Source organism: Anser anser (assembly GCF_964211835.1).
Source record: "Anser anser genome assembly, chromosome: 5".
Taxonomy (NCBI): Eukaryota; Metazoa; Chordata; class Aves; order Anseriformes; family Anatidae; genus Anser; species Anser anser.
In genome coordinates this window covers 62561465-62632126 of record NC_139725.1, presented here as the reverse complement: position 1 = coordinate 62632126, position 70662 = coordinate 62561465, and the positions used below count along the sequence as shown (strand labels likewise).

Sequence of the window (70662 nt, the reverse complement as noted above, 5' to 3'; positions counted from 1 at the left end):
GGTCGCAGAAGGAGAGTGACACGGTGGGGACACTTCTGAAGGACCACAAGGCAAGGCTGAACCAGCCTTGGCCTTGTCAGCACGTTCTTGTGGAGGGCGTTCAGCTATCAGCCACGGTTTCCAGCAGGCTACTCCGACTAATGCTTTAGCCAGCTCTGTACAGGATTATACACATTCATCGATGTCACAGCCAGGAAGCCAAACCAAACCATGAGGAAGGCTAAACACAAGGTTGGTAAATGAGGAACTCAAGAGCTGGTTGTTATTGCCTGCCTAAGGATGGGACATTGCACTGAGACGGAGAAGTCCCACCATGCCATCGCTTCATGCCTCCGCTGTGAGGCTCTCGATGAAATAATAATGAGACATACAGCTGTTGTCTTCCCTTATCTAGCTCTTCTATAAGAAATCTTCACTTGATTTGGGCTGTGTGGGAATGGGGGAGAGATCGTAGAAGGAAGGGGGACGTGGAGACTGTGACGTTGTCTCTGTTGGGTGCTGGGAATCCCAGAAAAAAGGCAAGTTAAAAATCAAACCCACAGTTGTTTGCCACACAGGTGATGCTGCTTAAGAGACACTTGAATGTAAAGAAGGAACTTTCCAGAAGACGATGCAAACATGGGTCTAAAGCAATACATTTTGACCTATGTCATGGAGGAGAAAAGAGTGGGGGAAAAGTCCCTGGTATGATACCAAACGCCAGGGCCGGCTTAAAGGTGCTTTTAGATAACAAAATGTATACCTGCCAGGTCCACACAAGCACATAACAGAGAGCCACATTCTTCCCTAACAGCATGACGAGGCACTAATTTATTCTGCGGAGAAGCTGGTGGAGGTGTGACCCCGAGCCGAGGCTGCCATCTGCGAGTTCGTTCCCATCTGATGGCTACTGATCGACCACGCAGAGGGTAACGGCCCCAGCAGGAATGCCGTGCCTTAAGTCACACGAAAATTCAAGAGGGTTTCAAGTACATAATCGGAAGTGGTGCTCATGAAGCCCCTGAATTTAGTTTTGGCCAAACATGGCATCATTTCAAATATGGGAAAAGAACACAGCAGAGTCAGGTCAAGCAGCTTGTCCTGATCGATATCAAGGACTTGTCACTGCTGAAAGACTTGGGAATGCATTGGCAAAAGCACCCAACAGCCTCCACGTAGCTTATCTGTTATTATTGTTTGTTATTGTTATTGTTATAATTATTATCCCAACTGTGTTGTGCCCAGCTGGCCATGTCAGACAAGGCACTGTCCCTCCATGAGCTCCGGCTCATGTTTTCTCTCACTTGGTGAGACCAATGAAGTCGTGAAGTCACGGACTTGCTGACCATTTGGTTGCAAGGCCAGGTTTGTCACCTTCAACAAACTGTCCCCCTCATCCTCATCGGCTGGGCAGAGCCGTGCTCCCCACCAGGAGGCTTCGCTCCTGTCTGCTGCCTGCAGGGTCTCTGCCGAAGCCGATTTTGCTCCTGCTCAGATATTTCCCATCTCGTTCGGACCTTGGTTGCATTCCCCACCCTTCCACCTCCCCGCTCAGCAGCATGCCTTGGAGATGGGCACAGCTACAAGAGCTAATTCCTTGCTGAGTGATGCCTCCCCTGATTTGAGTTGCCATCAGCTCGTGGCAGGACATGGCCTCTTGGAAACAAACGAAAGAACCTGCCGCATTAGATGTATTTCTCCCTCCATTTGTAAGATTTCATGGAGTTAATTCAAATTCATGGCTCCTGTGGCTGCCGTGACAAAATCATAGCCTTATAGATGGCCAGCGAATTCCCATTTGTAGGGATTTTGGGTCCCCTGAGGCACGATCAGCTTCTGCTAAGGACAGAAGCCACAGAAGGGGTTTAGATAGCAGCTCCCTCCTGCTCTGCACCACCACCAGGCACACGATCCGATCTCACTTATTCCGAACTGGTGTCCTATTGTTTCCCTGAAATAACATGGCCAGGCTATGGGGGCTCACTCTCTAGCACCACAGCTTTTTATTTTACCTTTTTTCTTCCTTCTTCAGTGACTTTGTTCATGAACTGAGGGGTCTCCTTGGCGCATGGTATTTGACAATGTTAAATGCGTTGGGAAGTAGTTGCAGCCTGAGGATATTTCAAGGTGAGAGGAACTAGCTGGGTTATGTCGGAAACATTTCTTGTTTGCCCTGGGCTGAAAGGTGCTACTGTTTGATTTTGGTTGTGCCTGACTGGTTGCCAAAGGACTTGTAGCAGCCTTGGGGTGCAAGCAGCACTGGCCACTTATTTCCATACTGGCAAGTGTTGCTTGTTGCATGGGAAATGCCAAATCACTTTGGTCCCCATTTCCCCAGAGTTGGATAACCCCCAAATTGTGATTCTCATCTATCTGTGTATCTCCCAAGCCCCAGCACAGCTTGCAGCCACACCAGCAAACACCGGGCAGCCAGACAAGGAGGAAAATTGCTTGTCTCTATTACAGGGAGGGTCCGGACCTATAGGACCCGAATTCCCCCCACATCTCTAGCGTTTTCCACTGCCACTGAGATTAGTATGGCCCAAATGGTGTGAAGGTGACGGTGTCCAGCAATGCAGCCCTCCTCCAGGGGGGACTACAAGGAATTGTATGGGAATGGTGCTAATCCCATGCAGCCACAGAGAGCTTTTCCTTCATTTGCTGAATGTATGAAATCCATATGTCATCAATCCCTTTCTGGTGGCTGTAGCCTGCTTCCGAAGCTTAAATCCCTGGCATGTGGCTGGGAGCACAAGGGCCAAGCCCCGGAGCTTGCCAGCGCACGCTTCCACCTCCTGCTTCGCCCGCTGCAGTTGGGTCACCGCCTGGCCTCCGCCACCGTCGGGGAGCTGAGGCTGCTTAAAAATGGTGTTTCTGCCAAATTTGTGAGTCCTGGGCAACATCAGCCCTTTATGGACGTCGTCCCTGTGTCAGCACCCCGTTTGGGATTTCCAAATCACTCCGCAGATGTTGGGGAAAAGAAATGGGGAAACGGGGCTGGTTTTGGAAATTACTCAGCCCTCTGCAGTGGGAATGAGAAAAAAAAAAAAATTGGGGCCAAAGAGGGAAGAGGGGAATGAAAGCCAAGAAGGGTTTTTGGTCAGGGTCGGGGGAGAGCTCCCCCAGGGTCAGAGCCCTTCTCCCTTTAGCTTTGGGAGATTTGGGTAGCTTACTTTACTTTAGTCCCTTACGACACATTTGCATAAAGCTGCTTTCAGCTGAGTGCTTCTTAGCGCTGGTCTCTGCTCTATTTAAACATAAATGTTTTAAAGTGCACAGATAGGTCTTTAGCAGGAAAAAACTGCCTGTGAATTACATTTATTTCTTGTTTACCCACACAGCTCCAGCCGACACTTATCAACAGATTAACTTTCACTAAAGTTTCTGTGTAATATGTTTTAAAAAACCACTCGAAGTGCAGATTCTATTAGTTCCTGACCTTCTGTTTTAAGAGGAAGAAAGTGGCTTTACGCTCCATGAAATGTGTTAATGCATGGATAGAAGCCCTCTTATCCTCCTGCTTACATTAGGTCCAATCAGGAGAATGGATTACGTTTTTAATAATCTGACATTAGTATTAAAAGTAATATTTAAGGCATTAGTCTCCATAACGAGTGCAGCGCGCTCAAAGCTTTCCCTTTGTGTGGGTGCGCGCGCGGGTACGTCAAAACATATGTTTGTGGAACAATGCATTAGCCCAAACTGCCGAAAACACGCGGGGATAAATCGGGGCAGCAGATTACCGCTGACATCACTTTTTCATTTAAAGGCGGAGGGAAGATTTGATGGCCGTTTTAAAACTGATTACGGAGGGCAGGGATTAGGGGCTGTTAGGAACGGGAGGCCTCGCTCTCCTCCCGGCCGCGGTGTCCCGGAGCTCCACGGACTTGAGGAGGGGTGGAATAAGGCCAAGGCCAACGTGTGGTGGCACTGGGCATAAGTCCAGGTTATCTGTTATACGTGGGGCTGGGCGGCTCTCCCTGTCTTAGTCCCTCAGAAACATTGTCATGGGACGGGAGAATAAATGGGGAGTCTCCAACCCTAAAATCAAACGCTTTTAGGGAAGCCAAGTGGCCCCTGGTGGTCCTGGAATTGAGGTATCCTGGTGCTGAACCCCGCTGGCCTGGCCCTTCTGTTTGTCCACACATGGCTGGGGGAACATCTAAGTCATCTCAAGCCCTACTGCCCCCCTCATCCCCCGGAAACGGCAAAAAGGAGCTAGAGAAATAAGGGATGCCAGGAGGACAAAGCGATGCGTGAGGCCATCGCCGTGCCCTGAGCTGGGAGCTGGGAGCTGCCACCCCAGGCGAATTTCTCCAGCGTTTCATTACCTTCCGGCAGGACCGCTCGCCTTACTTCCAGGTGTAGTTTATCTAATTGCAGCTTTTAGCACTTCGGGCTCACCTTGCCTTTGTCTGCTCAATTAATCACCGCTCCACCGTTAGAAATCTTCTCCTCATGGGGTACTTACAGACCACGGTCAACTCACCGCCTACCCTTCTCTCTGCTAAGCCGCAGATTGCTAAACATAACGGCAAAGCGTTTTTTTTTGTTTTTTTTTTTTTTGCACCCCTACTGCTGCTTGCAGTAATTTTTAGACCTCTCCTGTGCTGTAACAAGTCCCCCTGGGAAGCCTGCCCTGCTCCTGGTTCTCCAGCAGTGCTCGGCACAGGGACATGGCTCCGCACCTGATATATCCTGGGGGAGATGCACACACTGGGTGCAGGCAGCCGAGGCCAAAATTCTTCATCTTCCATCCCCCAGAGCATCCTCTGCTCCCACACACGTCCTGCTCCTGAACATCCCCAAGAGCAATTCTCCCAAACGGCAGCAAGCCCCTGCCTTTTGCTCTGCCGACGGCAAACAATGCTCTCATTGCAACATATGTGCAGTAACCGGTGTTTTGCGGCAGAAGGGGAATCCACAAGCTATCCAGCTGCTGCACCTGCCCGCTTGGACCCAATTCCCCGGCTCCTGTTTGCTCGCTGGCCTTACGCAGGTCCTGGGCTGGGAAACCAGCTGGGAAATCTGCTCGTCGCAGGCTCCAGCCTGGGAGCGAGGGGCGGAGATGGGCAGCCGCTTCTGTTTGACCGCAACCAGGGGGAATTTGGCTCTTGGTTTTAATTCCAGCCGGCCCGTGACGGGAGAAACTCAAGCGAGCCAAAGGAGGTGGGAGACAGGATATCCCCCACCAAGCCGGGCTTGTGACACATCTTGTCTGGAGCGCATGGAGAAATGTGTCGGCTCGAGGCAGCCACCCTGTTGTCTGCAGGCTGCCTGCCTTCCCCCTGCTCTGCCGTGGCGTTAGAAACACGCCAGGGCTGTCTGATCGGCGTCTCCTTGTCCCCAGCCTCCAGGCAGGACGGATGTTTTGGGAGGGGGGTTAACTGGCAGAATCTCAGTGGTGGGATTTTGGCCAGGACAAGGGAAAAAACTGCCAGGTTATGCAAGGCTTAGGGTGTTTAGCAGGGAGCTGCCTTCCCCAAAAGTGCTGCGGAGCTGGAGGATGGAAGATGTGACCCTGAGGATGCCTCCATCCTGCCTGTGGTGCCATTATCTTACACTTACAAGCGAAAAAAATCCACAAGGTTCCTAAAAATCAGAAGAAAAGTGTGTAATTATCTCACATATTGCAGAAGAATTACCTGTGCTGATTAAGCTGTTGCTCATTAGCTCATAATGACTATCAAGCCACCAAGCAGTGATGCCTTTGCCCCCAGCAGTAATGGCAGCGCAGGCAGGTTGGAGCATCTTGGGTCACAACACACCTATTTTGCACATTTTCCTGCTAATATCACGCCCAAATATCTGCGCAGCTGCCCCTGTCGGAGAGTCCCCTGTCCCCTGCAAGATCCTCCAGCTCCTTTCACAGCGCAGGTTCAGGCAGATTTGTGGGAGGCAGGAGATTTTGTTTGTGGCTAAATCTTTTGTAGGATTTTCTTTAAAGGCCTTAATGCCATCAGAAAACAGCAAGAGCCAAATTCTGCTTTCTGTCAGCACGAATCTGGAGTAAATCAGCCGAAGGCAGTGAGGGATGCTGGATTTCTCCCAGTGTAAGCAGACGCAGAGTTCAGTCCCGAGCACTCGGCTATTTTCTGCACCAGCAGTTCTGGCCTTGGAAAAACGAGATGCATTTTTCTCATTTTGGCTTGTGGGGAGCTTGAAAATACCGGGCCACAGAAAGTGGAAGAGAAGTCTGCGGCTCGTAAATTATAAACGGTGGCAACATCGGGTGCATTAATGTAAAAGCAGACGTTGTAGGGGCTGCTGACCACGAGACGCTGCAGTCACCCTCTGCTGGGCTCTTAGATGCAGAAGAGGAGGAGGAGGAGGAGGCTGTAGAAGCTGTTCCCTCTCACTTAATGTAACAAGGGGTTTGAAGGTCTCAGGAAATACCCTGCCTGGATATTGTTTCTTTTTATCCACCTCTGAAATAACAGTTCTAGGAAACATCAGTACATTCTGCTTCGGCCTCTTGCTTTATGTTAAATGCTGTTTTGATCTGATTGTCAACACCTGCTTGGTGTTAAAAGGATGCTCAGGGTAAGATCACTCTACCTGAGACCCAGGATTAGGCAATGCTAAACTGGAAGTTTTTGGTCTCCATGGGACCAGTTCAAATTTCCCAGTTCCATTCCTAGAAAGCCACATCCATGTGAGAACTTACTGGGGCCCTGCCTTTGGTTTCCCTTTCATTTGCAGAGTCTGCAGCCTCTCGTCTCAGCCACCTGCGAGCCTCCAGCATGTTCATCAGCTCCTTCTGATTATGAAAACCTTCCTGGGTTTATTTCCAAAATTACCAGTCATCTAAGGCATCACATGAGGCATGACCTGGTGGGAAAAAAAAAAAATAACAAACCCAACCACATTTGCTTAAAGGTTGTTGTAACAACAAGCCCCAGAGCAGCATATCTAAGCTTTGTGCTGGTGTTCTCTCGTTCCTGAAAGCCTGACATACAGAGATAAATGCAACCCTCTCTTTCAGCCCCAGCAGCAAAAGCTCTGGCGGCACCTGTGATGGAGCTGTATTTGAACCCAGGCCCGTTCCCCAGATCACCTTATGGCCACCTTACAGGGTTATGAGCTGACGCTCAGGTGTGAGCTTGAAGCAAGCTTTGGGGCTTCAAGGAGAGGAGACCTGGGTTCAGGCTGTGCTTTAACGTGCGCTCAGTGGTGGCCTTAGTTCAGATGTAGGCAGCTTGGGCAGAGTGTTCCTCATCTGCTCTTCTGCTGTGTGGGCCATGGATCCTTCTGGTGACGTCCCACAGCCACGATTCAGCAGATAAATTGAATCTGGGGTCCCTCCCACAGTGTCTTCCACAAGGCAGCTAGCTTGAGCACGGACTGCTCATGCAAAGCTTTGGCCACATGGACGTTGAGTAACTGGTGCCATGAATGGGCAAATCAGGTCTGGGTTCATGCCAGGATTTAGTCTGGATTTAAGGTAATCCATTTAATCTGTTTCCTAGCCTGGCCTTCTGCAGGAAATGGAGACGGAGCCAAAATATCTGGATTCTTTTTTTTTTTTTGTTCTTCCTGACCTCTAAGGAGAACAGCCGCGGGACCCGTGCAGACCCAGGAACGAGTGGTCGGAGCATGTCCAGGCGCTCTGCTTGGAAAACCGCCTACGGAGCACAGAGATCTGCCTGAGCTGTGGGGATGCTGCCAGACTGAGAGCACAGGTGACAAAATGAGAGCTGGAAGCACTGGAGATCCGAAGCATCATCTGCTATTGCAGGTCTTCAGATACGTGCCGTGTTTGGGTATTCCTCGGGCCAGGCTGCCGAGTTTGGCCGCCAAGGCACAAGATGACAATTTACCTCTGGCACATGTAATGAAAAAGAAGGATAAAAACCATTTAAATGTGTTTTGTGGTGGTAAAAGATGTTCCCAGCATACTACCCTTCTTACAAATCCTAATCAGAGTAATCCAGGGGTTTGGGGATGAAGGGAACGGGGCCCTCATGTGGTGCACCAGGCGCACTGGTGAGGTCTGCGCCTCCAGTGCGGAGTCACTGTGCACACCAGGCACCAGACCCGAGCCTACCACTAAGGCACAGGGATAAATAAATAAGTTTAAGGAAATCAGGTGTGAAAACATAGAGCTGATTGTCAGAGTTCTGGGAAAACCAGCCGAGACAAATGGGATCTGTGACTGCTCGGTGTGTCAGAAAATCAGCTGGAAGGCCGCTAAGAACGGCAGCAAGCAGGCACGGGAGGTCTTTTGCGAGAGAAGAAAGCCTGTTTTATAAAGTTGCAAATCATGAAAAACAAGATCTGCATGGGGATATTGGTTCAGTCTAATTTTATTATTATTTGGGGAAGAAAATGAAACTGATTTTTGAAACAGCGAGCAAGCTGTCCTGCGAGCAATGGAGCCAATGAAGCCTGTTTTCCCTTGGATCTGAGCCCCCAGGCTCCCCCAGCCCTCCAACCTCAGTCCCCGAGGTCCCATCCCCACGCCAGAGGACAGCATGATGCCACCACCCTGCTCCGCGGATAGCCTGGCCACTGCTGAGCAGACCACATTTCAGCTGCATTCCTCCTTCCTCCCGCTGCAGACTCCGATTTGGGCGTCTCACCTCCTCCCAGCTGCTTTGCATGAAACGGCCGTGAATATAATAATGTAATAACATCTGGGAGACCTTTACCTTTTTTTTTTTTCTTCTTTAATCTAAATTGGGCATGGATTCAAAAGATTCAAAAGGCGCTGGAGAGTGCCACCAGGGCGACTACAACGAGCCACCTGTGTGCTGTATTGCACAGGTCCCCGAGTGCTTGGGTGACCGCAGATGTCCCAGCTTCTCCTCGGTAGCTCTTGGTCTTCATGGTCAACTCTGGGCCAAACCCACCACCGGATGAGATGCAGCTGCTCCCCTCAGTAACTCCAAACGCGTGCACTTGTGGGACAGGCACGGTGACCGCCCCGCGATGGGGCTCAGGGGATCCTTGCTGGAACATGCATGCTGCTTGTCCCACTGGGAAGCCCTCTGCACCACGTCCAGCTATCCCAGCCCTGCTGTGGTTAAGTGCGGGCACAAGCCTGGTCTTCCCATTCCCCCTCAAAGCAAGAAGTCATAAAACGCAGCTTATTCGAGCCACTTAAGAACAAATAAAAGTATCATAATCTCCCCCTTTGTGCTTTGCAGGCAGGCGTATATCGGCAGTGGAAATACTGCCAAACTTCTTGTTTAAATACAGAAGCGGTGCTTATTGGTATCGCTAATGTTCCCCGCGAGGACGAGCTTTTCTTCCGTAAGGACACTGTTTACGATTAAGACAAGGGCTGGCCACTTTGCCATTAAAATTCTGTGCCAGTCCAGTGCTGACAATATTGAGGCTTTGCTAAATGTGTATACACACAAGTTCATTAAATGGATGCTGACTGTTGTTACACAAGTACAGCAGTTGAGTGCTTTCTGTATTAACCTTATCACCTGATGGGCAAAAGAAAAGGTTTAACTAAAGCTTAGGACTAATTGAACAGTATTTCAGTATTTTCTTATGTAAAACTGGTTCTGGTCTATTGTTTTTATTTATTTGCAATAACTGTGCTCATTCAAGTTTGTAATGACACTGCCATGGGTGAAGAGAATTTGCTTTAAGTATTATTCTCCCTTTTCCTATCTCCTGCTTCCTCTAAACTGCGTCTCTCAGGGGTAAATCTGCAACAGAGCCCAATACAAAGACAACTCTCTAAGCACACAGCCATTTTTGGAGATATGTTCTCCAGCTCTGTTTTTAAATTACTTTAGAAGTTCCTGTTTATTTTCTCTGCCTGCCTTGGGTATTTCCTGTCAGGCTGAGCGGAGCACAAACCAGGAGGAGATAGGAGAGACTAAGCCTCCCCCTGAAAGGCAGCAGGCATCTCACCATCTACACCCAGCTCTCAGACTGCGCAAACCACCAGCACTTTCTCTGCTTACTTACCACTAGAGTATGCTCTCGTGCTACAAGTTCCAGGTGATGGTTGGTTTATTTATTTATTTATTTATTTATTTTCCAATAAATCAAAGAGCTTTCAAAAATTCAAAAGCTTTTCACTTTTCCCAGTGCCTTTCCCCTCAGGAATACTTTTTTCTTTTCTATTTTTTTTATTTTTATTTTTATTATTATTATTAATGCTGTTGAGCCCATCCTCAAGGCTTCGAGAAAGCCCAGAGATTTGTTGTTCATTGCTCTGTGGTGGGGTGGATTTGGGCAACTCTCAACTTTTAGAGCATGAATGAAAACAATTTAAAATACCTGCCTGGCTCACACTACCCCTAAGAAAAACAGAAAAAAAAAAAGAAGGTTTGCATGTCCTTCTTGCCTTGGTCAGCCCTCTGGGTTACTCCTGGAGAAGAAGGAGAAGTCAAATCTCATGAACTGACAGATTTCTGCTTACAGAAGAAAAATGTAAATGCACTCTTTAAAGTGTTTGTGCCAACATGAAGTGTGTCTGTAATCCTGCCCTTTGAAACGGTGGTAGTTATTCAATAAGATAAAGGCTGTTGTGAGCCTGCCCTACCATATTAGAGCAAAGTACTTTGTCACTGGCACCCTAAAAGTTCCAGTTTCTGCACGACAAAGATATAAAACAACTTGTAGGACAATTAAAGAATAGTTTGTCCTCACCATATTATTACCAGACATTGTTCCACGTTTCCATATTCACGTTTAAATTGCTACCTCCCCCCTCAATATAATTGTAATCAGTCATGGCTAACATTGTCTTTGGATGCCTTTTCCAAGTCAAGTACAAAGAACGAAAAATGCCGCAAAGAAAAAAGCCGCGCTTTGGATAAAGAGCCTCGCCACCAGCCTGCTTTCACAAACAGACTGTGCACTTTGCTGCTAAAATTACATTTTAGCAGCCCCAACGGGTGCGGGAACAATGACCCCTCTCATTACCATAGTGACAATGGCTGGCTGAGGATCGCAACGTATCTTTTTCTTCTCCCCGATGAACCTCAGCCAACAAGGCGAGGAACCTGCCAACGAGTCGAGTACATTGAAGCTCGCTCGGTCACCGCAGCGCCGAGCAGTTTCCCTCTGGGTGGAAGGCGGCCATGCGGCCCAGCCTCGCTCAGCCGCCGTTTGTACCCTGAATGCCCCGAACCACCTCCAGGCAGTCCCATTAACTTCGGAGAGGGTCACGCCGCGGTTCCTTTTGCCGCCTCTGTACCCGCCAGCTACAGGGTGTAAGAAGGCCTTCTCTAAATTCCCCTAATACCTTTCTTGGTTTCAGTTCATGCCTTTATTTTGTGTGTGTGTGCTGGTTACGTTTCAAAAGGGCCCTCCAGCACCAGCTTTTCCATTCCTCAAAATCTGATGTGCTGTTTTTCAGTCGTGTCGACCCTTAATCCTGCTCTTTTTTTTTTCTATAAATGCAAACCTCATTTTCTAACATCTCCACTTAGATCTAATCCATAAGGCTGTTTATTATCCTCGTTACCCTCTTCTATACCTTTTTCATTTGTATTCAAAAGCCTCTCTTTAATCTGTCTCAATTCTCCAGGTATGGCCTCGCTGCTCTTTTGTACAATCCCATAATGATTTCTATGGATGTGTTTTAGCCTTCTATCGACAGGTCTCAGGAAGCTATTTACCTTCTTTAACTACTCCCACACTGCGAGAGTAGTTTTAATTCGGTCTTTTTAACATTCTACAGTCACCTTCAATCCTTTCCGTCACCAGCACCTCGCATAACCCCACCCAGGGCGTAGAGCTTTATTATTTATACAATACACATCTGTACTTTGAGCATTACATGTGGAAGGATGCTTTGGGAACTACACGGGGTGGGAAGACGTAGGGCTTTGCATATGACACTTTTCACAGAGCCCAGCTGGCTTCGCTCTGGATTTACATCAGTTGGAAGAGGAAGCCCTCACTGGGCTGTATGTGAGCGATTAATATTTAAAATTTGGTGGCTGGGGCTGCTGTTGGGGCAGGACAGCGATGGCTCCGCCTCAGAACAAGCCCGAGCACAGGGCTGGCGGCCGCCATCGCCTGAGGTGATGGCGGCGCGGGGCGGCCCGAGGCCGCACGGGGCCTGAGGCGGCCCCGCCCTTCCCGCCCACAGGTGCTCCCCCCCCCCGCGCCGCTCCGCGGTGGTTTCGCCCCGCTCCCCCCCTCTCCCCCCCCCAAGCCGCGCGGTGGTCGCGCCCTGCCGCACGGCGCTCCCCGCCTTCCCGGCCGTACCAAGTCTCCTCAGAGGGGGGGGGGTGTGGGGGGGAAAGAGTGACAGAGCAAAGCCTGCAGGAGGCCACCGGGACTCTAACCGCCGCTTATTTCCCACCGACTCTCCGTTAACGATATCATTTGTTGGGGGGCGGGCGGGGGGAGCGGGAAGGAGAAGGCGGAGGGGCGACTCATCCCCCCCTCCAGCGGGGGGGGGGGTGCGGAGTGGTGCGGCCCGCCCGGCGCGGCCGAAGCCGGAAGCGGCGGGAGCGGGGGCGCCGCATGGGCGCGGGCGGCGGCGGGGCCGGGGCCGGGTGCGGGGCCGGGTGCGGGGCCGGGGCCGCCGCCGCCGCTGCCGGGGCGCTGGGCGCTGCCGTGGCGGCCGTGTACGGGGCCACGCTGCCGGCGGGGCTGCCCGGCGGGGACGCGGGTAACGTACCCAGCGCCGCCTGCCCGCCCGCGGGGTGTTTGGGGGTCGTTTTGGGGTCGGGGAGGCCCCGCGGGGAGGTGGGCCTGGGGGTGTGGGGTCGGTCAGCGTGAGGGGAGGGAGGGCACCGCTGTCACCCCGTAGGGGTGCTCGCCCCATTTTAGGGTCTGGTGCACTGCTGTCACCCCATAGGGGTGCTCATCGTATAGGATCTGGTTCGTTCCTGTCATCCCATAGGGGTGCGCTCCCTATTGTGGGGTCTGGTGTATTGCTGTCACCCCATAGGGTTGCTCACCCCGTTATAGGGTCTGGTTCATTGCTGTCACCCTGCTGTCACCCCGTAAGGGTGGTCACCCTCTTATAGGGTCTGGTGCATTGCTGTCATCCCAAAGGGGTGCTCATCGTATAGGATCTGGTGCATTGCTGTCACCCCACTGTGATGCTCGCCCTGTTACAGGGTCTGGGGCGTTGATTTTGCCCTGTAAGGGTGGTCACCCTCTTATAGGGTCTGATGCCTTGCAGTTGACCTATAGGGGTGCTCATCAGATAGGGTCTGGTGCTCTGCTGTCACCCCATTGGGATGCTCTCCCTATTATAGGGTCTGGTTTATTGCTGTCATCCCATAGGGGTGCTCACCATATAGGGTCTGGTGCATTGCTGTCACCCCCTAAGGGTGGTTGCCCTATAGGGTCTGGTTCATTGCTGTCACTCCATAGGGGTGCTCATCATATAGGGTCTGCTGCATTGCTGTCATCCCATAGGAACGCCACCCTGTTACAGGGTATGGTGCATTGCTATCAACCCGTAGGAGTGCTCGACCTGTTATAGGGCCTGGTGCATTGCTGTCACCCTATAGGGGTGCTCATCAGACAGGGTCTGGTGCGTTGCTGTCACCCCACAGGGGTGATCACCCTATTGTAGGGTCTGGCGCTCATCGTATAAGCGCTAGTGCGCTGCTGCCATCCCGTAGGGGTGCTCACCATGTGGGTTTGGTGCATTGCTGTCACCCCATAGGGATGCTCATCTCATTATAGGGTCCGGTGCGTTGCTGTCATCCCATAGGGGTGCTTGCCCTGATAGGGTCTCATGCACTGCTGCTCGCCCCATAGGGCTGCTCACCCCATAGGCGTTGGCACTTCGTGGTCACCCAGCCCAGAAGTGCCCACCTGCAGGGGTTGGGGCACCGCAGCCACACCGGGGGGGGGGGGGGGGGGCTTACCCTTTGGGGTCCGTGCATCGTGTCCCGCTGTGGGGTCCCTCACCCCCTTGGGGTTTCCCAAAGAGAAAACTCCTCAGCTTGGTCCTTCTGCAGTTTCGCTGCCTTAGTCTTGTATAAAAAAAAAATCCGTGCTGCTGCAGCATGCGTGGGGCTGTGCTTTGGATGTTTTAGCTGATGATTTGACATATTTTTTTCTCGTGGGGTGGGTACCCAGACCTACTTTCCCTCTTCCATATGGTAAGGAGTTGAATGGGTCCCTTAAACCCCGTCCCAGGTCTCTTAAACCCCATCCCAGCTCTGTCCGTGTCTCATTTCAGATCCAAGCTGTGCATAAAATTCCTTGTAAATAAATAGGCAGGCCTTAAATGTTTTTTTTTTTTTTTTTTTTAAGGGCCGCCTTTGCTCCCTCTGGTCCCACCAGTTAATACGTGACGGTCAATATCTTTACAGCTCCTGCCCTTTTGTCTGCCGAAGTGCTCCCCGACGGGTAGCACGGTCCCGTTAAAACGCGTGGTGCCTCTGCCCGGAGCTGTCGGCTCTGTGCTGAGCCAGGAACCCGGGTTTGGATTGTGCTTGAGCTTGGGTTGTGCCTCCGGGTGCCAAAAAACGCCTCAAATGGAACGGAGCGGGGCGCAGGCTGTCCTGGTCCCTATTTGTTTTGCACTTTTTTCCGAGCCTGCTGCCTGAATTTCGTCCGTTTGCTGAAGCTGAACAGAGATGGGCTCATCCCAGCTGCCCTCTTGGGCTTTTCCCAGCTGGCGGCCGTGCCGCCGCCTTGCAATGTGGCTTTTGGGGTTATTCCCCTCATTTCTCATGGTCTGAGGAGCCCCCATGCAACACGGGGGGGACCCAGCCCGTGGGCACTGCTCTCACGCTGGTGCCACCGAAATCACCGAAGCTACTTGTGCGAGTAAAGAGGTGCTTAAGGATCTGCTGTATCTGCTTTCAGGCAGGGAGCCCGTTATATTTTTTTTTTTTTAAGCTATCCATATATTTTCAATTGTTCCCGAAGCTCGCGGTAATCCTAAAATGTGAAAGGCAATAGGTGTTTCCATTGGCAGCTTCCTCGTGTTACTTAGCGCTGCAATAAAGAAACGAGAGTGAGTTTTAGAGCTCGTTTGGGAACATCCACAGATGTTAAAAACAGCTTAAGAAGGGATCAAATAAACTCAAGTTCAAAAAAAAGGGGGGAAAAAAATAAAAGCCTCTGATGTTTCAGACATCAGCTCCCAACGTCGCCGGGGATAAATCAGTTTTCGGGCGGTTTGGGGCCTGTTTGCAGAACGCCTGCGCTGGGGGCTGGAGCTGGACGGTCGGAAATGTCAGCACGTGCCGGCTGCTGGGAAGCCGAATTTGGGGTTTTCTTCCTTAGCACCCAGCCTTTCGGTGCGGGCAGGGCCGGGAGCTGCTTGGCCCCTGGCGGCTCCTCCACGCCTGATGCCTGGCAGGTGGCTGCACCTTCCCGAGGGGTTTCGGTAGGAAAAAATTAGGATGCATTGAGAAGAGGGATGGGGCAGGGCGTGTTCTGGAGCTGCTCGCGGGGATGGCACCTCCGAATGTCTCCCGCTGGGGTCCGCCACCACAAGCCACGTCGGAGCCGGCTGAGCTCGGGGTGGCTTTCCCATTGCATCCGCTTTTTGGGGGCCTCTTGCAATGGGTCGAACCTTTTCTCTCAAACAGAGGGGCTATAAAAGTAGCCGGTGTTTGCAAGCGGGGTAAAATCCACCCTGGAGAGGTGTTCAAGCAGGAAGCCCCGGGGCTCCTCGCACGTTTGGGGTGATGGCCACGATTTTATGGCAGTCGGGAGCAGCAGCTGGGGCTTGACTGGTGTCATCCTTTTAAACCTCGTCATTTTTTGTCAGTCAAGACTGAAAGTTAACGGTGCCGTTTGCGCAGTCCCCATCCTTTAGGCTGGGTGGTAGAGAAGCAGAAACCAAAATGCTGTTTGTTCAGCATCGAAACCACCAACACCCTTCTTTTTGCAGCTCTACCATCCCGCGATGGGACGGAGCTGCCCCGAGCGCCTGGGCACTTGTAGGATGAACGGGAGCAGCCAGACGAGGCTCTGCGACGGCAGAAATAGATGGTGCAATTCAAGGGGGGGCGGCAGACGAAGGGGGGACCTTTCCTCCTGCCATTTCTGTTGTGCGCCAGCCGTAATTTTTAATTTCGCTGCCCCTTTTGTCGTGCCCGTCCTCGAACGCATTTGCACGCGTTGGATGTATTTCATAGGGCACCGCTGCAAAATGCTTCAGCGTGGAGCGCTCTGCGAACGCCAGGCGTTACCAGCCGCTGCGCTGACACGGATCGCTTCGTGGCGGTTGTGCTCGTCCCGGTGTCAAACACAAACGAAATGCAAAACCGGAGCAGTTTTGCGCAACGGGGGCAGCAGCCGAGCGCGGGGACCCCGACAGGTACGGACCCGCTGGCAGAGCGACTGCTGCAGGGATTGCCGGAGCGCCGAGGAACAGCAGCGTCCCCGCGTACACGTTTGCAAGCACAGGGCTCGATTTTGCCCCTTTTAAAAACACAAAGCTGCATTTTTATTTTTATTTTAACGAGAAACGAGCCTGTTGTTAAGGGACAATGCTGTATAAGCGCTGCAAACTGCAGCGCTGGAGTTGTTGAATCGATTGGTTTTAAACCAAAAGCTCACACGCACATCCCGATGTCTGCGATTTGAGGATGTCGGGCCGTTCTTGAGCCAGACCCACCTGTGCTTCCGCTTATCTGTTGGTAAAAGTCTCGCGAAAACACACAAAAGATATTTTGTGCAGTGACATCAGAGGGAGAAAATATTCTTAGAAAATTTCATGCTGTTAAATCTCTACAGATTTACAGTTTTATCCAGTCAAATTAATGCAAAACCCCAATGCAAGCGTTTGGATTTTGAAAACTTTGGAGGAGTGTCATTTCCTAATAGTAATTATTGGTTTTACATTATTTTTTCACAGGGGAGCTGATCACAGCCGCATATGAGCTTGGAGTAAGTATTAGTTTTATTGTTTAATCAATGCTCTCATTAACAGTTTTAGGAATTAAGGAAGTTTAATTAAGCATGGAGTAAAGTAGATTAATTTATTTTCAAACCACAGTTTTTACTAACTTATAAGTACAGCACGCGACAATTTACTTCAAGTTTTAAATCCAATTAAACTAAATTATAAAGCAAAGGCTTTACTGTATATACAGTAGCTGGCTTATTATCAACCCAAATTTTGTATAAGCTGGGGAGAATAAAATAAATCGGGTTAACAATTTTAATAAGTTTTATTATTTAATAAACTTTATTATGGTGCATGATCCCTTTAGGCAAGACCTTAGGACTGTCAGCGTGGTGGTAATCCGATAGCAGTGTGGTCTTTCAACTTGCTAACCAATAAAATAGTTCCGAATCTGCTTTTTTTTTTTCTTTTCCCCAAACAGCCTTTTTGAATGACCCTAATATACCGCGAACCCAAACAACGGGCGGCTTGGGGCGCGATAACGCGACGTGTCACCTCTTTTCGCTCGGCCGCTCGTTATCGCGGGGGTGGGACGCCCGCCGCCCGATCCGGCGGGGGAAATATTTGCGGGGGTGAAAATTGCCACGAAACCCTTCGTTTGGGGGGAAAAAGCTGCCTCTCCCAGAGTCCCGCTACCGGTGCTGGCTCGGTCAAGCTCGGGGGCGGCCGGTGCTGGGATGCCGCCGTCCCCGCGCCCGTGCCGCGCTCAGCCCCGTGTCCCTCTGTGCCCGCAGGTCGCCCACCCGCCTGGCTACCCCCTGTTCACGCTGCTGGCCCGGCTGGCCCTGGGGCTGCTGCCCGGTGGGACCCCTGCATCCCGCGTCAACCTCCTCGGCGGCGTGCTGGGAGCGGCGGCCGCCTCCCTGCTCTTTTACACGGCGCTCAGGTACGGTCCCCGGGTGGCCCCCGGGTGGTCCCCTCCGTCCGGGTGCTGCCCCCGCCGGAGCCGCTTCCTCCGCAGCGGTTTAATCTGGCTTTGACCTTCTTTCCGTCACAAAAGCTTCCTCTTTTTTTTTTTTTTTTTCTTTTTTTAATAGTAATAGTGATAATAAAAAGTGCGCCCTTCCCCTCACAAAGACGTGACAGGTTGTTCGGGCTCATTATCGCGCGGCGGCCGTCGGGCTAACTAAGCAGAACTAATGAAGTTTGTCGTTCTCCGAAGATGCAGATGGTCCGTTTGAATTAACAAGATGAGCTTCACCTACGGCTAAACCGGGAACTCCAGTTAATTGCAGCTCCCGGCAGAGGCAGGACCCTACCCGCAGCACCCGGTACCCGGCCGCCTCCGCACCCCTGCCCCTGGGAGGTGCGCGCGGTCCCGGCCGGGGTTCGGTGACCCCCGGGGGGCTGCTTTGATGCTCGAGTCCTCGCCGCTCGTAACCTCCTCCTGACCCAGATCGGAGAGGATTATTGCAACCCGCACAAACAATTTCTAATGTTCTCTGACGGGGGGGGGATATAGGGCGCCTTTCCAGGCTGTTAGTGAAATCCGAAATTGTGTCAGGGGGCTGGGGATGCTGTCCTGAAGGACAAAGTGGGGCGCGCTCTGCTGGCTTGGGGAAAAGCCCTTTTCTTCCCCCCCAGCCAGCAGAGCCCCATCACTCCTCGGGGAAGCCTGTCCAGGCGGTGGGTGCAGCTAGAAATAAAATCAGGACTCGTGGGGGGTCAGATCCTGTGCACCCTGAGGGCCTCGAGCCCCCTTAAAGTCGGGTGGGAGCAGGAACCCTCTGCGGGGTCTGTCCGGGTGCATCTTCCCCGGCTAAAAAGGAGTTGCTGTCTGGGTCCCGTTGCGCGCGCAGCAGCAGGTCTCGTGGACCGCTGCCTTGGAAGGGAGCGATTTCACTGTTGGGGCGTACATGTAATTAAAGCAGCGTCTTTTAATTTAACACCCTGTATTGCAAAGCGTATTTGGTGAGCTGGGCGTCGTGGTGCCCTGCCGTGTGCGGTGCCGAGCACAGTCCGCTCTGGTTATATTCCAAACTTCCTGCACAGAGCTGCTAAATATTTTGAGTTACTGGGTTCTGATTGATTTATTTTCAATTAAAGTTGTTCCCATTATTACGGTCACTGTGCTCTGCTTTTTAGTTTCAAGTCGCATGCAACAGTTCCTTACGTGCCCCGTTTGTGCCAGGCACGGATGCGATCCTTGCGCTAGAGAAATGGGAACGCAGTGGGGGAATGGCAAGCCAAGTTTGAGGGTTTTCTTTACGCTTCTAGAGGTTTTAATTATTATTTTTGTTGTTTTTTAATTGGATTTGGAAGATGTTCCTCCTGTCAAATATAAAACTTGCGTGGAAGACCGGCAGTCCTGGGACTGGGAGCTGATAGAAGCTGTTAGGACTTGCAGAAAATTATTTATAGGTGTAAGTCAGAGACTGATAATCAATTATTCAGCCTTGCACCGATTGATTTTTGAAATAAATTGTAAGGTGTTGCAGGTCACTTTTATCTACAAATTACAACGTTATGGTTCTCCTGTTAAGCACCTTAAAATTGATTCATTTAAGACATTCATTTGGCAAAAAAAGTTTCTTCTCTCTTGCCACTTAAAAAAAAAAATCTTTCTGAAAGCCGTTTGCTGGCACTGCCTGCTTGGAAGCCTTAAATATCTGAAGGCAGCGTGTTTTGTTTTTAACCAGGATTGCACGAACCCACAAAGGCTCTAAACCAGGCTATCAAATCCTGCCGCATTTGGGTGTTTTAATTAAAATTTAGCTGCCGGGGTGACCCCTGAAAGCCCTTCAGTAGCAGAGGAAAAAAAAAAACGAGCGGCCGCTCCTTCTGCCGCGCGAGCGCTGGGGACGTTAATATGAAAATATGTAGATGTTAGGAGCACAAATAATTGATGAAGTACACATCCTTTGGGAGCAACACGGTTCAAGTGGCAAATCTCTCTCGTCAAACAATAGACACCCTTCAGAAGGGAGGAAGCCATCTCTATGGTAATGGGGCTCACAGTGCCCTATTGATTGAGTGGAAGAAGACATTATACAATGTCACTTGGGCTGTTACAATTTCATTTGTCGTCTGACCTGAACTTAACCTCTAAAACCTTTCTTTTCTGCCTGCAAACCCACCAGCCGGGCACGGTTGCTGTTTACCAGCGCGGCGGGGCGGGGAGGGGGATTTCTCCGCGTTTCCCAGCCTCTGCGTACAGTAAATCTCTTCCTTTTAGCCCTTTTTTTTTTTTTTTTTCCCCGGCGTTTGTTTAAGTGCCATTTCCCGACTCCGGTCGCCGGCGGGTCAGGACAGTTTCTTTTCCCGATTAGTTATTGCAATCGGGCGTTATTTAGGGCAAGGCTGCGCGTGCGGGATTAGGACCGAATGGCACTCGGCGCGTTTATCCCTTAACCAGCTTTCTCCTCGCCCAGGTACTCGGCGGTGGGATGCTCCGCGGGGTCGATAGGAAGCAGCCCCGGCTCCTGCTTCATTTGTTTTGAAGCACGGCTCGTGCTTCTCAAAGCAAAGTTGCGTTGGACCGCGCCGATGCAAAAAAAAAAAAAAAAAAAGCCCCTTTTGTCAGTAATCCAGACTATCCCCGAACGAGTGCGTTGCTCCTTTGAATTAGTTATCAAATATGGTTTTCCCCTCCGCGCAGTCTTAAGAAATCGCTTGTAATTATCGTAAAATGGCATTTACAAAGAGTTTGCTCAGACTGCTTGTAACTGATGCAAATAATTCGTCTCCGCTTTGAAAGACGGGCGAGCTGCATTATGTTTGTAGGACGCAGCGAGTGCGACTCTATGATTGTTTCCTTAAACAAATATTTATTTGTTTTACTGTGGGAGGCAAAGCATAGCAAGTTTACAAAGTAAACCAATTATGTTCTTATAATATGATTGCCAAAGTGTAATTTTCTGCACAGACGATGCGTTCTTTGCATTCTCTGTCGCAAGGAGAAATAGTTTGCTTTTCCCTGCTTTACGTGCAGTTTTTCTACCTTCCATAGCTTGGCTGTTTCGCTGTACGGGACCATACAAAGCTAAATTATTGCAGGTGCAGTAGTAGAGTAGAAGGTGGCATTTCCAAAGGACTTGTAATTTTTTTCCAGTTTTATTCTGAGTTCCATGTGGGCATGTGAAAAGGAGAAAAATGTTGCATTGAACGGAGCACCTCGCTTCTCTTCTCTTGCTGTTCTGGGTATCGTGTTAAATTTGGTACCTTTATTGAGTTAAATTTGGGACCTTTATTGATATGTATACAAAATATAAGATATCTAGCACATTCCCTGCCCCCCAAACCAGTCCATAAGCAACAAGGTGGGGCTGTGTATGAGCCGTAGCCTGCTCTTCTCCCCCCCCTAACACACAGGAGCAGTGGGGATGTGTTTGGTGGAACGACGGTGGTGTTTTGGAAGCGGCACCTCGCCGTCCTGAGCCTCCTTGCTCTGGCATTGCCTGTCCTGGAGCTCCCACGGGAAGGACCGGGTGTTTAGGAGGACGCGGCTCTTCCCAGAGGGAGCTCATGGCTGAACGGAGGAAAAACCCCGTGTAGTAGTCGCCACCCACCCCGCAGCCAGCGTTTTGCTCCCCTAAAACCGGCGCTGGAAAAAGTTGCCTGCTGCGCGTGGGGAACTCCTCTTCATCCTTGGGATCTTCCGGGGTGCTGCACGGGTTGTCACCGGCAGCTCGACTCGCTCTCAGGGCAGGCTTTGGGGGATTGCAGCGGTGTCGGTGCCGTTCCTCGGGCAGAACGACCCCAGAGCATCCTCTGCGGGGACCCGGGCAGCTCAAAACGCCGCGGGAAGGGGATTACGGAGAAGGGCTGCGGGCACCGAGTGAGGGGGGCAAACCTCGAGGGCGCTCCGTGCCAGCGCTGCCACCTTGACCGTCGGCAAAGCGTGGGGAAGTGGGAACTCAGGGCTTTGGGGAGCGAGGAATCTTCTTATGGGGCGTATATGGATTTTCCCGATTCCAGATTATTTTAGATTATTGCCACTGTAGCAAAACGCAGTTTCAAAAGGAGCTCTGCCCACGTAACAAGTAGTTACTAAGTTTTAGGAGGGAGAGAAGAATGGAAGGTACTGTGGCATTAATTTGCTTTTAGACGAATATCTACTGTGACCCCTGGCTAATTGATCATATTTTTTTTCTCCTCTCGTAGCCCTAATAAAACGGCATTGAGTTCAGCCTGTTTGAAGACATTAGTGAATGTGTTCATTTGCATTTTGCTCTAAAGTACGCACATTAGGCTGAAATAACCGCTTCGTTTTGAAGAGGGGGGGAAAAAAAGCAGGGCAAAAACTCTTTTTTTTTTTTTTTTTAAAGACTGAAGAGTCTTTTCTGACAGCTAGTCAGAGTTAGAATTAGTTCAAGGAAATGTTAATAATGCACTGCCTGGCTTAATCCCTTTGATATCACCAGGTATCCTCCTGTTCATGGGTTAATTGCTTTAAAAGCGGAGGCAATATTCCGAGCGGTGGGCCGCTTCACCTTTTCACAGCTGTTACCATTGAGTGACAACTAAATCCCATGTGTAAGATGAGGAAGAGCTCAATCTCCAATTGGGAGAAAATTTATGTAAACCGCAATCCCTTCAGAATGTGCGGAAGTCACAGACTTTCTTGATTTACTCTGCTTTTCCCAGAAAGCTCTATTGTTCACTTCCCTAAGTCCCATCAACCCTTTGTAGCGGAATATCACAGCGGCAGCAGATAGCTTGAAATATATAAATGCTATCATAGCTCTGATTAATAGCGGCGCTTATGAGTCAAGTCTGATAACAGAGCAGCTCTCCACTCAATTTCAGATACCGCTAATGGAATCTGTCTCCTGCAATTGTAATGTGAGAAGGCCTAATTTGCCATGGAGCTTGGAGCTGTCACCAGCCGGGGATTGCGGGGTCAGATGGGAGCTGCCAGGTTTGTGCCCCGCAGCTTGTATCTCGCGCTTTGAATAGCGCAGCCCCCTGCCTGCCAGGGAGCTGATAGCCCGCCGGGGGGTTTATGCCACCCCGCACAATAGCAGAGGGCTGCATGGGCTGACTTGGTAATTGTGAAGCCAGCTCCAGTTTTTTTTTTCTTTTTTTTTCTTTTTTTTTTAATTTTTTTTTTTTTGCCACAGCTACCGCGGCTGCATAATTTCTAATAAGGGGTTTTAACAAATGTCAGATTAGGAAAAGTTTCTGCAATTACAAAAAAAACTTATAAAACATTTAAATTGCTAAAGCCGGTTCCTACTGAGAGGGTGTTTTTTTTTCTTTTTTTTTATTCTTTTTGGCTGCTGGAAGCAGACACCGTTTATTATGAGCGCCCGGGATCAAGCCTACCTATTTTCTAAGGATTTTTGAGTTTGTGAATCGAGCCTAACTCAAGTACCCTTTCTGGTAAAAAAGACGCGGGGAGAGAAGTTTCCTCCTGGATTTGGTGGCTGGAAGCACAGTTATTTGCACCTCGGCTTGCTAGGAAGTGGTGAGCACTCGGCGGGGCATTTCCTAAATGCATTTATCTCGGCGTTACCCTACCGAGCCCCGGTGCTGGTGTCCTTGCCGCAAGCCCCCCTCCAGGAGGCCCTATGCAATGGGGTGCTGGTAGGGACTGGCTCCCCATAGCCAAAATCCCTGCTGGATCAATGCTCGTAAGCCAGTCCTGACCATCCCCTCTTTTTAATTCATGGCTTTCTTACCGGTTTGTGTGGGTGTTAATATCTTCTGATGGCCACAAAGACTTGAGTGGGATGGACGAGCCATGCCGAGCTCCTCACAGCCTCCTCCTCCTCCGGTGCTGGGGACGAAGGCTGCGGGCACGGCTGAAGTGGAGCCCCCCGAGGTGCCCGAGGCAGGAGGAAAGCTTGGACGCTGCTCCCTGCGGTCCCTTGCTGGCTCTTCGGTGCTTGGGAGCACAAGGAACCGGCTTTGGCCAACGGGTGCTTGTGGCTAAGAGGTGGTGAACCCATAGGGAATGGGGTTTGGGGGGTAATTACTATCTCTTTGGTTCTGAACTCGTGTTTGGTTTTGGTTTGCTTTTTAGAAAGTCATTCTATTCCAGCACCAACGCACAGACGCACTCAGGATAAGTCAGGTGAAAGCTTGTTTTTTGAGTCTTCTAAGTCCCGTCCTTCTTTAGCCTACATCAAAAAAGTATTTTATTTTTTTTTAATAAACAAGTGAAACCTCTGAGGTTAAATTTGAAATGTTAAACCTTTAATGCTCTGGTCTATTATACCACAAAATAAACATATTAAAATGATATACCTTTGCTACAGCAGTGCAAAGGCAGAAGTTGGTGGTGAGGTACCTGCAGCCTGTGCAAGTGCCATGGAAGCACCAACAGTCAGGGTCATCCACTGCATGTACAGGGGGAGAGGAAATGGAGCAGGTGTTTAAAAGCAGGAGAGTTGTTTTTTATATCACTGAGAATGTTAAAAAAAAAAAAAAAAAGATTTTGCTACCTCTAAAGTTTTGGAGGAAAAAGAAGGAAGAAATAATCAGCTTATTTTACTAGCTACAGGTAGGTGTTTCCAGTGTTTAATGCATTGGCTTCAAAGATACAACAAGCTTTGGTTAGCTGGCTTTTCTTCTGTATGAACCCAGTACACTGAAGATTGCATTTCACTAAGACATTTCAGTTAGGTTTCAGTTCTCATCCCTCTGTAGCTTTATCCAAATCATTTAATAACTTCTTGCAAATTATGAAATACAAAATGTCAGCCTTTATTTTCTAAATTAAAAAATAAAAATGCTGATCAAGTTGATCAGGTTGGTTAAATGCAGATGGATGTAACATATGCTCTTGGCTAAAAGAAAGTTTTACCAAAATTAGTACAGAGGCTAAATTTTGAATTACATATTGACACGTTTTAGTGATTAGCCACAAATCAGAAGCTATAACCTATAAAATGCAAAAAAAACAAAAAGATGTAAATACCTTATTTGATTTTTCCTTGTTGATTTAACAACAAGCTGCAGCCTAAATACTGCCAGCTAAAGCAAGTTTGTGCTGCCCATGCCCTTGGAGTTGAGTCCTGGGCACACGTTCTTTCACTCTGGTGCCTGAAAAGCAAAACAAAATAATTTTTCTAGTCTTTTCCTTTTATGTTTAGGGATGCCATGGGAAAATACTTCCCACAAAGGGCTGTGTGACTTCTTCTTGGCTGACTGTTCTTGTCTCTTGTGAGCGCGCTATAAGATGATGGGAGTTTCTGCTCATGTTCACAGGATTGTAGTTAGTCAACTGATAGGAAGGGACCTTCTTCCCGCTTTTTTTTTTTGTTTTGGTTTGTTTTTTTGAAGCGTTCCATGTACTTCGTGCAGGCCTTGCCCCAGTCTGCAATCTGAAATGCAAGCTGGTCCCTTGGTTTCTCCTCCAAGAAAGATAAACAGGGCTAGAAGGCAGGTTGTATTCAAACTCTGTGCTCCAGTTCTTATCAAAGCGGGCCTGACAACGTTAGCTGTAACGTCCTTAGGAGAAATGATGGAGGCTTTCCCCCTGCTGCGTTGGCTGGTGGTTGGTTGCGTTGGTGGTACTGCCTCAGTGCTTTCCTCTAGGGGACTCAGCCTTCCCCAGCTAGCCCCAAGTGCAGCCTCCCTCTAGCTGGATGGAACCTTATAATGGGGTTTTGCCCACATTTTTCTCTTGGTAAACCTCTGTTCTTGGGGCAGTCGCTGTGAGGTTGCACTCGTTGTGTTGGCAGATGAACGCTGGATGATTGCCTTGGCGTAGTCCTAGAATCACTAAAGTTGGAAAAGACCTCCAAGATCATCTGGTCCAACCATCCCCCAACCACCACCATCTCCCACTAAACCATGTCGCTAACTATCAGCAAACCCGTGGTCCTTCTTGTTTCATTTTGTAGCACCACAGCTCTGTTTGAAAAATGTGTTTGAAGGCAGGAACGTGAGTAGAAGTCAAGCAAGGCTGAGTCTCTGCTGCTCGCTGCTTCGGAGCCCTGACATGCTGTCAAAAGGAGAGACGGAGCTGTGCAACTATAAGTTTTTTTTCAGAGAAAACCAAAAACCAAGCGTTTCCTCTCCCTGACCACAGCGCACCTGGAAGGCCCAGGCGATGTGGACGCAGTGTGGGTCTCCAGACTGGGTGGCAAAGACCAGGGGCTGTGGTCTTCTTTCTTGTCCAGCAAGGCTCTGACTTACATGACTAAGCACCCACCGGTGTCTCCTCTACCCTGGAAATGTTCTTTGCTCTGCAGTGTTGCATGTGCTGGGCCTGTGATGTTTCTGCCTGAGCTGATTGTCACCTCCTTGGACAACTTTTTGAGGGCCCTCTTGGCTCTACAACGAGAGAGGGACAGAGCAGTGCCACGCTGTGCTGGAGGAGCCCAAGGGGCTACCAGAAGGTGATTGTAATGGTGTGGGGAGGTCCAATTTTGGTCACGTTAGCCCAACCTCAAGGCAGACCTGACTTAATTCGGGCCCAGCATCGTGTGTCAGAGTCATGTGGGATTCATTTCTGCTGGTGCTGCTTCGTGCTGTGAGCTGCTGCTTTGAGTAGACCTGCGTGAGGTGTTATTTTCTGCTGATTGGGTCTTCGTCCTTGTCTGGGGTTACCTGGTCTTACCAATTCCATTTCTCTGAATCAGCAGAGTTATAAGTACATCGTTGCCATTGCTGGTAGCAGAATCTGGAAGAAGCTTTTGGTCTCCAGCCTGCGTTTCCCAAACTGCATTTCCCAGCTGCTGTCATGATGATCTCAAAGAATTCAGCATGTTGCTATTTATTTTTTTTCTTTAAAGCACCTGCTATACTTGTAGGAGCTCAGTGCTCCATGCACACAACACACTTTCACACAGGAGGCTTATCAGGCTGGTTTTCCCGAGAGTTTCCCAGGCAATACCAGCTCTTTTTAAGAAAAGACCTGTGGATGTGCCCAGTGCTGGATCCCGACCCGGTGCTGCTTGGAGGCCGGATGGGGAGCAGAGCTGCCCCCTGCCCACACAGCCAGGATAAGTCTTTAAGTTTGGGGTTGAGTAGCTTTTGCTTAATCCTTATTTCATAAAACTTGAAGCGCAGGTTTGAGACTTTTTATCGAGAGGGCAGGCGCTCCTTAATCTCATTTGAACTCTGGTAAGGCGCTCGAGTCTTTTCTGGGAAAGACAAGAAGACTTGGTAAACGATCAGGAGTTTTGCCTAGTAAGCTGCTTTTCATCCCAAAGAGTTTGGGGAAGTTGTTTTACCTTTTCTGCTTTATTTCACTGCAAGAATTTCAAAGGGATTTACAAACTTGTTTCTTTTAGACTAAAACTCAGTGCTGTTTAAACGGAAAGAAAACCTGTTGTGTTTCCCACCTCTCCTGGAGGTGACGGGGATGCTGGGCTGGCTCAGTAACAAAGCCAACGGAGCAGCATCGGTGCTCGTGAACACCTTCTCTATGAGGTTGTGTGACTTTGAGATATTGCTGGTAGAAAACCTGTAATAATTAACACCTTTAATTACTTGCGAGTTTGCATTCAGTTTGCTGACGATTTTAAGCAATGCCAAAAACACTTATGTAGGGATTTCTGTATCACAGTACTGCTGTGACGTGGTTTTATTTTGCTGAGCGCCTCCTGTAGTGAGCGACAGGTCTTCTCTTGGAGGTTTTCGTGCTCAATGCCTAGACCTGTGTTGACGAAGCTCAAGCACTGGAAGAGTCCACCACGGTGGTGAGGCATTAAGGAGCACCCGGGAGAGGTGGCGGGGCATGGGGTTAATCAATAGTCACTTTAATTTGCAATTAATTCTGCAGTTAATGGAGCAGCAGGGTGGCTTGCCCCAGGCCACCCGGGGTGTCCGATGTCGGGAGGAGGAATGGAGATCTGGTCACCCCACACCATTATTTCCGTCCTGTCCTTCCCGTGAACTCTGCCTCCCATTTTTAGTGGATTAAAACTTCCAGTTCTATCTGGACGGGTCCTCCTCTGACATCTACAGAAACGTGCTGGCTTTTCAGTGTACCGAGAGAGCTTAGGTTGTTTCAGGAAAGCGGGAAGAAAAGTATAACCAAGGAGAGGAGCCCTTGCTAAAGAGTGCCATGCCAGCATCTCCCTTGTCTGTTTGCAGGGGCTGTAGGTGTTGTTTACTTGGTCTCCATTTATCTCAGTTATATCCTGTGAGGAACCCCCTAAGCAAGTCCTATGTGGGCCCTCAAGTCTCCGACTGAGCCGGTTGTGGTGCCCGGCGTAGTGTTTTTCAGGGCGACATCCCACGGGGGGGACCTCCCAAACAGCCACGCTTCGGAAGAGCCCAAAAAGCAGAGCGGGAGCTGCCCTTAACACATCCAGGAGGGCAGAGCCACTGTGGCAGAGCAGGTGCAATAGGTTTCCTGGGCTAAATCCCACCTCTTGGGCTCCCTGCCCATTTGGGAGGGTGGCTGCGTTGGGTGCCGTAGTCCATCCTTCTGGGGACAGCCCCCGTTTTCCCCTCTCCCTGGCTCTGGTGGGCATCTCTCCATCCTGGGGCCAGGGGCGCTGCAATCCTCACCCACCCCTGAGACTCTCAAACGTTCCCCCTGGGAAAGCTCTGCTAATGCTGTCCGTCGTGAATAGCTCTAATCCACTCTTTATGCAGGGACTCGATGAATTTAAGGCTGCACCGCTGCTCGCGTGTCCTCCAGCGGAGAGCATCCCGTTAGAGGCATGACTCTCTGGCTCGGCATACCGTGACCCGCTGTGTCATTGCTCATCAAGGTTTCTGAACCGAACTGAATACTCTTTTAAGTTTTTTTGTGGTGTTTCAGGAGAAAAAGGCAGCCTGGCTCGCCAGCCAGTTGGTGTTCAGCGCCTTGCGAATAAACGGGACGGCTTGAGGTGCGCTCTTCCTAATTGCAATTCTCTGCAAAGAAATTATTAGGAAGATATTAACCATATAATGTTTTGGGAGGATGCTGGGTAGCAGTCAAAATTTCTGCTGCTACAGTATGTTTAAAAAAAAAAAAAAAGGACAATAAAGTAGGCTTTTTTGTTGGAAAAGAAGATTTCATGTTATCTGTGTTTGCAGGCTTTCTGGCTCATATGCTGGAGGAATCCTTGCTGCGGGGGTGTTTTCATTTTCTCGTCTAACATGGCAGTGGTCCATCACGGCGGAGGTTTTTAGCTTAAACAATCTGTTTGTGGGGCTGCTTATGGCTCTTACCGTGCATTTTGAGGAGGCATCCACTGCAAAAGAGAGATCAAAGGTAAAACATCTCAAGCAAAGTGAATAGTTCTTTTTTTTTTTCAATTAGTCATCACATGTCTGTTTAATTTCCTGTTCATTTGGTATTGATTTAGTTTCCTTTACGTAGGAAAGGCCAGATTTGGGGACTGGGTTCAGGACTTCTGCTTGATGGTGTTGATCCCTGACCTGCCTGGACTCAGAGGTGCCAAACATTTAAGGATCCGTGCACATTGCTTAAGGGTTGAGGTGGGATGTGCTGGATCTGCTTTGGCTTTTTGTTGTTGTACACACACGGGATAGAAGAGGAAAAAGCAAAATCATTCTCATCTAAACGTTTTGGTGCAAAGTTTAATTTTCTGCATCAAAGACTCAAACTAGGCTGTGGGTGTTCAAGGTTTTGTTGTCAGAACTGTGATGTTCCTGGGGGTAAATAGATGCATCTTACAGGAACATCAGCTCAGAAACCCAGGTTTCTAATGAAACACAGAAACGACCAAATTTTCAATCAGTTCTGTGCAGTTCAATGTATATTCTCTTGAAATTAAATGTGCCCCTAAAATAATGCCACTATTAAATACAGAGACATTGAATTTCGTGCCGTGTTCTCTGCTTTGTAAACAGACTCGGCAGTCAAAAGGTGTTCTTGCTCACCGGCCTTGTTCTTTCTACTTTTATTTGCCTGAACATCTGATCGCCTCTCTTCTTACAGACTTGCCTGCTGTGACTCCTCTAAGTTGTGTGAATAAAAGGATTTTTGTCAGGCTAGCCTGGAATTTCAGGAGCACACGGTAGTTTACTCAGCTTGGCAAATTCTCAAATAACATGTTTTATCACTGGCTTATAGAGGCCTTATTTCATCATCGGGCTTTTGTATTTTCTGGCCAGTTCTGCCCCAAGACACTGGGTTCCACAAAGATGGAGTTGGGGCATTTTCCGACCTGCTCTCGTGGTTGCTGTGCCCAATTTCCATGTGGATTTTCAGGTGAGGTTTTCAGGAGCAGTAAGTGAGCTTGTTTCCATGCTCTGGATGGCCAGCATCACACGCCTCAAAGAGGCCAGACTACAAACAGCAAGTTGGTGACACTTTTTGTAAATCTGACTTTCTTGCAGACATTTACAGGAGCGTGCTTGGTTCACCAATATACCTGAAAAACTATTCAGGTGGTCCTGAGTCGTGCAGGGCAGCTCTGAAGCCCACAAAGTTTTTCTGAAGTTCTGGTAGGTGTTCCTGGGACAAAGCACCGTCCAGTGTTGAACACTGATTAAAAACTGCCTGTGGTCCCATCGCCATGCCAAGGCAAGTGTTTGCACCTCACACACATCATTGTCACCAGTGACTGAAATGAGCAGGGGCAATGCTCTGATGACCGATGGGCTGTCAGCTCCTGTCCAACGATGTTTGTGGTACACTGGTGGCTTTTTGCCCATTGAGGAGCATGGGCAGAGCGTGGCTGCGGGGTGTGACACGGACCAAGTGGCCAGTGATGGAGAAGGAGGAGAAAGATTGAGCATGAGAAATGCCCTGCGCCATGCTGCAGAGTCTGGATATGTTACCTCTTTTATCAGAAAACTTTCAGAGATGCTCAGAAAGGATCTCAGACCACTGAGTGATGCTGCATTTAATTCCCTTTGCTTAGCAAGTTTGTGTAGCCCTCACTTTAGCCCTCCGTGCCTGCAGAAGAGGAAAAAATCATTTCTGTTATGTAAAATGATGTCTCTGTACATAAAAGTGGCATTATTATTTTTACAGCATAAAAATAATCTGAAGTAACCCATGTTGTCTGTGTTACAATTGACCAGTGTTCACTGATGTGCTTTGCCTTCTCTAAAGCGTGCTGCGGGCTGCGCTGAAGCTGCTTTGGCATCTGGATGCTTTTGCAGGTGGTAAAGAGTAACTGTGAGGTGTTTCTCCCTTTCAGATCTCTAGACTCGGTGCCTTTTGCTGCGGGCTCAGCCTGTGCAACCAGCACACGATAGTGCTTTATGTTGCTTGTATCGTGCCCTGGGTTCTCTCCCGGCTGGTCAGAAAGACGGTACGTATTTTGCTGACCCATGCCTCTATTTTAGCTTGTTTTAAGGTCATTAATAATTCTTCTTTCCAACCATCTGTTTATATGTTGATGTGCTAACAGTGTTAGTAGGAATTCTGTCCAAACTCATCAGTCAACCACCTGAATTACAGCCCATCACAGTGCAGGGGCTTTGCTCACACCAGCGATCTGTGACCTGCCTGTGGCTCCTGGCACAGGAGCCCTGTGTCGCAGCTGCTTTTAAGTGCCCAGCACACAGCCACAAGACCAATACTCTGAGCTAAAATCTCCTCAACGTGCGGGAGATGTGTGTGTTCAGTGCAGGTACGTACCTGTTGGTGGGAAGCCATGGGCGTGAGCAGCCTCTCCTGGCTGATGGCAGTGCCTTTCTCATGGCTGGAGATGTTTGTGTGTTGATTTCCCTGGTGGCAGCACAAAACCCACATCTGCTTGTTGCACATCATCTCATGACTGGTGTCAACAGTCGAAGACACAGTGAGGGTAGGTAGCAGGGCAGGAAGGGTGCTGCAGGTGCTGATCTCTAGGAGGAGCCCCCTTCAGCACCTCCCTGGGACGTGCCAGGCTTGGTGGCCTCCAGCTCTGACACTGCCAGGACTTGTGAGTCCTACAAGAGGTCATCTGTTGGGGAGAGCACCTAGCTTCTGCCGGCTGGAACAAAGACCAAAGCAAGGCTGTCCTTCAGTGCAACGACAAGCCCCGGAGCTGGTTGATTGTCACAGAATCACAGAATGGTTGAGGTTGGGAGGGAGCGCTGGAGGTCATCTGGTCCAACCCCCCACCTAGAAATACATCCCTTTCATCTAGCAGAGATCCCTTCTCAGGATGTTCCTCATTTTACACCTCCGTATTAAACTTGTTAATTGTATAAAAAGGTGAGAAGATGTCTTGGCACGTCTGGCTCAGGAAGGCGATGTGCATCCGTCTGGATGAGGCCCCCAGTGATGTCCAAGTGCCCTGCAATGCTTTTGTCACCTGTAGGTGGTCTTCTGCCAGTGGCTGTGTCGGGCTGGATGCAGATGTATTGCAGAAGCCCTGCTTTGCTCGGAAAAGGGATGCAGATCTCAGAGACGTAGATCACATTGCAAGTGGCCCAGAGGAACCTCCATCTGTACCCTCTCTCTTCCGCCCCCTGAAGATGACAATTGGGCAGGTTTCTACTGGGACAATCCCACCTGAATTTCTCCACCCTCAACCTGGTAAATCAGGTGTGATTCTGCGCAGCGGCACAGCTCAGAGCTGAGCCCAGAGTGAAACGCATCAGCTGCAAGAGATAGGGGCAGCTCAGACAAGCTTGATCCAAGAGGTCAGCATCTCCAGAAAAAGCCTTACCGACCTCATATTTCCTTTAACAAAATGATGGCTCGTGAAGCGTATTTGTGTTCTTTAAACAGAGCTTTTTTCACAACCAGGGAGGCCTGGAGAGACATCTGTGATTTCCAGCAGGGAATGCTGTGCCAATATGGCATCACTGGGAAACAACCTACTTAGACACCGGTCCAGTAGACCCTGCTGCAGAACACCACCTAATAAGAGGTTAATTGATCAAAACCGGTGGCTTTCAGTGAAACCAACAAAAAAGAGCCAGGCTTCTGAAGGAATTTTGACCGGCAACATTACCGAGCTACTTTCTCTGCTCTGTAGGTCGTCGCTCTGAATGGTCTCTCTTCCGCATCACCCCAAATTCTGAAGGAAGTGCTTTGATTGGCAGGACGGTGCCTGATGAGAAAGCAAGCGTGCAATATTCCGGGGTGGGATTTTCCAAAGCACTTAAAGGAGTTAGGCACAGAAGTCCCTTTGAAAGTCTTGTCTTCCTGACCCCTTAGGCAGTCTTGAAAATCCCACCCCAAAAGTTGGCCTATCCAATTTAGCCAGCGTGATCGTGATAAAGTAAATGGCAAAACTGACTCCTGATGATGGTGGTGATGCGTGTAGTTGTACTAGAGCAGCATTTTTTTTTGCCAGATGGAATACCAGCCAACTCTTAATCGCTGCAAAGTGGGTTATCTCAGCCTTGCAGTGCTCCAGCCATCTATGCATGTCATGCCATGATTTAAATGTGAAAGATGCAATGAGTATGATACTCATGAGTCCTAGCTAATATTATTTGCTTCACTTAAATTTCACCCTGCCATGCAAAGGAGATCAGTTTGATGCAGTTTCCTAGTAATCCACAAAATCGTAAGGTTTAACATAGCATTTTGTAGGGACTTACTATAAATTGAGAGATCAGCTCTGTGTAAATATATTTGATGTTTTTTCTTTATCTGTTCTTGAAGTTCCAGCACGATTAAACTAAAATAAACATTGTTATGCAATATGACATATTTTGGTGCAGGAATTGTCCCTAGGCCATTTGCTGAAGTTGGGTTTATGCTTCTTGGCTGGTTTGCTGCCTTATCTCTATCTGCCGGCTTCGTCCTACCTCAATCGAGCCCGCTGGACATGGGGAGACCAGACGACTTTTCAAGGATTTTTGACCCACTTTCTCAGGGAGGAATATGGGACATTCAATCTGGTAAATAAGGGTCATTTTCTAAATGGCTTTCTTTTCAGATACGCAGTAGCAGGAGCTTTCTGTTCATGACGTTAAATAGTTCGGCTAAGAAATGGAAAATGATTTATTTTTTAAATGTTTATTTCTGATTTTGACCTTTTGATCTGTCAGAGTTTCTGGGTATGGGTCAGATGGCTGGTGTCTTAGTGGTTTGAGCTGTATTATTTACTGGATGCTGTACATATGTCTCATATTTTAAAAAGCCCAAAGAGCAAGCCTTGCTAGAGGGAAATGGTGACATCAGTTCTGTGTTTTTCTTGTTTTAAGGCAAATAACTGTCTTTTTTATTATTTATTTTATTTTAAATAGCTATTTAAAGAGGTTGCAAGCAGTTTTCATTGCTTTATCTTTAAAACAGATTCCCCTAACTTACTTCCTAGTAATATTTTATTGAAATATTATATTGAAATTGAATGAATATTTTATCGAAATGAATGGTAGGTTTGGGGGATCTCAGAATCCTCTGCTCTGGATTATTCTGCCTGCTTTGTGCTTTTGCAAAGGGAGGGAGGTGTGATGTGATTCTGCAGGGTGTAGGGTTTGCATCTGTCTCCTCCAGCCCTAACTTAGATGTTTGGCTCCGGCCACCCAAGGAAAGCAATGCCCAGCACCCCTTCTTTCCATCCTGCTTCAGAGATTTCAGTGCAGAGGGCTGGGAGAAGAGAAAGAGGTATGGTTTACATATCCTGTCACTCCTTGGGGTCCTCAGCATCCTCAGAAATGATGTCCTGTGCCTTCAGCAGCTGCATCCAGCTGGTGACACGCCACGAGCACCCCATTGCCATTCCAGGGAACGGTCATACAGCCACCCCTGAGACCTACAGTGTGGCTGTAGCATGTGAGGCAAAAGATTTGATTATTCCTGCTGCTGGCACTTAAATCTTTCCAAAACTCCTCCAGAGGTAACGTCCACCCTGTGAAGGGCTTCGGAGACTTCCCCTGTTGTCCTGTTCCCAGCTGTCTCCCGAGAATTAGGTTCTGCTGGGCAGAGCAATACCAAGGCATGCAAATCCCTTAACTCCTGTCTCCATCAGATGTGATGAATTCAAGTTGATGTTCAGGCGGCTTAGGGCTGGACCATGTGTAATCCTGCGTCGTAAATCACATTTACGATGAACTGGTCTGAAGCTGGAGCAGTAAATGCAGCAAAATCCAAGCGTTTGGTCCTGATGCCAGCTGGGCTAATGCCAGAGCCCTGCCTGGATGGACAGACAGCCCTTGCGTCCTAGGGAAGGGCTTTACTTTGTTTTAGGGGCAAGCAGGGTCAAAAAACCAGGGTGGCTGTGCTGGGGAGAAAGCATTTCCCTGCAGAGGTCACGGTAGCAGATGTGATTGCTTGGGGTAGTGGGCTTGCACCCTGCTGGGGCTTTTGGGGCCAAACCATAGAAACCTCCCCCTCTAAGCTGAGGATCAGAAATGTCATCTCTTGCAAGGAAACCTTCGTGGCTGCCATCAGCATCCAGCAAGGTGGGGCTTTGTAGGAGACAGAAAGCCAGGACATGGGAACCAGGAGGTGGTTGGTGGTGTACCACGGCCTGGGGGCTGGCTCTCCATCTTCTGACACTTCAGTTAAAAAAAAAAATCAATTAACTATTCTGTTTTTATCGAGAAAAAAAAAAATCTCATATATCTGTACAGATCTGTGAATGCAGAGGGGCCATGAGCAAGGCTGGTAAGCAAGCAGGAATTGAGGCCCATGTGCTTTTCTCTTTGTTTAAGCAATTCCTGTTCACTGTGCCCACTCTGGGGCACGACCTGCAGGGGTTTTGGAGGAGCCCTGTATGCTGGGGGCTCTGCAAACTGAAAACAAAAAGACTTTTCCTTGCCCCAGTGACACATTAGTCAGGGTGTGGGCTTCTCATGGGTTTTCTTTCTTTTTAATCCAGGCCAAGTCGGAGACTGGATCCAGTGTGAGAGAGATGCTGGTGTGAGTAAAATCCCAAGTGCACCTTGCAGTGGGGACAAACCTGTTACCTGTGCTCTCAGCCCAGGTGGCTCCTCTCCTGCCTGTCCTCCTCTCCTTCCAAACCTGGGGCTGTGCATGTCGAGCACCAGGATGGTGCACGTCTGTCTGTCTTCCTATCGAGGGAACAATGCTCGATCCCCTCCCCAGCAATTTTTTCATCCAAAATCCTGCCGTATAAACCCAGCTTGTTCCCATTCCTGGTAGACTTGACCCCAGCAGGACAGGGATGCGTTATGCTGTCCTTCTGCCCTGCTCCTTGCTACGCTCCGAGTGCTGGTAGCGATTTCGGGGTGATGCAGACGTGCACTTGATTTCTCCACAGCTCCCAGCTGGTGCAGATGAGGTCGGAGCTCTCCCTCCCTGTCCTCGCCCTGGCGCTCGTGGCCTGTTTCAGCACAGCACTGCCGTAAGTTGGAGGGGACTCTCTGCTCTGAGCCACTTTGCCTTGTGGGCTGGGTGTGAGCTATGGCTGCTTTCTCTGCCATGTGCCGTGTGGAGCTGTTCTGCTTTTCTGTGCAGAAATTTCGGCAGTTGTCCTGTTCTAATTATTGATGAAGAGCAAAACAGCCCTGCATGTAGTTACTCTGAGACTTTGTAGACCGCAGGCTTAAAAAGTTTGCAATCCTGATGGTTGTGTGCTTTGAAAGGTTTCATAAATTGCAAAGGTAAAGACCCAGCAGCTCCTTGAATTAAATTCATTTAGGTATGCAGAGAGACGGTTACCTTTAAGTGCACACAACTTTTTTCCTACTTTTTGATCACGCCACTAGAGCGCTGTATTATTTTTTATAGGAGAAGGCAACAGAAGTCATCCGTGATTTGGCTCTTCGCTGGAATGCTCTGTGTTTATTCTCTCTTTTTTGCCTGGAGAGCAAATTTGGATGTTACAAAGCCTTTGTTTCTGGGCGTGGTAAGTTTCACTCCAAAAATTGCTCTGGGGTGTTAAATTTTGGAAGAAGCCTCCTTCATGCTTTGTCGGCTGCTGTTGCATCCCCTGCTAATCAGGAACAGGTGGTTGTCTTGGAGCTGCACAGGGTGCGAACATGCAGCTACATTTTCTGTTTCCTTATAGCTGGGGAAACAGAGATGTGCTCTCTGGGAATTTAGAGGGATGATTTGTATTTAAAAGGAAGGAAAAAAATAAAACAAAAAAAACTCTGCGTATCTCTGTCTGCTCTTAAACTGTGAGCGTCTCAGCCCAGAGACCATCCTGCCCTGAAAACCTGGACCTGCATCCCGTGGCAGATGGTACATGCGCTGCGTTTGTGCCCTAGGTGGAGCGGTTCTGGATGCAGAGCAATGCCGTTGTGGCTGTGCTGGCGGGGCTGGGGCTGCCCATCCTCGTGTCCCTCGCCGGTGCCATGCTGGAGGGCGGCTGGGTGCTGCCGGGGCTGGAGTGGTTTTCTGCTGTGGCTCTTGTTGCTTCTCAAATTTGGGCAAATTACAGGTAAGGAGTCCCCAGGGCTGTGGGGTGCTGTGCGGTCGGCTGCTGCTGGAACCTGCGCAAGTCCAGGTGCCCATCGAAGCAGCCGTGGTCACGGCCTGGAGGTGTGAAATCTGCCCCACTCCTTTGTCTGCCCACTCTCAGAACCACCAAGCACCAACCTCAGGCTGTAAGTCAGGGCTGAAGGAAGAAAATGATGTAGATACCTAAGCTTGTTATGGAAGAAACCCATGAATCTGTGCCTTACTGCCTAATGCTTGCAGAATTGATTTGTCCTGAGCAGTCACCTTCTCCTTCCCTTGCTTTGCTTCAGGTTTCCTTCTGCCCAGGATTTTTTCTTACTTTTTTTTTTTTCTCTTCTGTATTTTAGGGCTTTCTTATTCCATAACCATGCTGAAGGCTCTACCGCGGTCTGGGTACAAACCAGAATAGTAGTAGGGGTGCTCAGGTAGAGGCTGACCAGCTGGTGAAGTGTACAACACATGGGCAGGAGAGCGTCCTGCTCTTGAGTGTACATGCTGGTGTGCATGCACGTGATCGGGTACCAGAAAGGATCTCATCTCAACTAATGTAAATCTACTTCTACCTGATGCTACAAAAACGTGGCTACTTAATGCTTAATTAAAAGCATTAAAAGGATTTCAAATCCTGAGAGCCGTTCTTGTAGTGGCAATTCCAGCTCTAACTAATAAGTCTTTAGGTGTAGCCCAAGAAAAAGTCAAAATGAAGGTGAATGCATACAGTGAGTGTGTATTTTGTCAAAAATGTCAAGGCATGCCTATGGTGATGGTGTCTGAGGCACTGTAGTCTTAAATGCTTCATTTTTATATCTTTTTTTTTTCTGTAAATGGAAGTGATGATTTTCAGCAGGATCTGACCACATGAAGGGCTTCACGTGTGGATGCCTATTGCATAAAATTGTTCTGAAGATGGGCAAAGCCATGCAGATGCCTAGTTGTAAGATGCTCTTTCTCATCTGTTCTCTTAAGCACCTGTGATCAGAGCACCAATTATATTGTTGACAAGTTTGCGAGAAACCTGCTGTTCTCTGTGCCGATGGGTGCAGTGGTCTTGCTCAGAGGAGATTTACCCGGGAACGCCCTTCGGTACCTTCATTACTGCGAAGGAGTGAGGCCAGATGTCACCTTAGTGGACCAGGAGGTACGTTCAGAAACCAATATTGAAAGCCATTGCTGAAATGGGAGGCGACCCTTGCTGTGTAAATGGAGTCATTGCTCATGCAGAAACCATTTCTACAGCTGCTGGGTGTAAAATGGATGAAAATTGCTTCTTGTTCTAATTGTGGTAATGTTTTTGGTGATAGATGATGACTTATGAATGGTATTTACCCAAGCTGGCGAAGCATTTACCCGGTGTCTCTTTTCCTGGGAACCGGTGGAATCCTGTGGAAGGAGTGTTACCCGATGGGACACGAACTTTTAATCTCCATCGTTTCCTCAAAGTAAATAAACAGTAAGCATTTCTTTGTATGTAACAGCTTTCCTAAAATCTTCAACCTTTTTTTCTTGAAATTGTTTATGGAACAGCCTGGTACTGCATCCTAAAGACCAATTTTCTCTGCTGACTTCCTCCCTGGTGGTGAGATTATTTTTACAATTAAAGCAAATATCCCTGCAGAAGTAACTCCATCCAGATAAAACGTTCAGTATTGTTGAACAATATTATATCTTGTTGAGTAAGATAAAATATTCTTGTTGTATTGAGGTAGGTTTGGAAAGGAAGGAAAAATAAGGTGATTGGCAGAGAATATTTACAATTTTTGTTTTGATTTCACTAACAATTCATTGCAAAAAAGGAACGTTCCCGTGTACTCAAAATGACGATAGTTGGAGAGCAAATGACTGCAGCTTCTCCTTGGTGAGCGTTGTGGCCAAGTGATTAGCATAGAATGAATGTATTCCACGAATAATCATCGTATAAAAATAGCTTAGTAAGAGTGGAGAAAGGATTAGATACTCACATGAATAAGAGTAGCATCTGCATTTAGACTAGCTGGGTTGAGCCTTGTGAGTGTGGGTAGGCAGAAGAGCACGGGCAAGTGCCATCAGGAAGAAATGGGCTTCTCCTCCTGCTTCTGGCACGTGTGTGAGGTCCGGCAGAGAGGACATCTCCCCTCGTGGTATCTCCTGTGCTGGCTGCACAGATGTCCAATACCAGATGGGTCCTCATTTGCAGCGCAGGAGCTGTTTTGCAGCCTGCCCTGGAGACGTGCACCTTCCGACGTGAGATGGTTTGGGTGGGTGTCTGTGCCACAGAAAATGTGTGGCTTAAGTTCTGCCTGTTGCACCGATGTGGGGTGGATGGCTTGCTTGAGCATGCGGGGCTGCCCAAGGTCTGTGGCATGGCTTCACAATTCCTCTCTTGTTTGTTTTTTTTTGTTTTTTTTTTTGGCAGTAAGGAGGTGTTTGTGTGCATAGGTCTTCATGAAGGGGACTCAACCTGGAGAAGGAGTTACTCTCTTTGGCCGTGGGGTACTTGTGAAAAGTTGGTTCCTTCTGATGCTGTCTTTGACCCAGGAGAGTGGATTCGTCTCACAAGGAATCTCTATAACTGGACTGAAGACTATGGGAGGTAAGAGGCAGAGGACCCTGTACCTTCCTGCTCGTTATTCTTCTGTCAGCAGTGTAACCGCATCCACTGCAGTGTTAGAGAAACTAAACATGAAGCATAATCATAATGTTTTGAGTTTTGAAACATAAAATAAATCTGCTTGTGGTATTTTTGCTAGAGTTAAAATAGAGAGGATGTTTCTAGACAGTTTTCAGATCCAGTTCTTGTTTAATACTTAATTGGGAGCCAAAAAACATTGAGGATGTGGGACACCTAAAGCTTTAAATGTCACAGGCTGAGCTGTGGTGGATGCTAGAAACCATCTCTCGCTTTGTGCCTAGCTGGGATGCTGTGAAACAACCAATGTACGCACCAGAGACTCCCCCTGTGCAGAGAGGGGAATAAAGTTTTATGAATGACTGAGGATCAGCTCAGTTCCCTGCTGTCACAGAGCCATAGGCTTCATGAGAGGTTTTCTTCTGCCTGGGAGGTCTGTAGCTGCTTGCGTTAGAAGGGACGATTGTGTGACGGGCAAAACACTGACATGGATCTGATGGCTGGATTTTATTTTAATTCCCATTTAGTTTCAAGCCCTCTTCCTGGGAAGCTGTCGCCAACGAGGAGATGTGGCAAGCCAGGTGATGCTCCTTTGCTCCCCTCCAACAGCTGATGGGCAATGCCAGCTCCTTGGCGTGGAAACACACACCAAAGTGGGCAGCTTGATGATGCATGGCCTTGTTGGATCTAAACGAGCCAAGCTTCAGGAGGAAAAGATGGGCCAAATGAGATGAAGGGTGTATTGCCTCTGGCAAGTAATGATTTTGTTCACCTGAAGGCTCTGCTCAAAGTATCTTGAAGGAACAGAGGTAGTTCGGACATGCCGTGGAAAGAAATTGTATTGGTGTCACTGATTTGAAAAAAGCTTGTGTGCTGTCCCGTACAATTAAAGAGCTTTATGGGCGCATTGAAGATGTGTGTAATCATGAGATGTGAGCTGGTTATGTTAAGCAGCTAGTATAATGGATGTTTTTCTTGTTCTCCTAGGATGAAAACAGCTTTCTTTATATTTGACCTTGCAGAAACTGCCAGTGTGACTGCAGAAATGAAATCACAGCTTTATACGTTGGCATACACAGTAAGTCATGTATTTTACTATGAATGCTCCCTGCAGTCTTCATCCTTTTTTATTGTTTTTAATTTCTTGACTACGTTGAAATATCACGGTGTATCTATATAGGTGGGTTGTCTTGTAATCTGCATTCTCTCTCATCCATCCAAACCAGGAGCATGGCAGATTCAAAGAGATTTGTTCAGGGATATTATCTGTTCCTGCTTGCCCTCTCGGTCAGGGAAGATGCCAAAAGCTAACCAGTCGACACCCTCCTTTTGCTATAATTATGTTGTCTGTGCTGGGCTCCAAACCCATGCCAAGAGATTGCCTGTCCTGAAGTCCCCTCTTTGCACTTGTCCTCTCCGTCATTACACAGTCATGCATCTGAGCCAGCAAGTGTAAAATCCGACAGTCTTCTCACTGCAAATTAATTCTGCTGCATTTCACAGCAAAGAATGACATACGTAAGCTGGTGGAGGTATCTCTATAAATATTGTACTGCCAGAGATGCCAGCAGATGCACAAAGCGATCAGTGTGTGTCAGCAGAGAGGAGGAGTGTTTTATACCCCAGCAAACAGCCTACAAATAGTTTCCTTTAAACATTTGCCTATTATGTTGTGATTTTTGCTGTTCTGTTCTGCAGTGTTGTCAGCCGTGTGCCTGATGTTGAGCTTATGAATATCCCCAATCAACAGACTGCTCAAGTCCTGTTGGAGTTGTCCTTACTTCTTGAAATATTGAGTAAATGTTTTTCCAGATGCAGCAGTGAAATCTTTTTCCCCAGCCCAGTGTAACCCTTCTCTTGGGGAAGGGCATGATGTGCCCGGGGGTTCTTTCGATCGTCTGTAATGTTTCTAAACATACAGCTGCTCCACAAAAGGAACTGATTCAGCTCCCAGTTGGATTTTGGATTCATTCTGTCACACATCACACAGCAAACACAGAGTGAGGCTTCAGAAATCCTCTGACTCTGGGCGTAGACATTTAAATAGCATCTGTTCCTTTATGGACAGTTTTGAAGCACTGTTAAAAGCTGTTGGTCCCTTTTGTTTGATTAATTTGTCTTTTTTTTTCTCCCTGTAACAGTCATACAAAGAAATTGTCAACTCTCATCCAAATCATCCGGTGAACTGGCACAAAAACTATGCGATAGCCTGCGAGAGGATGTTGCGTCTCCATCAGGTGGATGTGGATCCCGAGGTGCTGCTCTCTGAAACTGTTAAACATTTCCTCCTGTACACTGAGAAAGCAGAAGACGATCCCCAGCGGGAGGATATCCTGCAGGCTGTGAAACACCTGAAGAAGGAGCTGCAGGGGCTGAGGAAAATGAAAGCCAATCTGAAGCGGCGAGCTGGATAGCGCCTGTCCCCTCCATGCCTTCTGAAGCGCTGAGATTTTTGAAGTTAGGAGCTAACATTTGAGTTGGGCATCAACAACGTGAGAATGTTTATAAAAGGCAGCAGAAAGAGTAGTAAAGAGGACATCAAGCAGGCTTGTCACTGCAGGAACGTACTGTTATTTGTTCTTTGATGGCCGTTGCCAAATGAACAGTTTGTATTGTTTTCTATGGGGAAGAAAGCTCATCACTAAATAAAATGCTGGCTTTCAAAGGAGAGTTTCCTTCTAAAGGAAACCCGTGAATCTCTAGTACTATGGAGAGCTTTTAATTTTGTTTATGAATACGGCATCCCTTATAGATGCAGAAAGTGTTTTTAAGTTTTAAATGTTTCTTCGGTCGTTGAGCAAAGAGGCTTGTACAGACATTTTTCTGTAGGCTGTGCTGTGTCTGTGCATTTGTATGGTCACGGGGCAGTGCAGTTAGGTAGGTTTCCATCAGGACAAGTGTGTGGCCTCTGTGGGGGTGTGACCGCGTGCTGTTTCAGATATGTTCCCTGCCCTGGCTGTGCCTCTACCATGGGGTGCTGCAGACGTGACCCACTGGGGACACATGCAGCGGCTGGCATGGGATGGTGGGTGAAACAAATCCAGCTCTTCCTGCCTGGCTTTACAGGGAGGGTTATTTTCATTACACTGGGGTTTTGTGCTGTGATAGACTTCATTGCATGGGTTTTCCCATAGCAGGCGATCTGTGTTTTTCTTTGCAGGCCACTGTGACTCTGTAGACAGCAGCGTAGCATCTCTTGTGCTCTATCAGTCTAGGGTAGAGACACCTCGGTGTTGACATTTCTCCTACTTTTTAATATACCTAGAAGGCCAAATAACTCAGGTACCAAGAGCTCAGCTACATATTTTCCAAAAAATGACATAAAATAGCTTGTCTTTCAAAATGGAGATGAGTCTTTGAAAGGCTTAAAAAAGACACCGAGCTCTGGTGGAAATGCGTGTTTGTCAAAATTTTCATACTTTGCTCTGCCATTCTCTGAAATCTCAGCGCAGTGGTGTTATGGGAGGGAAATTACTGCCAGTCCAGGACTGCATTTGGGTTAGGAAACTTTTCGGAGAATGAAGGACTTCCATAAGGATCACGTTATTGAGTGGAGGAGTAAGCGGGATGTGCATGGGAGCGAGAGGTGCTGCGTGGGGATGCTCTGTTGCAGGACTCAGTCTGTACTTTGAGCGCTGTGTTTGTGCTCTCTGCCGTGCGTGCGTGTAGGTGCAGATTTAGGCTCATGTGGTCGCTAATCCTAATAGATCCCTTTAAGAGTAGATGACTTTTTTTGTTGGCCCTCTACCTCATTGTGGGAAAACTTGAGCACTTTTCATTGAGTGCTGTATGTATAAAAAACGAGCCGCTGTCTAGGATTCTTGTATTTTTCTTCATTTTTCTCCCTTTCATTCTGATTTATTTTCACAGTATGATTTCCATAGCAATTCTCCCCTCTTCTCCTATAAACAATTCCTGACCAAACAGTGGATTAGAAATGAGCAATAAAAAAAAAAAAAAACCTCTGGCTTTTGGGTTGCAAAGCCACAAAGCAGAGGGGAGAGTAAAGAAGAGAGGTGCAGGGCTGTCATTTTAACTCTTTGTGTTGCAATTGACTACATTTCAGGTCGACCGTGCCTCACTTAAATCTCTTCCTTTTTGTCAATTCCTGCAGAAGTGTTTGTACAGAGGGAGAGAATATCATACATTCCTCCATGCAGCTTTCTCAGGGCTGGCTTTCTTCTCGCTTCTCAAAATCAGCCCTTCAGTCTAGCAGAAAAGCATTAGGAATCCAATTTTTGAATGCTTTTGTTACCTGCATTATTGAAAATCCTTTCAAGCAAATATATTGAGCCAAGGGTTTTCTTTATCTTGATTAGATGCCCCTCCTCAGCTGCATAGTCTTGAAATAATTGGAAGCTTTTGTGGATTCCACTATCTGCTTGGGAGAAAAGAGGGGCTCTACAAAGGTATCTAAGCCTGCAGTCTGCTTCAAGTAACGTATCACGGCACATTGTAATAAGCAGCGACGCAAACTGCAAGCAGAACTTTCCCACCGGCAAACGCCTTCCCAGGTATGAAGAGCAGTAGGAATGGGATAGTTTTTTAGGGAACGAGACCAGAAATGCTTGCAACTGTGCCATTCGCAAGCACTGTGTCTGTATGAGTTGTGTGCACATGCAGCACGTGTGTCTGTGCTGGATGTTCGGCTCAGAGGTATCACCGATGGTCGATTGCAAAGGTGAAAATGTTTAACAGAGACAGAAGTTAGAAAATCCCTCCTCTGAATCTGTTCAGGTTAGATTTGCCTGTGCTTTTAGACGAACCAATTGCATGCATGTTTTTAAGCCTATTCGCTACAAGGCAGTGCTGAGGGATGCTGGCAGAAGTTTAATTTTTATCAGCTCCTCTTAGGTGGCACCCCTAAGTTTATCAAACAAGCAAAGCTGATTTGCTCTTCGTTAGTCTCAGTTGCATGAATTGGTTGCCAAGTAAACAGGATTTTGCATTTTCCTAATTACTTTCATATTTGTGTTTTACCTCTATTTGTTCTCTCGCAGAACTGGTCCTAATAATTAGTCAGACTCCTGCTGCCTAGACCTTAAAAAAAAAAAAATAAAGGGGGGGGAGGAGGGAGACTTCAGAGGTTTTTTCCTCCCTTATAAATTCATTTTTGTTACAAGCATCTTTTATACATATTACTAAAGGGAGTGCACTAAGAAATGCAAATAATAGTTCTTTATTTTATTATGACAGTTAATTAATAGCAACCTGTTTTAATGAATAAAGTCACTCAGAGTCCTTCAGCACTTCCTAAGTAGAGGCCAGAATCTGTAGGGATTCTTTTTTCCCCCCCATTGTATAGCTCCTAGACTCGGCGCACTATATAGGGCCTGTATAGAAATGCTCGCTAATGAAGAGGGAGGGCGAGGAACTTGTCTGCATTCAAAGATCACTGGTGAGTCATTCAGCGAGAAAAGGCCCCTTGCTAGGAATAGTCACAGTTCCGCGGCATTGTGCTAGCAAAAGGGTTTGATCAAAGGTCTCCTGCGGAGCTTGCATGGTTTCCTTTCATACGACGACCATAATTAAAACCACTAATTCTCTTTTAAAATGCTGCAGGATGCCATGTAGGCATCTGTCTGGAGTGTCCTTTGTGCTGTCGGGAGCTGTTAAGGACCAGCGCCGAGGGCTTTTCAGCGACATGCCAGTCAGGAAGGTGATTCGACATAAGGGTGCCTCTGAAGGCTTGACAGGGCCTTGACTACACAATCCGAGCTGAATTTGCCCCTTGTCAGCTGCCAGTAAATAAATCTCAAAGGGGGAAAAGCTGAAGTTTCATTACCTGATCCCCGGGGCTTTGTTGGTTTTGGCATCGCCCAGGGGGAAGCCCTCGCCCCGTGGGGCTGGGGGGCTGGAGGTGGCCATTGGCCGCGTTGGGCGCGGGGCCGTTTGAAGACCGTCAATACTTGTAACAGTTCAGCTGTTGGGAAGACAAATAAATGGAAGAGCCCATTAATCCCCTTTGGGTACTCGGTGCCTTTTGCCCTTTTATCGCAGCCTTATTAGGTTCCTACTCATCTTGAACCAGGAGGAATGAATTGAGGTTGTTGAGCGCTAATTGGCAAAGACTTTTCATCGTGGGCCAAGAACTTTCCCTGACTTGAAAGTAACTTCGCCACGGGGAGGATCAGCGAATTCTTGCCTTGCCATTAAAACAAAACCCCCAAATCCCATCGGGATTCAGCGTGGTCTTTAAAAAGAAATAAAGAGAGGCAACTGCTAAATTGTTGGGCTTGGCCTTCGTCAAGATGTTGGTAACTTACGTTCGCTGCTTAAAAGAGAGTTGAGGAACCAGATGCCGAACAGGGCGATCTGTCCTGAAATGTGGCTGAAATCTGTCTGTCCTACATGTGTATGTATGCATTACCAAAACCTACTTGCGGTCCAGGCTTCCCAAAAGCAGTCTGGAGATGATCTGTAAGGTGGCACAGGCATTCATGATGTCTTGCAACCACTCAGGTGTCAAGCAGAGTGCTGTTAGGGTTACTATATGCCCAGGGCCAATGCTGGCTGCCCTTGATTCATGCCTGGGTTTGGTGAGAAGTGATTCATAGCCAGGAAATACTTCAGCATGGAGGCACTTGCGGATTCTTGTATGATAACATGTTTTTTTAATGCTGATTTTGGTAAATGATGTGTTAATTTAAACATGTTGCCCTTTCTCCCAGTCTCCCCCATTGCACATTTAAATTAAAGAGTAAAACTGGCGAGGTCATGAACGCATTTTATCCATTGACAGTGACACCTCAGTGTTGTGACCGCCTCAGCCTGGAGGATATCAGGCCGGGGTTTTAGAGCACAAATCCCTGTTGCTGTGTTCCCCAGTCTCCACACTGGGGGGACACGTGAAACAAGGCACCAATATTACAGGTGGCATCTCCAGGGGGTGCCGATGCCTGCACCCTGGCGAAGCCCCCAGTGCGGTCCAGCCTCATCCCACCCCAGGGGCCTGCAGGGCCGAGAGCCTGGCACAGCGCTACGTGAGCAAACAGCGGCTAAAGCTCCTGCTCCGCTCACGGCACCGAATGAAGATGTCATTGTCAGCACCCTGGGAAAGGCTGTTTGGTTTGGATCTGCCCGGCAAAGCTGGAGCGAGCGCTCGCGGCGTTGCCCCTGCCAGGTTGCCACATGGAGCAGCCATGTTCATGGCCACCACAGGCCGTGCGGGGAGGACGGAGAGCTCTGGTGGCACCATGTCCTCCACACGTTGTCCCTTCTCCAAGAGCACTTCAACACATTGCTGCAGGTCAGGTACAGCAGCAACTTTATGAATTTTGTGGAAAAAATGCATAGAAGGGGAAGAGGAGCACGACCTCTTTTGGGATGGTTTTGCGGCCTTTAGTTTATTACTCTTCTTTGTCTTGGCCTTTGATTTAGCAGCAAAGCCTTTTAAATAGTGTAGAGTGTAAAAAGCACATCTGAAGAACTGCTGAACCTCCTCAGGGAGTATCTGCTGCCTGTTTCAGAGCAGAGGAAGGACTTGTGTGCCCAAATTTTTTCCATTTCTTTCCTAAAGTTTATTGTTTCTCCCTTGCTGCCTCTTGGCACTCCTGTTATATTCAGACCTGACATTAAAATAATGGCCTGTTTGAAACGGAGAGAAAACAAGGAATGAGGATAAATTGGAATAACTTGCTTCAGATGAGTGGAGTTGGGGGAATTTGTGCTGGCAGCAGGCTGGTTGGAGGTAGTGCACTCCATCCAGTGAGCCTTCTCATCCTGTTCCTAATGAATCTGAGAATTTGTCTTCTCTTGGGATGAATCAACTTGATGCAAACTTACTGGTTGTCGGTGAATTTGTGTATGTAAATCCATGTTGTTCAAACTATGGCACAAGTGGATTTTGCTGGTGGGTGAGGAAGAGACACAAGGGCCTCAAGGAAGATGAAGGGCAGCCTGGGTACTTGGTGCACACGAGTGTTGTAATTGCTAGCTAAAAAATGAGGGGATGACGTACTTCTCAAGAGAGGTTCTCCATATGAGATTGTCTCTTGCCAACATTAGGGAAAGAAAAATTAAGAGATTGATTTCAAGCTGTGGTTTGGAATTGAAAAAAAAAAGAACTTTTTTGTTGTTTGTTTTTGCTTTTAAAGAAAAAAAAAAATTTAATTTTGGTCCTTAAAATTAATTGAGTTAATTCAACTAGGCCATGCTATTCTTGGATTTGAGTGAGTGTTGCAGATTGGTTTTGCTAGGAAAAAAAAAAAAAAAAAGTCTGTTTTTACAGGTAAGAGGGAACCATGAGTAATTCTGACTACAAGAATCCTCTTTTGGGGAGCCCAGGTGGGAGATCAGAGTCGCCTTTGGCACCATGTATCTGCCTTGAAGTACTAAGGTATTCTTCTCACAACTTATGCTGAATTTGTTCAATGTACCCACTTATCCATCACATCAACTCTTCTCCAAACCTACCTAGTCCTGTTTTGTATCATGTAAAAATCAGAGTGGATAACATGACGTGAGAAAGGTCCAGCTTCTTCACTTGCTTAATTTAGGACCATTTGGACAACTGTAGCCCGCAAATAAACTTAATTACAGAAAATGCAGGAAATACAAGAAACATGGGCAATGTGGCCAGGCATTTTGTCCTGTATTTCTGAAGGTAGTGTCCTATTGAGGTGCCCAGTTGTATAGGTGACCTGGAATATAATTGAAAATATTAGATCTTACTGTGTTTTTAAATTCAGCAACAACATTTATATCATTCTAATTTTTCTTGTTGTCCCTGGCATTGAAAGTGTCTAGTTTTAAGGAACCCCAGTGACCCCTAAATACCCTTTTTTTCTCCCAACCGGGATCTAGCTTTTTACCATTTCCTTAATGTTTGCAGCTAGAAATGCAGCTTAAGTGGCATTATGCTAAGTAATTATTCTTACAGGATGTGAAATGAAACAAATTTTGCACAGCATGAAATTATTCCTGCCACGTATGGCGTTCGGTGGCAGATTTTCGAGTTTGGACCGTAAACAAGGCTCGGCGGCAAGGAAAGAGCGCGGAGGGGAGGGGGCGGGGAGGAAAACACCACCAAAGGTAAGTCCTTGTAGCAAAAATATTTTTGGCTGGATCAAATATTAAACCTGCTACTACAAATTTCACGCTTTGCATTCCTAAAGCAGATGCCAAGTGATGATGCCAAAAATTAATTGGAAATAATATTGCTTGCCTTGTGTGCCGTATCCAGCAGAGGGCACAACGGATAAGAAATGCGCCCGGTGCCGAATTCACCCGCCGCTGATAAGGCTGTTTGTAATTGCTTCGGTAAAAATATGTAGCAACATGCTTGTGTGCTTATTTACATCTGGGGATGTGCTCTGGAATGGAGGGTTTAGATTTACAACCATCCCCCCCATGCCCCATCAATACATAGGAGACTTTTCGTGTTTTGCCCGCATTCTGTTTTCGAGGGGAAAGTGATAAATTGCTGGGTTTGCTGGTTGAAGTACTGTGAACTGTTTCAGTGTTTGGAGGTTATCTTGAATTAAAAATTCAAGCTTTGACTGCTAATAGGGAGGCGATGCATCGTGCAGTGCAGTGTTCTGCAGGCAGTAATTTTCATGGGTGCATAAAAGGTCATTACAAAATGAAAAAAAATTAATATAAAGCTAAGAAGGGGAAGGTTATCCCTTTTATTCATTGAGATATGCGAGTTGATTGTTTATATATTACCAAATGTTAATTGGGAAGAGAAAGCTTCCCATTAGTTTCACATAATATAGACTAAAGAATCTATGATTACGTTAGGCAGGAGAGAAATGCGAAAAAGACATAAAAGCAGTCTAAAACAAGAAAAATTTAAAAATCCACTATTTGTATTCAGTGAATTTTGCAATTAGCATAACGGACTAGGAAGTTGGTGCACAGCATTGCTTTCACTAGAGCAAGATTTGCAGTTGTTCTCCTTAAGTACAGCCCTTTGTATTCAGCAAACACATCAATCAGTAGCAAATACAGCTTAAATCATCTGTCTAATTAGGGAAGGATTTTTTTCATAAATGATACAGATCAGAAAAAACGTTAGCACATACTTCCCATCCAAACCTCGTTTGGACAGCCCAATACGTTAAATTACCACCACAATTTCCAGCCCCCTTCGTATAAGTACAGATATGGATGTGGGCAGGACAGAGAAGAAAACGGGTGCTAAAACAAATGTAATGGTGCAGTCTTTCCCCAACGACTGGAAATTATCATTTCACGCTGTTTCCTACCAGTTCCACACTATATAAATAGATGCTGCCTTGGAACAAGTCAACATTTGATGCAAACAACCTCACAGCTCAATCTGTGCAAGGGGAAAAAAAAAAAAAAAAAAGTCTGTTTTCATGTTCTAGTCTCTCCCTATCTTCTTTCAGGGTTATTGTTTAAATCAACACTTTCCAACTGTGTAGATTTTAGCTGGAGGTTTTTTTGCTTGCTTGTTTGTTTTGGAGAGGAGGGGGTTGTAATTTCCCAATGTATGGGAGATAAATGAGATGTTTAAAGCGCCTCAGTGGAGTGGCATAAAAGCTGGGAAATCAGAGAGATTGTAAATCTATGTTTGTTTTAGAAATAAAATAAAATAAATCAAGGAAGAGCAGGTTAGAGCTGCTAAAACCGAGCTGATTAAGAGCAGCAGTTACATAAAAAGCAGCTAGAGTCCATATTGTAAGTATTATCGCAGCCATGAGAAATGCAGCTCCAAAGCTTTTAAGGGTTGGTGTGGCTTTTTTTTTTTTTTTTAGTGAATTAAGTACTGATGAAAGGTATGGGATTGACAGCTTTGCAAACTCAGTGCTGCTGTTTAATCAAATAACCCGTGGTAGTGCCTACAAGACCTGCAGGAGCAAGTTGTCCTGGCTCTCCACTGCCTCAGTTTTTAGGAACGGGGGCGATCCCTGAGTTGTCCAGCCTGGGCTGCTGAGCTCCGAGATCTACTTGGAGATGTCTGCAAGGAGCAAGCTTGCAGAACTCTTGCAACCCCAAGCCACCATGCAACAACCTTTGGGTTGGCAAGGTTGCCTCCAGCCCACAAATGCCTCCCACACCTTCTGCTGAGCTTGAGAGTGGTGAGAATTGGAAAGCCACAGCTCTGATGAGGCAGAGGGGAGGCAAGCAGGGAAGCAGTGGGGGCTGCTGTTCTGCTGTGACTGACATGGGACCCCCAGAATTGGAGGGGCAGGGTCCGAGGTGGAGGCAAAACTACTCTTGCTCTTTCCTTTGGTGGAGTTTTAACTGATATACTGGGAATTTGCAGCATGCAAGCTTCCCTGTAAGCTGGCAGGCAGGTGTCTCTTTTCCCTTTTCTGATGGAAGAAAAACCCTTAGCCTGTCTGCATCCTCCACGGGGGATCTTCCCTCTCTGCAGCTCTTCTTCCACCACCCATAACCCAGGTGAATGTCCCAGTACCTGGGGTGTTCATCTCCCTCCAGGCATCCAGGCCAGGGCGATGGCAGTGGGCACTGCTGTCACTCACATGGCAATGACAAAGAGGGATTCCCATGGGGAATTCTGGAAATTGCTGGGTTTGGAAGGAAGCTGAGGTCACTTAGACTTGGTCATCTTTTCTGCTCTTGAAACGTTTCCTTGTGATGCTCCATTCAGCCAGCAGTAGAACGGTTTGCATCCTTTGGAGGATTGTTTCAGCCTTTTGGTTTCACAGGCTTCATCCTTCTAGGTCTGTTTTAAAAATTTTTGTCCTTCTCCAAAATGAGAAGTCATATGTTTTGATAAGAATAAAGATAAAAAAAAATAAAATTAAAAAAAAATCAGACCTTAATTCTAAAAATACGCATTCATAACAATTAACTGTTGGATTGCTCTTTTTTGGACATTTCAGCTTCATTTCTTGTGGCTGAAATGTCCTGAAATCTACCTGAATACAGCAGTGGTTTTGGTGCCTTAGGATTACTTTTGATTCAGCTAGTGGCTATTCAACAATGCCTCATGTACTTTTACCCACCACTTCAAACATGATTTGAGGTCCTTGCTGGGGCAGACAGATGTATTTCCCAGTCCTTTATTAATAGAGCGGAGAAATACAAAAAATGTAAGAAGATTAAGAAAAGGTGTTTATTTGCCTTATGGGCTTCTCCAGGACCACGGGCACCATGCTGGGAGTGATGGAGAGGGGCATCTACAGCGTAGGAAATCCCACACGAGGTGGCCAACCCTTCTGCAGCTGCGATTTGCATTTTCTGACCACTAGCAAATAATGCTGTTAGCTCCCTTGGCGTCCAAGGTTGTGAAATAGCAGGCCTTCTCCAGCATCTGTATAGCTAAATATTGAAACGTGAGTGAAACAGCATTTTAGAGCTCAGGCCTGCTAGTATTTTCCACTCAAAACCAACGTGCAGCATCAGCTGGCAGCTGCCTAGAAGAAAAGATACAAACAGAGACAGCAGGAGTAAGTTGCAGTGGACCAATCAGGCTGCCTATAAGCAAAGAAAATAAGCACAATTACCGATTTCTTTGGCCTTATTCTCAACTGCAGTGTGCCATGACAAACCTCGTAGTACCTTGGCGTGGGCTTAGCAGCTAGGTGAGGCACAAAAAGCCTCCCCCTCTCTGCTGTTTAGGCGTGGTGGCCCCAAGAAGCCGCTTCTGCCCTTTGTGGGGCTGCCCACGTCTCAGTGCCACTGAGACCTCAAGAGGAAATGTCTCGGCTAACATGTGAGGAAAGTATAATCACCATCCGCGATGAGGTGAGGGTGATTTCTGAGAGTCTCTGAGTTCACCCCAAGGGTGTCAGAGGGGACACAGAGACAAAGCATAGAGGGGATGGTTGATGGTTGGACTTGATGGTCTTAGGGGTCTTTGCCAACCTAAATGGTTCAGCGGTGGGCTTAAACACAAAAGCCTGGCTGGGGTGTGCTTAGAGCACTGCCTGCTGGGGGCTGAGGGGCCTGGCTGGGGCAGGCCGCTCCGTGCTCCTTCCCTCACCTCGATTCTGAAGATGGTGGGTGCTGGAGGAGGGACAACGTGCAGGATGGGCTGTCTTGGCTCCGGGCTCAGTGGTTCCCCCGGCATCCACGTGTCCCTTGCCATTTGTCCTGTGGCAGGGGATGAATCCCCACCTTCCCCTGGCCACCTGAGGGGACAGGGAGGCCTTGTCTGCCATGGGGGCCAGCCACCGCGTCCCCTTTCCCTTTGGTTTCAAATGGGCCCGGAGCAGGTTGGAAGAGCCATCCGGGTCTCCCAAACCTTTTTGGCCAAGCCGGGGCCAACTTGGCCACACGTGCTGGAAACCTTGGAGCGAGGGACTGCCAGTTATCCCGAATTTGGCATGACTCTGTGGGACGAGAGAGAGGGCTGTAAGCAGGCGGGAAGCGTGCACCAGCGCTGCTTGCCGTTCTGCCCCTGCTTTTAAGTCCCTGCCGTATAATCTTGGTCCTGATTTGGTCTCCACCTCATCTGGCTTGTGTAAGCTGCTTCCCATGACCTTTCCTCGGCGAAGGGAAGGAGGGGGAGCGATGGGGGCATGCGAATAGAGCCAGACCCTCCTGCCAGCGGGCAGAGGGTGCTCTTGCCTAGCATATCCCGCTCCCTCCGGATAGCCGGGGTTGTTCCCCTATAAATCAGCCCCTTCCCTCCCGCTCGGGCCCAGGGATGCCCGAGCATCCCCAGCGTGCCGGCAACGGATCTGCTTCATTAATATTCCTGCTCGGGCGGGCGGGTGGAGGGAGCGCCGCATCTAACCTACTTTATTCAAATAGAAAATGTGTGTGGCGGAGTGAGAGGGAGATACAGGCTCTGCCATAATTCCAGATTTAATTGGAAATTTAGTAAATCTGCTAAAATATTTAGTGGTTTCAATTTTTTCCCCTTCTTCTGTAAGAAACAAAGGATCCCGGTTTATCATGTGTCTTTCAACAACTTTAATTTCATTTGTAGATTAAGGATGGAAGTAGCATTTCCACTCGATTGCATACTGGGCATTAAGAAGACAAAAACGTTCATTGTTTGCCCGAACTCAGAGTTGTTTTTTTTTTTTTTTTTTTTTTTCAGACATTAAGCTGTAGGTGGTGTTCTTTATACCTGACATCAGGACGCTTTTGTCAGCCGTTCGGTTGACAGGATTTTCTGCCGACCCGTCGGAGGTGCGTGAAGCAGTGCAAATAAGGGAGCGCTTCTGCCAGGTGATGGGGACGGGTGCCGGCAGGAGTGGGACAGCCTCATCCCAGCCCACCGGGATGTGGCTGACGGCCAGATTGGTAAATCGCAGGTTTTTTGAGCAAGCATCTTGAGGGAATTATAGAGGGAAGGTTAGGTGGCCTTTCCCATAAGATATTCAAAAGCAAGGAAGTGGTTGGTGGGACAGGTTTTTTCCCAAACCATGCATTTCTTATGACTTTTTGGATGCCAAAGGGTTTCATGCTCACTTTGGCCTCCTTTGGTGCAGAGGTGTGGTTGGACTTGGATCCTGGATGGGATCCCCGTTGGATGGGGCACCCGTTTGGCCATGAGGATGTTTGGCACCTGTGCAGGATGGAGTGACTACGCAGATAACTGAAGCTCCACATCCATCTGTAATTACACAAATGAGCTCCTGTGCTGGCCTTAAATGTCCAGCTTGGCTTTAAACGGCCACCATGTGTGGAAGCAATCTCCCACCTGAGAGCCCCAGGTAGTTTTTCAGGGGAACCTTCCAGGTTTTGCTGTGTTTTTTTTGTTTATTTGTTTGTTTGTTTTTGTTTGTTTTTGTTTGTTTTTGTTTGTTTTTGTTTTTTTCCCCAACGTCAATCAGCAGGAGCTGGACTCATTCATGGCTCAGGCCAGAGCAGGGCTGGACAGGGTGGTTTTACTGGTTTTATTATTATTTTTAAAAATGATCCTTTGTTTATATTTTCTCTTGAAAATTCAGCCCAGTCTCTTCTGAAGCCATCTTTTTGTAATTCTCTCAACTACTTAATGTAGTGCAAACTCACCACAAAAGCTTCTCAAGAAATCAAGGCTTTTGTGAACGCCAGGCGAAAGGAAGAAAATTGTCGCCTAACCTTTCAGCCATCCTCATTTTCAGGGGAGCAAAGGACATTCTCTGGAGGCGCAGAGGTTTTTTTTTATCCACAGCAGTTAAATCAGATTTATTAACATGCCATGTTATGAAGGTGGGAAGTTACATTTGTTTTCCTGATTTTTTAGGGAATTTATCCTGCAGTCATTAAACTGGATTTTAAACCACCATTTAATGTTTTGTTATTTTTCTAGTTTTTTATTTTTTTTAGCATCCAGTGTTAATCCTGCAATTGGAAACCACTGTGGATAAAAGTACTGTGTAACTTGCTTCCAGAACAAATAAGGTACAGCAGCTAATTTTAGTTTTAGGTTTCAAGGAGGGGGAGAGGAAGGGGGTAAGACAGCACCTTCCCTTTATGCCGTGAGACAGCCTTCAAGTGTGAAAGCAAAAATTCCCAAGCTGAGATCTAGTGAATGTAGAAAAGGTTCATTTTCAAAATTGCAACAGCCTGTACTTAGGTGATATTAGAAGACACCATGACAGTAAAGTAGTTTTATGCATAGCGGCTTAGCTAACATTTTGAGAACTAGTTTAGTGAAGCTATCAGGTTTAAAAATACCAAGCCACAAAGTTTTAATGAAACTATGCTTGGATCAAAGTACCATAAAGAGCATCCAAGAACTGCTTAAAAGATCCTTGAGTGGAAATTAGAATGGATCGTCAGGATTTATTCTGTAAAGCCTGTCTATTTTGACCTTTTTTCAGTCTCATATTAAGGCTGCTGAAAGTGTGTTTTGTTTGGCTAATGCTTGGGACTTGCTGTAGCTATTAGGTCTGTTAAACTGAGGCTGCCTCTAAAGTTTTAGTATGCATTAATTGACTGATAAGGACTTGGGAATCAAATGGCTGAAGGAAAGGGCTATCATAGATTTTTTTTTTTCCTTTGCTTTATTTCTCTTTGCACTTCATTTACATCCCAAGCCCTATTGGTGATCCAGATTTGAATAAAGCCACAGCTTAAGCAGCGATTAGATCTCAATAGCTTGGATTTTCAATGAAATTGTGGCATCGTTTTTTACCATACGTATTTAGTAAGAGGTGTGAAAACTGACACCTGGTGCAACTTTATCTTTTAAAGCACTGTTTCGGTTTATGCATATACGTACGCACGCACACATAGCGTTTGCAGACACGCACAGATATATGTATATATAAAATCCTGCTGAAATTAGGGTATTAGTTGATAGGCCTTTGACTCTGTCAATGTCAGGGGTTAGTGGGAAACAAAGACGAGGCTAAGCAAAGCTTTGCAAGAATGGAAAGAGATAAGAAGACCTTCCCCCTTCTTCAGGTTGATTTTTTTAAGCATGTCATCCAAATGTTCAAAGCAATGATCCTGTAAACGCTATTAGAAGAAGAAAGCCATCAAGAATATATAATGCAGTGAAGGTTTTTTTTTTTTCATTCTGATGTTATTATCATTACTGTTATTATTATTATTTGGAAGCAATATGTTTAAAGTTCACCTGCTAATCCTTAAGCTGTTGATATGACGATGTCAAAAATGATGGGATTTGGTGATTCTCATTATTGTTATGTATTGTTCTTCACTAGCATTCCGTATTAATATTTATAAATGCCAGGAAAAGTAGTCTTTTTATAGATATGAGAGCTTCCAAACTCCATTTTTATTTTCTTTTTAACAAATAAACGTTGCATCCAATATAGATGATTACATTTTTGAACAAAAATGATTTTCCAAGCAATCCACTTGATGCTGATGGTGAGTTTTTTAAACTTATTTTTCTGTGAGCAAGACGATGACCTGCAGATGTGATCTTTCCTTACCAACGTTCATAAGAATACTCGTTCAAATTAGAATAAATACTGATTGCAGTGAGTGTGATCAAATTGACAGGAATGCAGAAATGGGTTTGAAATCCTTCCACAAGGTACTTCAAGCAGCAGTGAACTAAAGACAATGGCTAGAAAGGAATTCAGTGATGCTTGGTCACCTTCTTAATTTGAAGCCCTGCATTTCTAGGGGCCCTGTTGTTCTCCTGAGTCAATTGTCCCAGAGGTGAAGCCTGGAGGACCAGCTCCCTCCTCCTGGGTGAGTTTCCCTTTGGGACTTGGTACCAAACAAAAAAAAATGCGTGCCCTGCAAGCAACCCAGACCCAGACTGCTTTTGAAAGTCATTTCTAAAACACTTGCAATGACAGCAGCAATCACCTGGCCCAGCTTAAGAGATTTTCCTGAAATCACCTGCGCTGTGTGAAGCAGAAATATTCCGCAAACGATGAACATCTTTGAGGCTGTATTTGACTGGTATAACCACCGGGAGCCAGAGGGTTCATGAGCATCTCTCTGCCCCCCATCATCTCTGCATTAAAAAGACACAATCTCCTTTTTGCATCTCTCTGCTTTTTGACATGGATCTTTGCATGAGTTTCTTTGGTGCTCTTGCTGGGTTTGAGACTGGGGACGCCAGGAGCAGGGGACGGCTTTGAACTTGAGGCAGGAATGAAGAGTGGAGATGGTCACAGCCAGCAGGATTTAACCTGGCATGATGTGGGCTGAAGGGGACGTGGCTGCTGGCTGTGCATACGCTGGCTGTGAGAGGGGCGAGACTGGTTAGCTTTGATGGACTGCGCTGCTGCAAATACAGAGAGACGTGAGCTGATGAGGAATATATTCAGGCTGGATATCAGAAGAGAGTTTGAGACTCTCAGACAACTGAGATTTGGGAATGGCCTTGGGGCAAATGCTCCAGTTCATTTGAAGTTGATGCTCGTACAGCCTGTGAAATGGGATTGTACGCCTTGGTTGCCGGGGAAAGTGACGGGAAGGGCTTGGTGATTAAAGGGGGCTCTTCTTGTCCTCAGATGGGTTTTAGGATGTCTTAGTTTCCTTTTTGGTGCTGGAGGTGCTTCCCAGAAAGTCCTGGAGATGCTGCCGTGTTTTGATCATCACAGCAATTTACACCGTCTTTCAGCCTTTCTGCAAGCAATTCTAGTAACCATTCCTTTGAATCCCCTTCCTTGAACAGTGATCCCTAATGTAACATTGCAGATGTTGCAAAAGACCTTTTTTTTTTTCATTTTATATTTTGTATTTGAGGTAAATGGTCCAGTAGCTGCCTATTCTACTTCCTTTATGACAAAGTGGCACTTGGTTTGGCTAAGGGAGCACACAACGTGGCTGCAAACTGGAGTCTGTGTTTAATAGCCCAAAGGATCGGTTCCCACTTGATGCTTATTTTCTGCTGCAGGCTCACAGGAAGATGTTCTCTCCTTTTTCTTGTGCCTTTGAGCGTCTCAGCTCCTCCTAAGCCACTCACATGTGGGAGTCCTGCAGATCTTTTGCTTCCTAAAGAAGCTGGGTTTTCACAGAGCCTTATATGCTAGTGTGCTATATGCAGACACCCTGTGCCTGAAGGATTTCTTTCTTAACTGGGTTCCCTGTTCTTTAGATGTCTCTAAACATCAGTGTGTTTCACACACAGCCATTGGTAAAAGAAATAACGGATCTATCAATGCTGGGCACTTCGATGCAGGCATCATACTACTCGTACCTGAGCAGACTTTTTGGACCAGTCAGTGAGCTGCAGGCGTTCAGTTTCCAGATGCCGCTTGGTTGTTGATAGACTTGTTGAAGATGAGGACTCGAGTACTCCTCTGTACGCATGGATTTGGTTTGAGCAGATCTCAACGTACCTGTAAAACCAGCAGATGCTCAGGTAGATGCAGTTGCAGCACACCGAGGAACTTGAACAAGGTGGAACAGACCTTTGCAATGATGCTGCTGTCTTTGTGCTATGAAAACTCGAAGTCAAATGCATCACTGAAATGGTGAAACCCTGTACAAAAACCCGTAGAAAGGTATTTTTCCTCCTGCTTATTAACAAATAAGCATGCTCTTAGAAACAGAAGTGATGCTCCACACTCCCAGCCTACAGCTCAGCCCAGGGCTGCATTGACAGCAAGCCACGGTGGGGTCAGGCAGCCCGCTTTGCACCTGGCATCAGCCCCACTCTGCGTGGGGACCCTTTGCACCCACCCTGGAGCTCTGTGTGTCCGTAGGACCGACCTTCCATATGTTGGTGGTGGCGAATGCAGCCAGACCTCACTGAAATCCAGCATTAGCAGCACGTGGTTTGCCTCCCTAGGAGAGGACAGCGATGCAAGGGATGCATTTTGCCATCTCACCTCTGCAAGGACAGTTGTCGGCTCCCTCCATCCCATGATGGAGCTTGACCTACAGCAGCTTTGTGGCAGATACTGCCCATACCTTTCATCTCGTCCCTGCTCTGCTGTTTGGAAAGGGTGGTTTGTAGCCCAGAAAAGATATGGTAACTCTCAGGCATTTCTCAGAAAATAATCTGAGGATCTCCTGCAGGGGCTTCTCTTCCAAGGGATGCCTCTGTCGCTGCTCTGCTAGCTTTGGAAGCCAGCCCAACTGTCTTGTCACTGCTCAGGGCCTGACAGTGCCTGTGTTTGCTACAGGGTGACAAGGGAGGACATGGGTGTAGTGGGAGGGGAAAGAAAGCTGACCTGAGTGGGGGGACAGGGGGAGTTGATGGCCACGTTGCTCAGCAGAAGGCTCGCTCCCGTCCCAAAAGGGCAGGGAGGAAGGGGAGGGCTTGGGAAGCCTTTCCCTGGGGGAAACTAATGCCCCGCTTGGACAACTTTTCCTCTTGCTTTCTGTGCTTATCGTTTGTTCCGCCTATTCACGGGGGAGACTCAAGCAAAACAGAGGGCTTTGTGCTCCTCCCAGCCTGCCCTAACGAGAGGGGAGTTTCGGGGCTGGCAGTGGGGAGGGTGCGCTCACACACCATGGCGAGGGGACGTGCATCAGCTGGCTGCAGCTGGGAAACAGAAGGCAAAACCGAAAAGGGAATTTTGTGTTTCCTCCTAAATGAGAGCTTCTCAAAGAGGACACCAGGAAATACGTTGTGCTTGTGGAGGTGTTGAAACCCTGAACTGGCCCCAAAGGATGCTGGATTCCCTCTTCAGCAGAGGTTCTGTGCAGCATCTCCCCCAGGGATGCTCTAGAAACATTTCTGCCTTGCAGGCATCAATCCCCTTCAATCCTACTTGTTTAATGGCTGGGATCTCCAAAACCTCAATGCACAGACTGCCAGAGCCCGGAGGGGAAGCACTATTACATACTTATTCTCTTCTTATTCTCAGTAGTTGCCCAAGTTAGTGATCTTGTTGATCCAAGTCAGTGTCCATCATCTGATCCAGAATGATTGTTGATAACTGGATAAGGCCATCAATTCTGGCAAATAAAAACATGTTTGAAATCAGAACCACTTTAGGTGCAGGTGAAGCTGACAGTTCAGTCCATAGCAGGGCATCTTCAATTGGTCCTACAAAAAGACCAATGTCATTTTTCTGCTAGTGGTTCGAACCTGTGTGGGTTGGATGGTTGCCTCAAACACATTTTACTCTCGCTGTTGACAATAGACATTTCAAAGGAAACAATGAGTATTTCTTGGAAGAAAATTTGCTTGCAAAAAAAAAAAAGAAAAAAAAAATCTCAGAGCCATTTGCTGAGCTTTCATCATCACACTTGGGAGAAGAAAGGAAATTGGCCGTACGCTGCCTGTGAACAAAGTGCTTTTCACGCTCTTGTTGAAATCCACCCATGTTTGGCCAAGTTATCAGTCTTGTGCATGTTCTTTAGAGGTTTGCTGAAATTTGGCTGCCTCATTTCTCTGAAGGCATGGTCTGCACGGTGCCTGCTCTGGCCCAAGGCTGTTGAGTGGGAGAGGGACGTTTTTTTTTTCCCCAGAAGGTGCCCTACTTAACTCCTTGCATTGATTGAGCACATCCAAGGTTAGCCAGGGAGCGAATTACCAAAGGGCCTAACCACTTTGTTCCATGTGAACAAACTGCTCGCGTTTTCCTTCCCAAGTTTATTTGCGTATGTGTGTGTAATACACAGGAAAATAGTATCTTGGATAAAATCCCGCTGATTACAAATCTAGGTTACGAATGAACTTTAAATGAGCGTTGAAGTTGCAATATTGAGCACTCAGTGTCTGAGGAGCTCTCAGATGCACGCTGCCTTTGCAGGCTTAATTTGCCTTCCTACTGCCTATGGCTTATGATAATTTTTAATTACCCAATCACACGATATCTTTTCCCACAGGATCCTTGCTCCTTTGCCACACAGGTTGGACAAAGATCTTTTAACAGGTACCCAGTTAGTTTTTCTTTTCATGCTTAGCCATCACATTGTCCAAAGCCAGGAACAAATATAGGTCTACTAATTAAAACTGGCTTTTAAATAGCAAAATAATTTCATTTCTGATTTATGCTGTTGAGTAAGTAGGGCCCACCATGGGAGCAGGGAAGAGAGAAGGCAGCCGTAAAATCTGACTTTGACCAGGTTCTTAGCAACCATTTGTGCTGTAGATGGCCTCGACACTGTTTGCCTTTAATCGTTTAACTTTTTATAAGACTGGAATAACAATATACCGCTATCTGTCTGGAAAAAGTCAACCTCTTTCTTGCTTGAGAAGTGTTGCGATACAACGGTGATGTGGTCCTGTATAAACCGAGATAGGCAGCAAAACTCTGTATTTAATACATGCCCAGCACACAAATAAAATGTGAAAAATGTTTCATTTTGGTCTTTAAGTAACAGAGAGAAGGGGAGGAGGAGGAAGCGGGAAGCTTAGAATTGGAAAGCGATAGCTTTAGCAACGCGGCGCAATGATTGAAAATGACATCTTCCACACACCCAATTAAAATTCATACCTTTTAACCTTCGCAGCCATCTGAGATCTGTATCATTAAGACTGATTCAACAAGATGCCTTGATATTCTAAATTATTTGTATGCCTGGTATTCCAAATAAACATTTGTGAAATTCATTTCAAAAGATGTTAACACTCATGAAACCCATGTGCCCCAGAGGGATTATATAAATTTCCATGTCAAATATTTGAAGCAAAGCACTTGTACAGAAACAGTGTTTTTTGTGTTTTGATGCCTTTCATTTCCATAAACTAGATTACTTTCTGAAATTACTTTCACACAGAGAACAGTTTCTATTGAATTCCAGTCAGTGAGCTCCTTGGAGTGTGATGTGAATAAAATATTACTGTGTTATGTAGCTTCCAGGATGCATATGCATCTGTGCTGTATGAGCAGGGCAAACCAAGTTTGGATTTTATCTTGAAGTGGGTCCGCACACAGAGATTTACTGTCTTCGCCTAATTGCTAAACAACTATTTCATTTAGAGCCTAACAAGGAAGCTCTCTAGATTTCTGTCTCCAGCCCCTCTACCTGGCTAACAATGACATGATCTCCCTCGGTAAGCAGAGATTTGCTGGCAGGCAGCAATTCCTGGCTGTCAGTGGTTCTTGAACAGGAAAGTTTTATCTGCTTCTTGCAAACACTGGTTCTGCCAAAAATTCACGCACGCACATACACACGAAAATAGATCTGAGCAAACATTGCCTCCATTGTGCTTGTTTTGCCAGCCCTGCGAAATGATCAAATACCAGGTATTTAAATGGGAGATGGAAGGAAAATTTTGCCGAGGGTGTAGGGGAGGGAAGCAGCTGTGAGATTAAGTGTTTTTACATAAAGTACGTGTGCAATCTCCATTGTTATATAATATCCCTCATGCGGGTGTCTTAGGTTAGCTCCTGGATGTAGTTCTAGAAAATAGGGTGAAATGCTAACTTTTGTGAAAAATTTGGGGTTCAGCTGTGGATTCTGCAGCAAACCCTGTGAGTACACCTTGGTAAGAGCCCAGCTAAAGGCGAGTGGCCTCTGAGCAGCCAGGAGGAACATCTCACTGCTCTGATTCATACTGTGTTTTGTAGTTGTTCTGTGTACAGGGCTGCCTCTTTTACCTTAGTAGAAATTTCACATGTGGAAATTCAGGAGTCAGGTCGGTGCAGCCAAGGCTGAACGCTGGGACTGAGCCGTTCTCTCCTGCTGTGGCAGCTGTCCCTCTGCCCATAAAGCAGATGCACACCCTGGCTTGTGGTGTGTAAAGATTCATTTGCAGGTCAGTTAGCGTTCGGTTTGCTTGCCTCGTGGCAGTCCTGGGGTCCTGTCCTCTCACCAGCAGCGAGCAACAGATTCCCTTACTCGAGACTGGAAGCACAGAGTTGTTGTGGGTGGCTGTAATGGGTGCAGAAGAACAGGTAGCTTGTGTGTGCAGGGCTGGGTTTTGCAAATACCACGGCCAAAATAAGCCTGCTGCACTGAGCTCAGATGCAAGAGTCCTCATGAGAAAGGAAATTTGCCTGGTGAGAGGTGTGTGAGGGAGGAGTGAATTACAGGACAGGCAGAGATGTGACAGTGCACCCCACTTTTCAATTTAAAACAGAACAGAAGCCTGTTCTGTTACAAAGTGGTGTCCTTTGCAAAGCCTAAATTACGGAGAAGAGGTCTTTTTCTGTCCTTTGATGACATACCCTTCTCTCTGTTGCCTCAGTGCTCAGAGACATGGACTCCAGACCACCAGAGGCTCAGGACAGCGGCATCTTATTTCCCTATTCATCACCTCCTGTTTTCTGTTCCCCTCTTGGCTGTGCTCAGACAGACACTTCATAAAGAGGTTGGAGGTGAGCAAATGTTGGTACATCCCACAGCTGAGACCAGCTGAATACAACACACCTACTTTTACAATGTTTTAAACATTTTGGTAGATATGGCTGTTGTGTAGCAAGAACTCAATAAAAAAAATCAGATGTGCTCAAAGAAGCAGGCTGAGAACAGCGGTGCTGAAAAGAGGAGCCCCCATAGAAACATCCCAGAAAACATCAGGCTTGATTCCCCTCTGAAGTGGCTGTATATATGTCTAAAGCAATGCTGGGAATGCTCGAGGTTTGCACAAGCCAAATGGGTGGTTACCTCCACAGAGGGGAACAAGATGTTCATGGCTGTGCTGTCTGCTTGGCTTGGGCAGAGGCTGCTGAGGGAGGAGGGCGAGAAAGAGAACAGGAGCAGGAAATCCAGCTCTCAGGTGTCTCCTGGATCTGCTCCTCCTCCTGCTCCTCCCTGTGGCTGCAGTCATTTGGCTCTGGAAGCAAAACCTGCTTTGCCTGAGCAGCAGTGAAGCCCATATTGCTCAGAAGAAACATCAGCCAGGATGCGGCTGCTGGCTCCCATGCGTGTAACTTGGTAAGCAGGTGGAGGGATGCAGCACATTTCCCTCCAGGAGAGCAGGAGAAAAGCTCCCATGTTACATGTAGGCCCCAGGGCATTTTGTGACCACCTGGGTTCAGCCCTTTTCAGGCTGGAGGACTTTTTTTTACCTCCTTGTCGTTATCCAGCAAGGACATCTGGCTCAGTCAGGACAAGACGCAGCTTTGCTCTCGCTCAGGCATCGGTCCACAAACTCCCAGCAAATTATTCCTCATTACATAGGGGTGGCAAAGCAGGGAGCAGTGGGAGAGAATAAGGGGACCAGAGTTTTGGTGAGGGAATACCTTAAATAGAGCCTCCCTAGCCTTTCAGAGACCCTTCAGTTTCTGCTGACGCAGCTCACCTGAAGCAGCTGTAGAGAGACAATTTTTTCACTGGTTAGTGAAAGATAAAAAGCTGATTCCCAGCAATTGCCAAAGAACATCAGACTAAGAACTAAATAGGGTAAAAAGAAATGGGCTGCAATATATGCTCAGTCTTTGGTGCATTTCTTTAATGCCAGTCTTTAGGGGCAGACTTTGCAAAAATCCCCAATTATTTTAGCTGGTTAATCTGGTCCAAAGTAGGCTGTTGGCCAGCCTGTATGCTCTACGTATGATCTGGCTTAGCTAATCTGATCAATTCCAGTTTATTCTCTGGGTAGGTCCTGCAAATCCAGGACTATTTTAATTAGAGAAGCTGGGCAGCGACAGTTTATTGGGCAGCGGAGGTAAATTCGCAAGTCCTTGGGTCAGCGCTCACGAGAGATGCAGGTCATTTGGGTTAACGAGTTGCCACTGCCCTAAATGATGGCTTTTCCTTCATCTCACTGCTGTTAGGCTGTTTATAGTCTTTTTTTCTTCTTCTTTTTTTTTTTTTTTTTTTAACAGAAAAACAGACCTGAGAATATTACTGACTTCAATCTTGGTCTGTCGTTCTACCACAAAGCACCCTTTGCTTAGTCCTTTCTGTTCCTCATCCTTGGTTATGCTGGCTCTAGCGCCTCTTTGAGCTTAAATACAAAATGAGCATTGATTTCCGAGAGAGAGGATTTGGATGCTTAGTTTTTCTCTTGTTATTTCTTTTGCAGCGGAGCCTGCTGAGATAAAGCTTTCAGCCTGTAGGTACTGTATCAGCCTTGCAGAGGAGAGCTTGGGCCATGAAGATCTGTGCTCGGGGGAGATAGGATGGATGGAAAAAACCCATGGGCCGTGATTGCTCAAGGGGGAAGGTGGCTGCAGAGCCACCGAGTGCTCAGCATGAGGCAGCAGAGCTGGGATGCTCTGCCTTCAGCCACCCCCTCTTCCTCATCACAGAGCAGGCAGCTTTTGTCGCACACAATATAGTAAGGGCCAACCATGCAAAATAAGGCCTCTCCAATCCCATTTGTCATTCTTTCTATCTGATGAACTTCACGCCATTAAAATTGAGGACGAGGTGCACGGAACCTGCCAATTTCCACTGCAGATCATTTGTCAGAAAGCAAAGGCTTCTGTTCTTTTTCTTCAGAAGGATAAGCGAAATGTGCCTACCTTGGGACAAGAGACCATAAATGAAGCTGAAATAATGGAAGATCACTCAAAAATTCTCCACGCTTTGAAAATATTTCTACTCGCATTTGTAACGCTGAAGAAAGGAGAGTTTTACGTAAGAAACAGGCTGCAGAATAAGGACATCGATGTCTTAGTCCTATCTCTGCTCTAAACATCCTGGGGAAAAAAAAGGGAAAAAAAATGTCCTTGCCGGCCTCTTTTTCCTCTCCAGTGAGATGAAATTCCCTTTCCCCCACTCCAGCAGAGCCACTTGGAGACAGCTCGTGACAGGCATTTCGGTCTGTGCGTGCGCGGTGCTGCTGTGTGCACAGAAGAGCAGCCTGGTTTAGAAAGAAAAAGGGAAATGTTAGAACAGGCTTCCCAAAGAAAGGGGAAAGCAGAAGCGCCGTGCAGAGCTCTGGGAGCTGCGATTCCCTGAGCACAGAGCTGATGTCCTTGCACGAAGGGTGCGGGGGAGCATCTCGGGCCCCATTGCTGCCCCCAAGGTGGGGGCGCGGAGCCAGGCCTGCTCCTCAGCACACCTCCAACTGCATTTTAAGGACGGTCGAAAGGGAGCCCCACCAGGGTTTGTTTTTCTCTCCTGACTTTGTCCCAGTGCTGGGGTATTTTGCTGATGTGGTGGAGGACACTAACACCTTGATGGGCCCCATCTGTTCCAGCGAGGAGAGTACAGCTGAATGCTTCGAGGGTGCAGCTTGGGAACGCTCCTTGCCTTATCCATGGTGAAGCAGTTGGCATCAGCCAAGCTCCCTGGCACCCGGAGGGGGGAAATCCTGAGGTAAATTCGAGTAGACGTGATGTTAGAAAAGAACTAACCGTTAGGGCAAGTCGGGGTCGCCAGGTCTCCCAGCAGGGACAGGTGCCTGCCACTCTGCGCATGGCCGGCAGCCAAGGACTTAGCGGTGGGACTCATGCCAGTCACGCATGAAGAGCAGACACAAGGCTGGGTCTGGAGACAATGAGTAGTTTCCTCCGCTCTCCCTGCCTCTCCCACGCGTGTCTGTGTGTGAAAGTAGGGCGGCTGAAGCCCGGGGTGCCATGTGGCATCTCCAGGGCCAGCAGTGCTGGTGCTGAGGGTGCTGGAAGATGCTGTGAAGTCAGCGGTGACCCTTCACACTGCTGTTGCAGCCCGCAGAATATTCTGCATGTCCCTGTCTAGATAAGGGGGTGGAGGCAGCAGGAGGAGGGCAAAGATGGGCCTCCAAAGCCAGAACTGATTCCTTGGGCTGCGTGCAGCTATCTGCCTGGACAGACTGGTATTTGCATATGCAAGTATCCAGCTGTGCATTCAATCACTTGCTATGCCGAAGCAAACGCAGGCGTGTGCATGTTTTAATGGATCCTGCTCAGTGCCTGCTCGCTGGAATCACGGTTGCTGCATCCGACGAGCTCTGAGTCCAAACATCACGGAAAGTATCTAAAAATCTGGCTGGCACGTCATGTGGTAACTGGAAGCTTTTGGTCTAGCCTTGTATTTTTGAGGCTGTTTGTTTTCCATCCCCTGAGCTTTAGAATGTAATTTTAGCAGAAATTACTGAATATTTTTTGTGCCATATAACACACGGCACCTGTGTGAGCTCTCTGCAAGTCGTGCCCTCTGTCTTTCAGAATTGTACAGGCCAAAAAAAAAAAAAAGACAACTGTTCAAATCCCAGTCAAAGAAAAAAATTTTCTCTGATACCATCTCTTTTCCCCCTTTATGCCTTCCTTTCTGTCATCTGCTAAATGAGATGTTTCCACAGTTTCGTTCTACACAGGATGGCAGTGGTAGAGCTTGGCAGCCATGGGAGCAAATGACTTACAACCAAAGGACAGTTTGAAAGGCAAATATGTGAGTGTCTGGCAATCCAGAGTCTGTCAGCGGCCCTTTCCAACTTGCGACTAAGGAGCATTAGACAGTCCCCTAAATAAAATGCATTTTGCTTTAGCATAGCAGCTGACCATGCTGACTTCTGTCATCTCTTACATCTTCTCCTATTTTCTTTTGCATTTTCCATGTGTGTTGTTCTGCTGATCCCAGTTCTGAGGGGAAGCGTAGCGATACAGCTGCTGTGCATTTCTTTGTTATTTCTTTTCCTGCCTTGGCACCTGTAGCCACTGTAACTAAGCACTTTACAGTAATCTTAAAAGCCTTCCAAAAATGCTGTGACTCATTAAAACTGACTCAATAATAAAATCAATGGCAGCCTTCTATCCCTTCTGGAAAACTCATCTGCCCTGCAGTTCCAGACAAAAATAAACTAGATAGTTTTAGGATATTTTTTCCCCAAAGCTTGACTGAAGAAACAAATAAATGTCTTATGTGATGTCAGGGCCATCAGCCTTGAATTTTTAGGTGTTATCCCTGTGTACACATATACGGTTTCTGTGCTTCTTCACTATTGTCAATCCTAAATCCAAAATTGTGGAGTTTGAGAAAAACACTGAGCCAGTGCTGTAGCAAATGTTTAATAAAAGGGAGTGATAGGGAACAGCTTTGTCACAGCAGCATTTACTAGACAAAGAGCTGCAGTCTCTGCGGGCGGAACGTGCATAACCACATGCGTCATCCATAAGTGTGCTTGCTCCAGGCAAAGGCACAAGCCTTGAAAGCATCAGGACAACTGGATGGTGCTTTTTGCTCTACTTCTACTCTATCCTATGACCTGTGGGGTGAGCATAAGCCAGCTGCTAGTAATGTGCCTACACAGCATGGTGAGGATGAGGAACAAGAGTAATCACTATATTTTGTGACCTACACATGCCTCTGTCCATGTTGCCAAGCAGTCGGCGAGGCACAAAGCATCTGCAGCACGCTAAGAAAGAGCTGGTCTTATGGTGTCTGCCGATGGACTTAGACGTGGCAAGCTTAGCTCTGCTGGGATCCAGCTGGTCTGCCCACACAGATGCACGGTGTTCCCCATCTGCAAGAAGGGCTGGGCACAGCCTGGATCTGCCTCTGAGCAGAAAAAGCAGCCCCCACTTGTGCTTACCTGGTGGTGTAGCCACAACTCAGATCTGCACACCTGCGTTCCTCAGCAAAACAGGATCTCACTGCTGACCTCCTTAGCAAAGATCTGTGAGATCAACAGAGAAAATGTTCTGTCTAAGAGCTGGAGATTATCTGGTTTAGAGTGTCTCTTTCTGCAGTCCAGAGGGGATGGAGTTATTTTAAAACCTTTTTTTTTTTTTTTTTTTTTTTTTGTGCAAGGAAGAAACCAGAAGATTATTTTTTTCTTCGGTGTCCTAAAACTCCTCAGGGCTGCTTATCTCCAATTGTGCTTGTCAAATACGCCCTTCTGCTATGCACTCTTCAGGGGAATGCATTTAAGAGCTTAGAAGATCCAGCCAGGAGAGGGGACCAGTGCCCATATGACTTACATAACAAATGCACGCACCGTGAGACAATACAGTGAGACAACGGTGGGCTGAGAAAGACTACTCTTACTACTCATAAAACCAAAATATAAGGCTTAAAAGACTCTTAAAAAGCTCTTTAGTCCATCTCTCTGTTCCAGTATCCAATAAAACCTAAATCACTTCTGCTAGCTATTTCCGTAACCCATTCTTAAAGATCTCCACTTTAAAAGAACCTGTAGCACCATTATTCTAGTTCACTGCTTTGCAATTCTTACTCTGCAAAGATTTTCCTACTGGTTCAGCTTTTCCTTTGCATCTTAAACCTGTTGCTCCTTGTTCTATCCTCCTTGGAAATGGACAGCAAATTGGTCCCTCCTACAGACTGCACAAAAATGCCTTGCATAGCACTGAGATAAAATCAGTCACAAAGCTGAATTCCAAAGGGTTTGTAAATTAGCACTTAAACACAGAGATGTTGTCCTGTAAGAAAAAGAGTTTGCTTTGTCCTCTTTAAATTTGTAGCTACTGCTAAACATGGGCTTTAACTTCCTTCCCACCTCCCAAAATACTAGATGATTTGCTGTGTCAGCCAGCAGGCACATCCTCTGCTGGTGTAAGTCTACCATCCTTGACTTCAGTGCAGCTGATGCAGGCAAGATACAGGCTGGCTTCTGGAGCTGCAAAATCCTCCTGAAAACATGAGCATAGAGCGATGTCTTGATCCAACAGTAAACTCAGGTGCTGAGGCTGCCAATGGTTTCCATTACTGCTGCAGGCTGTAAGCAATTAGAAAATGCCTACCACCAAAATGAGCATTTTCAGTAGTAAACTTTGTGACATGAAGACAAATGCACAAATCACAAGACCTAATTACATTTAATTGCCAATCCATGGGAAACGCTCCAGTAAACTGGCACTCTGCAAAGGGAGGAGACAAGCAGCATTGTTTTAAAACACAAATTTACCAAACGTATAATTAGCTAAATACCCACACACTCCTCTAGCTGCTTGTTTTATTCTGAATCAGAGCTCCTCTGAGTGCTGAACATCGAGAAGGCATCCTCAAATGGCAAGCCTTTCTTTGTTAGAAGGGCTTTGAAGGACCACAATTGGCAGGTAGAGATCAAATCTAAATACCGAGGCTGGAGACCATAGCACAGAACTGGGGATTGAAGCCAGGGTATCTGTTGCCTCATGGTTGTTCCAAATAACTTAGTAGGAGACTAAAATATCTGCACAGGTCACATGTTTAATACTTCATGTTTTCCTCGGAGGTTGTCTTGATTCACTCCTCTTACCATCCTCCTCTTACTTACAAACCCTTTCATCCATCTCTTACTTACAATCCCCTTCCTCTTCCTTAGCCAAAAGATCTGTCCCAAAGGATAAAAAATACCTTTTTCCCCAAGAATACTATGGGGAGGCCAGGATAGCAGGCATCTGATTTATTTTTTTTTAAGGAAACATCTGGGTAGAGCTGTCTCTCTGAAGCGTTCACCCACTGTGGACTGCACTCTGCCAGCCCTGCTCCATGCTGCCATATAGTTTCCTTGCAGTATGTGTGCTAATTTAAGTTTTATAATAATGTATTGAAATGATAACAATATAGGTTATTATATATACTATTAATAATACTAAGTAATAACACTTGTGCCCTCCAGGCACTGCCCCCTCAGACGGGAGGCTGCAGCAGCAGAAGGCACGCACAAAATGGCTGCTGCTGCCCCCAGCCCTGATGGGAGGCCTCAGCACAGCCGCCTGACGGGGACAAGCCGTCAGCCAGGGCCTTTCCTCACCCAGGACAGCCCCCGGTGTGCAAGGAGCCGTGCTGACTGCAGGAGAAGGAGGGAGATAAGGACAGGAGAGGACCAGGCCGTGGCTGGGAGAACAGACTGCAATGGCGGGGGGCTGATGTCCCCATCTGCACAGGCACAAATCTGGCTTCTTCCATGGTACAGCCTCAGTGCCTCAGTTTCCCCACCTGTGAGGGGAATTATGTTACTTCCCAAGTATATGGAGGTCTGCAAGTGACAAATACAGCCCCAAAAGCACCACAGCGAGCAATGCATGGGCTGTCTCCCCATCTCTCTTCATTTTCGTGTCCCTCTCTTTTCTCTTCAGTTCAGCCATAGGAAACAAGTGGTAACGC

At 47.4% G+C, this 70662-nt stretch overlaps 1 protein-coding gene across 6 annotated transcripts; it reads left to right on the top strand.

Moving 5' to 3' along the window:
• The first annotated feature begins 12399 nt into the window (after window positions 1-12399).
• Window positions 12400-42231, top strand: TMEM260 (transmembrane protein 260). Of its 6 annotated transcripts, none has more exons than XM_083836691.1 (17): window positions 12458-12574; window positions 16745-16776; window positions 17530-17681; window positions 28464-28533; window positions 28724-28901; window positions 30802-30915; window positions 33269-33448; window positions 35374-35414; window positions 35776-35859; window positions 36246-36363; window positions 36728-36900; window positions 37887-38058; window positions 38222-38370; window positions 39313-39489; window positions 40053-40106; window positions 40513-40603; window positions 41667-42231. In XM_083836691.1, exons 2-17 carry the CDS (start codon window positions 16766-16768, stop codon window positions 41937-41939), a joined length of 2037 nt encoding a protein of 678 aa, XP_083692817.1. In that variant the 5' UTR covers window positions 12458-12574; window positions 16745-16765; the 3' UTR covers window positions 41940-42231. The 6 variants fall into 6 exon arrangements, with proteins under 6 accessions (XP_083692815.1, XP_083692817.1, XP_083692820.1 ...); XM_083836692.1 differs by lacking the exon at window positions 12458-12574 and adding an exon at window positions 13791-16204; XM_083836689.1 differs by lacking the exon at window positions 28464-28533 and having other exon boundaries at window positions 12400-12574.
• The last annotated feature ends 28431 nt before the right edge of the window (window positions 42232-70662 follow it).

Bases quoted from the DNA above. Each gene is read 5' to 3' on its own strand.
- TMEM260 (XM_083836689.1), top strand. From the start codon at position 12,427: ATGGGCGCGGGCGGCGGCGGGGCCGGGGCCGGGTGCGGGGCCGGGTGC. The intron at 12,575-16,744 runs GTAACGTACCCA...ATTTTTTCACAG, and splicing joins GCTGCCCGGCGGGGACGCGG to GGGAGCTGATCACAGCCGCA. The intron at 16,777-17,529 runs GTAAGTATTAGT...CTGTGCCCGCAG, and splicing joins CAGCCGCATATGAGCTTGGA to GTCGCCCACCCGCCTGGCTA.